Here is a 71,798-nt window from a genome sequence, read left to right on the forward strand (position 1 = left end):
GGATCTCCAATCTCTATTTGTATTAAAATCGGGTAGCTGAACTATCAATGCTACTATCCATCAATATAGATCTAATTTGAAACCATACTAGCCATGGTATTTGACATCCTGTTTGTTGTTCAATCTCAACCTTCTTGAATAACCTCTTATTTCTATGGACGTCTCTTATTCTATAGAAATTCTTTCCCTTCAACATCTTCAAATAAGCCAATCCATATTTATCTTCCCCACTATCCAGATATGTTAATAAAGGTGTTAGTGGAGAAATATCTTTCTTATAGGATTAAATAGATTTCTCCTAGGAATGAATCCAGATTGATCTATATGAACAATTTTATAACTAATTAATTTAAGTCAATTTGCCAATAATTTAGTATATAATTTATAATCAACATTAAGTAGCAAAATTGGTCTATAAGAGCTGACTTCCTGTAAATCTCTACCTATTTGAGGAATTAATGTTATTTTTTGAGTCATACCACGAGGCTGGGAAACATGCTTCCTGACGTAGAGCATTAATTAAAATTACAAACTCTGGTATAATAATTTCTTTAAATTGGCTAAAAAATTCCCCTATCAAACCATCCAGTCCTGGAGATTTGTGATTCTGAATGGTTTTAAAAACCTCAGGCACTTCTGCCTCAGTAAATAGTGCATCCAAAATCTTAATATCCTCTGGAGTTAGTTGTGGGGTAGTAATCTTATCTAAGTAGTTAAGAATTTTCCCTTGTGTTGGGTTATGAGAATTATATAATTGTTCAAAGAATTTAACAAACTGATCACGGATATCTTTAGTGTTAGTGATGGTTCGACCTTTATCATCCTTTATTACTTTTCCTTAACTCCTTAACTTTCTTTAATAACGATCTTGTTAATAACTATCTTGGCTAACGATCTTGTATTTTTATTACCATATTCATAATAACTTTGTTTTATATAAATGGGTTAAGTAGAAATTTTTGTTGTTTCCAAAACCACAAGCTCCTTCCTTTTCTTCCCTATTTGCTGAAAGATATTACCATACCCTGTTCTATGAAATATTGCCAATAAGTGTTTAATCTCCAACTCTAGTTTATCACTCATTTGTGTTGATTCTTTTTTAATCCTGCTCATCTGATTAATTCACTCCCCTCTAATAACAGCTTTCATCACATCCCATTTCATTACTAATGATGTTTGCTCCTTATCATTTTCATTTAAAAAAAAATTCTTAATGTTTGGGCCAATTGTTGCTTTGCCACCCAGTCCACAAGTAATCTAGGTTTAAAACTCCAAACCGGAGAGAATAAAATTTTCTCCTCTTATTAGATACTGCTTTAATTGTGTTTTAATTGTGGTTTAATTATGTTTTAATATTTTTTAAATTTTTAGTTTTAATTTTTGAAATATTTTAATCTTTTATTGGCTGCTTTTATTGTTTGTAAACCGCCCAGAGAACTTGCGTTTTGGAAGGTATAGAAATTTATCAAATAAAAAAATAAATGGAATTTAAAGATCACTGGCACATGATCCGAAACAAGAATGGGTCCAATTTCTCCCTTATGAAATTTTATGAAATGAAATTGAGTTAACGAAGTATTAGATGCCCATATATAACCCAACCTAGAATAAGATTGGTGTATTCCTGGAAAAAAGGTCAAACTTTTGCAGAGGGATTAAGCATTTGCCAAGAATCTATAAGCTCATATTTATGCATCAATCTTTGAAAGTTCAACGATAGTGAGGCTTGTTTCTTATAGTGTAAAGATCTTGATTTATTCTCGTTAGATGACTTAGTGGCATCAATATTAAAGTCCTCCCGGACGCAACACTATATTAGCACCAGCAAACCTTTTCATTTTCCTCATTGTTTTCTGAAGGAAATCAATATGTCTCTGATTTGTAGCATAAATAGAGTAATATCCTTATTGTGCAACTTCTCCTTAATAAAAACAAATCTTCCATCCTTATCTTTCAAAAAAATTTCAATAACAAGATCAATGTCAGCTTTAAATCAAATACCAACCCCTCTTGCTTTGTTTGGCCCTTGAGCAAAAAACTGTTTCCCAAAATATGTATCAGCAATGTCATCTATCTTATAAGTCTCTTGTAAAAAGACCACAACTGGGTTAAAGGATTTAATATGTTTAGATATGCTGGCCCTTTTAATTGCACCCCCCAAACCTCTCACGTTCAAGGAAAAAAATATACAGTAATCACTCATTTTTAATTCTTAGTTCTTGCTGACAAGCTATATAATTATTTCTCTAAGCCCGAATGCATGGGGATGCATAGGGATGCCTGGTGGAACGTTCCAGCCCGAAGAGGAGGGTGGCCGGTGGGGAGGAGGAACACCAGTGGGCAAAGCTCCGCCAGCCTGAAGAGGAGGGTGGCCTGTGGGGAGGAGGACCACCGGTGGGCAAAGCCCCGCCAGCCTGAAGAGGAGGGTGGCTGGTGGCCCAAGGCCGCCAGGAGGAGGAGGCAGCAGCCGAACAGCTAGCCCCGCCTTGCCTGGCCCGGCTGCTGAGGTCAGGAGGAGGTAGCGGCGGGCCCTAGCCTGGCCGCCAGGAGGAGGGGGGAGAAAGTGGAGGGGGACCAGAAGCAGGCAGAGAGGGGAACAGCCAGTCGGCTGGCTGGCCAGCCAGAAAGCTAGCCATGACAGCATCAGGGGCGGGGAGGGCTGGGCCCAACTAGCGCACAGATGCTCTGTGTGGTGTCAGCTAGAAATGATTTAATTTCCAAATTCCAGATAGTTCCAATCCTCTCAAATCACCCATTTCTATCTTAGTATATCCATCTATAGAATGCAACATAATGTATTTAACTGTTCCTTTTTAAAATATGCTTCCCCCTTCCCTGAAAACCCTCCCCTCCAACTGCCTCCTCTCCCTGTCACCCCTTTCCCCCCTCCCTTCCCTCCCTGGTGCACTCAGACCAAAAGCAAACATTGTTGCAGAGAAGTTAAATTCTCTAACTTTTTGTGGGGGGGGGGGAGGAGCATCAGCTCACCCTCTCTCCATTCCAGCCCAATATTCCTTATAACCAAATGATTATTTAAGGAATTACTTATATTCACCCGGCCCAGCTAACCACCTTAGCATTCTCCTCCCTTCTTCCTCATTTCTCTTTTAAAATTCACGTACTATAGTAATTTATCAAATCTTCCAGCTGCTTCTCGTAGGTTCCATATTTCACAGTTCTAAGGTCAAATGGCCTAGTTTCAAAGGAGAGAGTTTTTTTTAAAAAAAATCTTGGCAGAGATGCATATCTTAAACAAATTCTTCTGTTTCCCAGTTAACTCAAGGCTAAGTTGCATAGTTCTCTGTGAGACGTTTTAGCCCAGCTACTTCTTTTTGCATTTCTTCCAGAGACGTAATAACTTGCTTCCCTTCAGGTTTGAAGATAATTATTTTAAAGGGAAACCCCCATTGGTATCAAATCCCTTTTGAAAAGAGAATCTCAGTTAAAGGCTCAAATTCTTCACGCCACTGCAATGTTGCTGTATTAATATCTTGAAAAAATAGTACTTTCTCATTATTCCAGATTACCTCTTTTTGACGCTCTTTATAAAGCACTCTGTCCTTCAAGCCAAAATTAACTAATCTCACCAGGACGTCTCTCGGTTTCTGTGTTGAAATCTTATATAATATCCTATCAACTCGTTCCAGATCTCTTTCTACAGTTTGCAAGTCTGAAGGCAACTCGTTCATTTTAGTGATAACATAAATAAGCTCATTAAATCCACATTTGGCAACATCGCACTAATGCCCCCAATTTTTAAATTATTTCTTCTATCGCGATCTTGGATAGTCGCCATAGTCTCTCTTACTTCCTCCACTTTTTTCTGAGTAGCAGATAATTCTAGGGCATTCTTAATCGCCAGATCAAAGGCATTACTACCTGTTTGTCCAATATCAGAGATTTGCAGTGAAAGGTCCTTACATTGCTTATTAATTTGATCAGTTATACTTGCCAAATCTTGACGGACCGTTGTAAATGAGTTACACCATTCCACTTCTAGTTCTTTATTAAGCTGCATTATCAAATGTTCAATTAATTGTAATTCCAAGGTTCGTCCGGAGGTATCCAAAGGCTTTTCTTATTGTTTTTGTAACTCCAGTTGAGCTTCTTCCTGGATCTCTTCGTCATCCACACATCCATGGGGGGCGGGGGGGAACATACCAGCTGGCTTCAACTCATCCAGGAAGGCTCTAATTCCTTTCCCTTTCCGCTTCAACTCTTTCTTGGACATTTTCCCCCCAATATCACTTCAAATTAACAAATGTAGCTGCCAAACTTTCAAGGCTAGGTCTGAAAGAAGGGCTGAGATGGAGAGAGCGATTGAGCTAACACACCACCTTGTCTGTGGCTTGCTCTGCCCTCCCTCTGACAATTTCATTCATAAGCCAGCCATTTCAGTGAAATACAATGACATTAAACTGAAATATCTCTTGGAAGAATGTTGGATAAGGCATTTCGCATCTATAGAAGCTATTGCCTGAAGTTACAAGGAACTATTTTATTTTATTTATTGTTAAATTTATATACAGCCTTTCATTAAAACAATCCCAAGGCAGTTTACAGCAAAATTTAAAAACAAGATTATAAAAAGGACACCATTAAAATCTTAAGCTAAAAATATGAAATAAATCTGATTAAAAATTTAAAATGAAAGCATGAAAGCAATACAGAGCAAAAGGAGCAGCAGCAGAAACAATCAAATAAAAGCCTGGGTAAAAAGCCACGATTTAACATGCTTTCTAAAAACTGTGATGGAGACCTAGGAGTGAATAGCTACTAGTACAACTTTTCAAATTCATTGATAATGACCCTGAATGTGATGCAACCATCAGCACTGAAGCCAAAGGACTACTTCTAAAAAATTACCCACCCATTTTCTGGTACACTTCTTGACACCCTCCCCCCGCCCGCCCGCCCCACACACAAATGTCAAAATTGATACAACCAGCTAATGCTATTCTGGAGTTGTTTTCAATAGATATTTCTGTTTCCCATGCCCTTGATGTCATCCTGGCAGTTTCACAAGAAATTGCATCACTACAAAATGATGCCACTCAAAAAGATGATTTTCAAAGCAAAGAAGCAGGACTGCACACTATAGAACACCAACCAAATCATTCAAATGAAATAAGACCAATGGCAAAGAGGATATGTAAGTCTGGCTTCCACGTACAAAACATGTATGAAAGCAATGCTGACCGTGCTGTGAATGAGAACTGTCCTACAGATTATCAAACTTTTACGAAAATATATTTCACTGCAGTTGATACAGTGAAACGTGAAAGGGCAGCTCGATCCGGTGAGAAGAATATGGATATTTCAGCTGCCATACTAGCTTAAAGAATACAGACAAAGACGACTTTCTCGACCCAAAGAAGCTTCTACCACTGTGTGAAATTTCCAAATGAACTTCAGAAATTGAGGAACTTCAAACATGCAAAGAGGTCTACGGATGAAGTGCAAGCATATGGCAGAATCTCACCAAACCCCCCCCCCATCATTTCACAAGCTTACCAAACATTGTACCTGTAAAAGGAAGCAGGATAATGCTTTTTGTCCCAGAGGAGGAGCCACAGAAGTCTGAGAGGAAGAGGGGGAAACTGGGGATTGAGACAGAACTATTAAAGGAGCTGAGCAGTCTCCAAATGTGACCTCCATCCCTGTAGCTCGCATCCTGCTTCCTTACCTACATCTAGAAGGATGGTGTGACCGGACAGATGGAAGGCCTGCATCTGCCTCCACCTAAGAACCCATCCTGCTTCAGCTACAGGTAAATTAGTGCCTAATTACCAGCCTATAACAGACTCAGTAATCTGTGATTACAAGTTGGGTTTATGCTGTGTGCACGTGTGTGTTTATATGTTCTTCATTATAACACCCTTTGTTTCATAAAATACATGGTTTTTAATGTAATACATGTGAAAGGGGCTACTAACTGTTCACGTATTATTACTAGCCTACTGCTCCCCCCTTGCCCTGTTAGGAAATATTGTAACTACAGACCTATGTCTTTCATCAATGTTGACATGCAAATCCTGGCTTCCGTTCTGGCCAATAGACTGCAGTCCATTTTATCTTCAATAGTACATCCCAATCAAGTGGATTTCATTCATGGTTAACAAGGCGCAAACAATATCCCAGCCCCCTCATGGCCAACAAGGCGCAGTCAGTTTACTGAATGATCTCACTATCCCAGGACAAATCTATTCCTGCTGCTGTCTCTCTCTTCTTGGCGCTTTCCAGATTACATGCTACAACAGGGGTAAAATGCTTGAGCTTGTCAGGACCGTATTGGAAATGATCCCCAGAATCTCAAACTCCTACAATGGGAAAATGCAGCTCTTTTTCTGCAATGGACTTGCAATGTTGTAGCACTATAACGCAAAGATAAAATCCGAAGGAAGGCATCAGAAATGTGAACGGCACCCTGATGTCAGTGCGGAGACTGTGGTATCACAACATAGGAAGTATGAAAGCACACTTAGCAGATCGGTAGTGACACTGTTGTAGGGTTTAATCTGGAAAGCGCCATTGCAAAGAAAGCCTTTGATAAAGTTTCTTGGTCTTTTTTGAATTATGTTCTATTCAAATTTGGCTTTCCTCCTGAATTCATTCACTGGATAGGCATTTGATACTCTGTGCCTCAGTCTCAAAAGTTTTCCAGCGGAGTTTTGTTATTGCCCTTCAGGCTTTCGTGAGCCACCAGACAAGGTTGCCTTTTATCTCCTTTTTAATTTAGCATTAGGTCTTCTGGCTTGTACAGTCAGACAACATCTCACCATCAAAGGCATAATGATTCATAATAATTAGAGCATAACATAGCCCTCTATGCTGATGATACTCCCTCTTTTAAAGGGTCCTGTTTCTTCTATGCCTGCTTTCCCTCCTAATTCAGAAATGTGGTCAGCTCTCTGGCTACTGCATTAACTGGCCCAAGTCTGAACTGAAGCATCTGAGAACGTGTTCTCCTCTCTCCTTATTTCAAAATTGGAATTTAAAAATTTGCCAAACAGATATTAAATACTTCAGAATTATTGTCACCTGCAATAGTTGCTTGTTAATTAATAGGAATCTTCATCTCATTTTAGGCGTCTTCATCATGAGCCCTATCACCCACTGAAATCATCTGAAGAGGTTCATCTGCGGTTGCCACTAGCACAAGTGGTGGCTACCCAGGGACGGGCCTTCTCTGTGGTTGCCTCGAGACTCTGGAATGTGCTCTCTGCTGAAATAAGAGCCTCCCCATCTCTGACAACGTTAAAGAAACCTTTCAAGAAACATTTTTCACCAAAGCCTTTTAACCTGACTTGTGGTTTTAAATTGTTTTTAAAATGTCTGTTTTATTTTGTTTTATGTTTTTGTAAACAAAATAAAATTTCACTCAAATGAAACTTGATGTGGATACATGGATCTCCTTAGCTAACAGCATTTGGAGTACAATAAACATAATTAAAATGAATCTTCTTCCCCGTTTGATTTATGTATTAAGGGGTCTCCTCTTATTCATTCCCCGAAAACCCTTCAGACACTTTCTCAAGCTTTTCTGCCACTTTATATGGCATAATGATTGTATGGATATTTGAATCTGGTTTTATGTTTTAACAGTTAAATTCTTGGTTTGTTTTATTCTTGGTTTGTTTTATGCAGTAAACCGCCTAGAGACTTTGGTAGTGGGTAGAATACAAATTTACTAAATACATACATACATACGATCTCAGTTTTTCCCTTCATAGCTTACAGTTACCAATGCTAGAAGGGGATCTTAATTTCTCAGCTATTTCACAACATCATAGAACAAATTGGCTTAGTTGGATCTTTAAATTAAAATATGATCTTCCCAACCCTTCAACATGGTCCACTCTTGAGGTTTGTTTGTTTAGCCTTTATCAATCAGACCTGTGTTGGGCTCCAGATTTTAACAGACTGGAGCTACCTGTTCTCCTACCATCAAGACTTTGAGAGAAGCGTGTTTATGCTCTGTGCTGACATAATGACTCTGATCCTTACATGACAAAATGACTCTCTGATATAATCCTGCAGTCAAAATATCTGGTATTATGTTTATGGAGAATAATGGGGTCAGAAATCATCTTCTAACTCCTGACCAGATATTAGACACCAATCAAAATTTCCTGCCTTTTGTGCATACAGGATGATCTGCCCCTGACAGCTCAGTAGCAATACCTGCAGCTGAAACACACTAAAACTTCCAGATTTGAGCACTCTGCTCTAAGTGCTTCTGAGGTACCTAAAGTATTGGAAGATATCATTTGCATTGCTGATCTGCCGAAACCAAACATATCCATATACTGCGGATAAGTCACATGATAAGTCTGACTTATCGCTCCTATGTGCTGAGCAACATGAGTTGGAAACCCAGATCCTTCCAGTTGAATGGACCAATGTCCAGGAAGCAAAAAGTCCTCTACAGGAGCTTAACTACTATTAGGCAAGAGGAGGCGGCTGTCTGGGGGCCTCCACGCCTCGAGGGACCACCAGAGGCAAGTCACATGACTATATATTGTGAAGTGTGTGTATCAGCGAGGGGTCCATTTTACAATTTTGTCTCTGGGCCCACTCCAGCCTTGTTACGCCCCTGTCCTCTACACTAGAAGATCGTTCACACGACCAAGTCAGCTAGTGCTGGGGAGAAGGCAGGAGCCCACCTGGCCTTCCCCACATGAATGGTGGCTCCTCAGGGCTCTGCCACTTGCATGCCCAGATGATGGCAAAGTGGCCAATGATATGGTCATCATGAGCAGGGGGAAGGGAGCTGGACCTCCTAGAGTCCCACAATGCACTGTGTGAGTAGCATGGTGCATTTGGGAAATTCTCACTGTGGGGCCACTCCCCCCCTCCCCCCAGTTCTATGTAAATGGTGGCTGTGGCAGCCAAAGCACCCCACGGCCTGGGCATGAGATAGGAAATGCATATGCCTCCTATGACTTCACTTTTAGCCTGGGAATGAAAGCAGATCTATCTGGGGGGTGGAGTGCTGGGATCAAGTGTGATCCTGGCACTGCGCACAACCCACCCTACCTGGTGTAGCCCTGTCCTGTCCCTGTTGGGCTGGTCGTATGAATGATCACTAATTCTTAAATTGAAGCTCATGCAGCAGATATTCTCCACCTATTGGATACCGTAATATTTATTTCATAAACATATCACTGCTTCTCCCTTATATTGATGCTGTGATGTTGCTAAAGGTTCTCTAATTCATATGATGTGGTGTTGCAATATAAAGCTCCCTTCTGGCAAGAAGTGATTGCTTGCATCAACCTAGTTTTGAATTCTGATTTTAGATTTTGTAACAACCTATTTATTTATTAGTTCTCTGTGTAAACAGCCCTCAGCCATTTCCGGAAGGGTGGTATAGAAATAGAATTCATCATCATCATCATCTATAACTAATCCTTCTTCGTCATCTAATAAGCTTCTCTTATTCATTTCTCTTGTGAAACTTCTCTTGTGGTAGCAGATCATGTCTCTCCTTTTGCAGTATGTCAACCCTTCAGTTTATCAGTAGATGCAGGGGTGGATGAATGGATAGGCAAAGTAGGCACTTGCCAATGGCGGCAAATCAGAGGGGCGGCAAATCAGCCCGACTCTACGACAATAAGGATCTTGTGTTGCCACTGCAAGGCAGGCAGCGTCGAGGTCCGGGGATGGGGTGCAAAAGACAGGAGGTGCGTGGGAGGGAGGGAGGCAAACCCGGAAGCCTGGCAAGGAGGCTCCTCCTCCCGAGTCCCAGTGATATCTCTCGGTTGTGCTAGCATGAGGGGTGGCTGCTGGGGAGGGGCCAAAGGAGACAGGGAAAGAGCTTGAAGTCCTGGATGGGGCCAAGCACAAGCTCCCAGCGCTAGAGCAGGGCGGCAGTGGTGCTGTGCTGCCTGCTGCTACTGCTGCTTCCTGAAGGGACTGTCTGTTTGCCTCATGCTGCCGGAGATCGTAGCTGTTGCTGCTTAATCTGCAGTGCGCTACTCCCTTTGCAAGAAGGAGAAATAGGAGGAGAGAAGACCCCGAGTGGGGAGAAGTAGAAGGCTGAGAGACCGCTCAGCAGCCCGTGCCCCACCACCTCGCAAAGTTTGACTCCAGCTTTCCCTCCCTATTGCTGCTGCTTTGGCAGTCCCAGCCAACAGCCATGCTGGAGGACCAATGCAAAGGAGACTCAGGAGGAGGAGGAGGAGGTTGAGGAAGCGCTGGGCTGGCTCTGCTGAATTTCATTTCTGCATGTGATGCACGGAATACTATATACAAAGTAGTTTTTTCGTGTTGAGAGTCGGACAGAGAGGGGTGGCAAATCCTTGGTTGCCTACGAGTGGCAAAAAGATTAATGCGCACTGAGTGGATGGAAGATCTCTCTGACCTGGCTACATCTGAAGTCACAACTTACTGTTGTATGCTCAAAGGAGACTCTCATACCAAGATCTGGCAGGTGTATTTAGATTTGTGTAATTTCTTCCAGACTGATAATTATCTTTATCCCTTCATCCTCCATTCCCATTTCTTGTTTGTTTTGGTTTTTGTTTCATATCCCCACCTTGTTCTCTCTCTCTCTCTCTCTCTCTCTCTCTCTCACACACACACACACACACACACACACACACACATTTATAAACCGCCCCATCCAGAGGCTCTGGGCGGTGGACAACAACTTTTTAAAAAGACATAAACCCCACAATTCAAACACAATGCTAAAAACGATATTAAAACAACCCAAAAACGATTAAAACCATTTAAAACTAATTAAGATACTTTTAAATATTTTTTTTAACAAGCCTTGGAAGGCCAGGCCAAACAAATAGGATTTTAGGGCTCCTAAAGAAAAGGTTGTGCAGAGCAAGAAGCCTCTTCTCTGCCGCCATTCCCCTGCCTGCATAGGCCAGACACCTATTGGCTGCACTGCAACAATGCCATGTTTACTTTGGGCAAGCCTCCCCTGCACACAGCCATCCCATTGTCTTCAGTCAGCTGAGCAAGAGGTTTCTTGTTTGCTGGCATCACCTTTGAGGCCATAAATCACGGTGATGCCATAACTAGGGGTGTAGCCTCAAGACCCTTGTTTTGAGAGGCCTGGAGGCTTTCCCCAAAGCTAAGGAGGAGAGAGCAGTATTGCAAAAGAGCTTTTCCTGAGTGTGGAAACCTGAAAAGTGCCCACCAAAGTTAGGTGATTAGTCAGCCTGAGGATGAATCCTATCCTAAAGGAGCTCCTAAAGAAGAAGGGTGTGGAGAGCAAGAAGCCTATTCCTCAGACTAGTCAAGGTTGGCCAGAGAGTCGGGAGGCCATCCAAAGCCCAAGCTTTCAAGCATCATCAAGTTCCCAAGATCCACCCGCCCAGAGAACATCCCCGTGCTTGCCGCTCTAGGTCAAACCTCTTGTGCCAGCATCTGCTGAGCTCAGGGAGCAGTCGCAGCCAGTAGCCCTCCCCGAACTGGTGCAGCCTCCACCCTCTGAGTCTGATCTAGGGGCTAATAGGAGAGACAAGAGGGAGCCACGTCGGGTTCTAGGCAAGCCTTCCAAGGAACAGGTCGTTTTGCCCAAGCTGCTGGCCGCTAAGCCAAAGCCGAGCACCAGACCAATACCGAAAAAGAAACTGCCAGAGGGTGGAGCACCTTTATCGTCAGAACTCTCTGATGAGCATTTCTGATATCTGTGGGACAGCAAGAAGCTGCAGAAAGGGAAAACTGTCCGTGAAGCAGTGCAGATGATGGATGAGAGACAAGTCCTAGATACCCTCCTGGCTCACCTCCAGCAGCCTCTCCAGCGGACTCCTGCTACAGACCCCAGGCAAGCTGCAAGAAGACATCTCTGCTGCAAGCCAGAAAACAGCAGGACCACAAAAGGGACTCAAAGCACATAGCCAAGAGAAGTCTTCCAATTATAAGTACTATGGGGTAAAACTGCGAGAATCGAAGCATAAAGAGTTGGTCTCCAAACTCCTGAGTATGCTTCTGCGGTTAACAGGATGAGAAGGGGACGGAGAGGCAATCGTAGAAGCAGTCAACCGGGTGACTTTTTCCAATTTGCCTGAGAACATGGCGACAATTAAGGATTATAGGCACTTGATGCTTACAAGGCACTCTTTGCAGCGAGAGATGTCTGAGTGACAGAAACATGTCCTTGAGAGAAACGTGCGTGCCACTCTCATTTTGTGCTACGATTTCGCAGGAGATGTTGCCGCAAGCAGAAATCCTTATATCAGAGATCCTCTCTCAGTACCACTGTGATGACAAGGATGACACAATAAAGAGAATCTTCCTGAAGTCTGTGGTTATGATAACCAAAGCACTGCAGGACTTCCGGATGGAAGATAGCAGTGTCCCCCATAAAACTGAACTGGTCAGATGTGTTATACAAATCATTGATGAAGAGCCGCTGGGGTCCTGCTTCATTAGAGTTCTGCACCAGGCCATCAGCACCGCCTTGTGTCTGACCTCCTTGAAGCCCCCACTGAGCTCCGAACTCAGATCTGACCTCGTGTACAAAAGTGTCCAGAAGGTCTTCTCTCTGCCCTCCCTGAAGATGACAAAGCTGAAAGCTGGCAGCCCAACGCACCCCATCCAAACACAGGACTTGTATCAACAGACCGCCCATGCCTGCAAGAGCATGCTCAGTGGCTTGCTGTCTGAAAACACCAATATTGGGTCATGACAGGATGTTTTGATTCAAAACATGGGTTGAATCCTCAAAAAAATATGAGCAAGAAAGGGCTGATAGGTGCACCAACTACATACTGAAGTTTGTCTCGGAACACCCGGATTTTGATTTTGGCCAGGAGTTTCCCTTGCTTGGACATCTGGTGGCACTGCTGTCCCTTCGCATAGCTGACAGCGTGAAGGACATTAGCATGCAGGCCGCAGAGGCCCTGTACTATCTCCATTGTATTGTCATGGGCAAGTAGGCTAGGGAGATGGAGAAGAAGCCCAAGAACAAAAAAGGGAACTTTGTGAAATGGTTCCAAGAAGATTTCTTGGTTTCTGGCCCCTCCGTCTTCTTCAACAATATCGCCAAAGTGGCAAAGGCTTTCGGAGAGCACCTGGACCCCAGCCAGATCTCGGAGCTTGTGCTCAAAGCAATAGACCATCTCAAGCATGAAGAGGCGGCCATCTCTCGGGGGGCAGGCGTGCTGCTCAGCTCCTTCTTGGAGGAATGTGGGATGGACATGGAGGACATGCCCATGACAGTCAAGGAAATTTACCAACATCTTCCTCACCTCACCGACCCTGTCACCAAAGAGGAGACTCTGAAAGCTGTGTGTCACTTAGCTTCCAAACGCCTGAACCGAGTTTTAGACATCCTCCTTGAATGCTCGCTGGAATGTCATCACAGCGTAGCAGAGATCTGGAAGGCCCTGGCCTGCGAGCCACATCTGAACAAGAAGCTTATCAGGCCACTGCTCAGGAGGCTGCAGGATGAAGAGCCTCTTTCAGATGTCTATCAGAGGCGCCACAGTGACTCTCTCATGCCTATTGCAACTACAAAGGCTTTGTGTCCGATCCTGTCCGTACCTGAGTGTGCGGATGCAATCCAGGGCACGTTTGCCCACCAGCTCATTGCACTGGTCACTCAAATCTATTTTCTCATTGGGGCAGGAAGGAGAGGGTCCAAGAGGCTAAGTAATGGCGAGCTCCCCGTCACCCCGCTGGGCTCTGCCGTCCAAGCCCTGAAGAACCTGATTGTGTGTGCCGGCTACCTAAAGGAATATAACCTTCTGGACATGCAAGGCTGTTGGGACATGCTGGCCGCCCCAGACAATTTCTTCGAAGGGGTTTTTCGCCTCATGAGGAATTTGTTTGTATCTAACAAGATGCACCTGAAACATACTTTCAAACTAGCCAACGCCTACTCGCGCCGTGCCGACATTAAGGAGAGAACGATTGGGATGGCCTGCTTCGCTGAGCTTCTCTTTCATGCAGAGGTTGGTCTATTTATTTCGAAGCAAGGCATTCTGGATGTCCTCTGAGAATGGATGGGACAGGCCTGCCCGCTCATGCAGATCCTCAATATCGGAGGCCGGGGTACCTTCTGCAGCATTCCTCCAAGCATGAGGCTCTGGAGCCCTTCCTCTCTCCCCTGCTGACCTGTGCTTTAGATTCCGACAGGAACATTGCCAAAGAGTCCATTAAGACCCTCCGGGCTATGTTCCAGCACTTTGCCATGGAGGATTTTGTGCCCATGGTGAAGACCCTCATCTCTCACCTCCTGCAGTACATGGATGATGACGACAATGAATTGCGAGGTGCCTCCATTGGTCTCTTTGGGATGCTGCTGAGGGGGATTAAAGATGGCTCCAAACAGAGCCCGAAGGGAGAAGTTTCCAAAGTGTATGTTCCCCTCTTAATTCAGCTGACAGACCCTTTGACCAGAGAAGTCTCTAAGGGTGTGTTTGCCAACTGTATCAATTATATGAACTGGGTAGATATGCCCAAAGATGTGCTGGAAATGGACCCCAGTGTAAGCCTCTTCTATACATATGGAAACACCAGCAAGTACCTTATGGGGGAAAACCGAGAGAAGTTGCTAGAAATGGCAGCCCAGATGGAGCAATATCTGAAGAGTGGGTTCCCTTCCCACCGACAGGCAGCGGTCATATTGACAGGGTGCAAAGCACAGTACATGAAGCCTGATTTGTCCTCCAAGGAAATTGAAACTATTTATGTGGTTCTGCGGGAGCTCCAGGCAGACCACAAACCCTCTGTGGCCAAGATTGCTGTTGAGGAAATTGAGGAATTCCTGCAACACTGTGGGCATCAAGTCAATCCAGATCTCATCCCTAGCAAATCTGTCCGGAGATGCAGCATGGCGAGTGAGACCAGGAAGTGAAAGGGCCTTGGGGGAGGCAAGAAGAAAGAATGCCCCTTGCTGAGAGCCACGGTGAGAAGCCACGGAGACAGCCACATGGAGGACGCCAGGGTGGCTTTGCTGCCGTGACTATTGCTGGATGGGGATTTGTGCAGTAAGAATGCCTGTCAGAGAAGCATGGGAGATGATGGATGAGAGAGAAAGTCCTAGACCCCACCCTGGCTCACCACCAGCAGTCTCTCCAGTGAACTCCTGCTATACACCCCAGGCAAGCTGCAAGAAGACGGACAGCAGCAGACATCTGTGCTGCAAGCCAGAAAACAGCAAGATAATGGGATATCTGCCTTATTCTTTTCCCCAAAAGGTTTCATTTCTTCCGGCTTTTGGTAGTGTCAACCTCAACACAAGTATCCTCATGAACTGTGTTTTGACTATTTATCTGGCAAATGTGTATATTAGCCTAGCATTGTTATGGGAAAAAGGTTAATCTTATTAAACATTTATGGGAGCTAGAATTCTCATCCCCTCTAATAGTGAGAGCAGGTGGTTGAATGTCTTTCAAAAAAGGACTATACAACAACAACAACATTTATACACCGCTTCTCAACAAATGTTTCCAAAGCGGTTTAAATAGAGAAATAATAAATAAATAAGATGGATCCCTGTCCTGAAAGGGTCCACAATCTACAAAGCTCTCACAATCACAAACCCAAGAATAGGTGGGGAGCTCCCTGGGAACAGATAAGCTTGTAAACGGAAGGGAGAACAAGGGGCGGGGGAGAAATAGCAGGACGGAACCCAAATGGACCTGTGATCTTTCAAGCGCTTGCATTTCCAGGGCTTACAGAATGTTGGGAGTTCTTGAGGGTCCTTTCTCATTTTCCAGAACCATTCCCTGCTACTAGTCAGTCGCAGAATGGATCCTGCAGCTCAGTAGGGGAGGACTACAAGAGGATGGGGGAAAGTGTCCTTTTCTTCTTCCCTGCCCCAGACTCTCCTGCCTATAGCCACTTCCCATGATCCTATACTGAGAGGAAGAGCTTTAAATATATGCTAGATATGTATTGCCTGACTGAGGCTGGGAGAACTATGAGCACATGGAGACATCTGAAGGGAAATACAGTAGAAGGAAATCCTGCTAGGCTGAAAAACTCAGACATCCTGGGGTGGCCCCCCTCTGAAGCAACATCAGGCAACAGCCTCAGGTGGTGCACACGTGGGCCCTGCCCCCCCCATTTCCTGTTGCTCCACCTGACCTTTGCTGCCCTCCCCACGCGTCTTCCCCCTTGACGGCCCTCAGCTCAGTCCCCATCCCCCTCGCCTGACACTGGCCTTCCCCATCTAGGCCAGCCGCACCTTCTGTCCATGTCCACACTGCTGTTTGGGGATTCAGCTGGCAGCTACAGCATCTCAGTGGCTTCTCCTCTTTCCGCTGCTGCTTCACCTCTAGTGGGATAGGAGAAGCTAGTGGGATGCTCAGCTGTCAGCTGTAGACACACTCAGAAGGTGAGGCTGGAGCCAGGGGAAGAGGGGCAATGTCAAGGCTGGCACCGAGGGAAGAAAGGTGGGGTTGGCTCTGCATGGAATGGTGTGTCACAGTGCTACTCGTTCAACAGACAATCGGTGGAGAACCAGAGGGGTGGGGATCCTTTCCGATGCACACCCCATTCTCTGCAAGTACAGTGCTGCCCAAACACTGCAGAGGATCCTCATGCTCTCTGACTGCAGAAACCTTCTGGACTGCCCTCTAGAAACTTTACCAGCACCTTTGCACTGCAGTCGTAATAATGATATTCACCAGCTGCCATCAGCCGTGAGCTGTTCATAGATTTGATCGTCAATACTACTAAAAAAATGGCTGAAGACTGCATTGTCTGGTCGAATCGGTAAGAAAGGATGAAGATTGCTGTGTCTCACCAAACTGTTTCTGTTCTTTCTCCACTGTCGCTTCCATATCCTCCATCCGATAGAGCAGGACGGCTTGGGATTCTTCCAACGTTTCCCGCATGCTACGCTCCTTGGACAGGTGCTCCTTTAGCTGCGAGCAATCAAAAGATCAGGTTGGCAAATGGATGCTTTATCAATTACCCAAAGCAGGACACGCTTCAGGGCCTTACTGAAAAAACTAAGCATGGCTAAATGTTAGAAATGGGGCTCAGTAACACACCCAGGATAAACTGTAGAGACAGAAAAAGGCTAGAATGTCTAACAGCCTGACTTCCCTGGGCAAAGCTGGCTTTTAGGAGGGTACATCTCCTTAGTCTGGCCTCAGTCTTGCTGACTGTTTTTGGGTCGCCATTTCATTTGCATTCTACTGTATTTTAATTTGTCCTGACAGTTATTGTAAGCTGCCTTGCATTGTGAAAAGGCAAGTATACTCAGTCTTCGTCACGATCCATTCACCGGTGCATTCACATATATGGGTAAAGCGCCTGCGCAGTAGCCTCCCAGGTATGGAAATGCATTCCCATTGCATGTATAGACTGTGTTTTTGTGCTGGGACTCTATGGTGGTGAAGTACAAATTAAAAACACACGAATGAAACAACCAGAAGCTTCCATTCAATACACATGCACAGTTAGCATTGTTGTGTGTTTGGAAGTGCAACTTCTTCCTCCCACCTGAAACTGGCCAAGTGTCTTCTGTCCTTACCTTACCTGAACTGACTCTTCTTGACTCCGTTTATCCCAGGTTTGTAAGCCGAGGAGTATATCAAGTCTGTCGATCCTTCAAGTCTTGCCACAGTCCGGCTTCCCCCATTATGTGGGAAACAGTATCTGATTCTCAGGGTTTGCCCAGGGTTGTGAATTATGTGAAAATTGAAATTTAGGCTTTTGTGCAGGAAGAGCTGACTCTTCTGGCACAAGAAAGAGTCCAGTCAGGTGTTTTCAACCCACCACTCTTCGCTTGCTGCCTCAAGACAGATCTCTGGACTCTGCGTATTGGGGTTGTTTTTTTAAATTACACCACAGGAAGCTGTCAAGTGATTGCTGCCAAACCTTTAACTGTATCTGCCATGCAGATCTGTTACAAATGGTATGTGGAAAGCCAGACATCCTTTTACAAACCTTACACCACCACCACTACATAATGGAAGTTTATAACCATTAACTTGAATCAGCTCTTCAGCCTTTCTCACCACGTGTTCAATGGATGACACACCTATAGCCATTTGCATTACAACGGCTTAGATTGGCGCGGTCCGGCAGGGGCAAGGTGGCGGCAGGCTTCTGGGCAGGCCCCCCACATGCAGGTTATCCCCCCCCTTAAAACTTTGCCAGTGGGGGGGGGGGGCTCCAAAGCCCTTCAGGTCTGGGCTCCCAAATCACCCTGGTGTCCACTGGGGACGGGGAGGCTTTGAGGGAGGACCAGGCCTCACACTAGCGCAACTGCTGGGAGGGTGGGCCTTCCCCGATCAGGTGGCGAAACCCTGAGACGTCCCAATCCAAGGGACCAGTCCAGAGGACTGGGCAGGGATACAAGGGGTCAGGGAGCGTATACCTCCCAAAGAATAAGACTATAAACAGATCTTTCCATATTAAAAATTCTCCCTAGGACGACTGATAACTCTGTACCGACAGTGATTTTAAAAATAAACAAAGCATGAAGCTTGAAAGGCAGAGAAATGGCATTGTCACGTGCTGGGTGCCATCAACTGAACTCAGCTCAGCTCAGCCAGCCAGCCACCCGTCGCCCGAGTCACACCACCACCAAAGCTGCAGAGGGGATGGGCAGCTGCAGGGAAAATCTGGGCAAATGAAGAGCTGACCCAGGCGCGGGGCGAGGGGCAGAGCCCAAATCCAGGCAGTGCCCAGGGGAGATGGCAAGCTGACCTACAGCCACCAGATGAGTAACCACTGATAGACATTGTCCAAGCCCCTTTTGAGGCCGTCCAAGCTAGTGGCCATCCACACATCATGTGGCAGAGAATTCCATAAGTTAATTACGTGCTCTTTGAAGAAGTACTTCCTTTTGTCACTCCTAAATTTCCCACCCTTCAGTTTCATGGGCTGACCCCTGGTTCTAGTGTTGTGAGAGAGGGGGAGAACTTTCTCGCTATCAACAAATTGTAGCTGGGGATGATGGGAGTTGTAGTTCAGCAACATCTGCAGTACCACAGGCTGGGAACCCCTGGTTTAAAATAAGAATAGAAAAACCAACTTCCAACTAGCTGAAGGCTTGCTTCAATCGGCGTCTATACCCAGGGAGCGTAGGAAGCTGGCTGGAATTGCACTGAAGAGGGTGGACTAAGAATCTAACATGCTTCAGTCACTTAAACAGATTGAGAAGGATATTAACTTTCCATGGCCTGGCGTCCAAGCCGGGAGAGACAGATTTCCAGCCTTCATGGTTGAGGCGAGAAGTCCAAAATGGCTTGGGCAGTTCTTACTCACACGTATTAAATAGCACCGATGTAGCATAGTGGCCCAGAGGCTGACCGACACATCCGGACCTCCCCAGCCTGAACCTCACCTCTGCCTGCTGGGAAGTCCTCCCTTGGCCTCAAGCCAGCTACTCCCTCTCAGCCTATGATCATTTTGCAGGATTGCTGTAAGGATTACAAGATAACACCCGTGAAGTGCTTTGAATGCTTGGAAGCACTATATAAATCTCAAATACTACAGTAGTAGGTGAGACCTGCTGTTGCCCAGCAAAGTCATGTTGCATAGATTACACTTACAGGAAAGTTCAAGAAATTAAATATATATCTCATAGAATTTTTAATTAAAATGCTTGCAGAAGAGAAGTAAAAGAACAGTTTGAAATGTGTAGGATTTAAACTGCAAACCTTTCTTGGGCGTAGGCCTGCCACCCATTCTTTCTTTCAAAGAACGGTTCTTTATTTAGCATTAGCCTGTACCTGTCCTTTATCCACTTAATAAAGAACACAGTTTGTTCTCTGTTTCCAGCACTCTCAGGTAGGCCAGTCACTGGCTGCAGTGGACACACCATGAAGAGGCTGCCTCTAGGAAGGAGTCTTCTTTAGCCCTGCAGGCTGGAGAGCAGATTGCACTGTGGGACTACAACTCCCACAATGAAGCTTGTTTTGGGAGCCCGAAGTTCACCTTTGCTCCTGCAGGCGATAGGAGAAGGCTGGGCCTTGTGGAGCAGCCAGGCTTGTGAAGGCGAGGCCCATGCTACAAAAGTCTCTCCCTGGAGCTGAGCAGCCTCCTTGTCTGTCGTCTTCTTCCACCCAACCTCCAGCCAAAAAGGCAGGGTGGTGCAAAGACATCGTGACGAATGGGGAAAGGCGTTCTGTTAGGTGTCTAAACTGGACGATACTGCTTTAAAGGCTCGTTGAAATATATGCAACGTAAACTCTTTAGTTCCGCACAGTGGAGTGTGTGAGCTGAAACAACATGCAGCTGGAGAAGGTCACATTTGCAGCATTCCAAGGAGGGGCCAAAATCAAGCCATACCCAAGTTTATGAAAGTTAATCAGAAGCCCATAAGGTATCTCTTTTGGTCTTTTACCAGTTCAATGCAAGTGAAGGCAATTTGAGGCTCTCTCTCTCAAACAGTAAAGCTATGCTTACTTTTTTTGAAAAACGTTAAGAACGTTTGTATTTCTTCTGTGCTGCTAATATGTGAATATCGCTGTCCTTGGATGGTTGGGTCAAGCCCTTTGTTTTATTTATGCATTAAAACTTTTGTGCCCTGCCTTTCTAGCAAGCTAGAACATAGGAAGCTGACTTAAACTGAGTCAGAGCTTTGGTCCATCTAGCTCTGTATTGTCTGTCTACACAGACTGGCAGCAGCATCTCCAAGATTGCAGGCAGGAGTCTCTCTCAGCCTTATCAGGGAGGAAACCTGGGACCTTCTGCATGCTAATACTCTTCCCAGAGCAGCCCCATCCGTAAGGGGAATATCTTATAGTGCTCACATGCAGTCTCCCATTCATATGCAAACCAGGGTGGGCCCTGCTCAGCAAAGTGGACAATGCATGCTTGCTACCACAAGACCAACGCTCCTCCCAAGCTATTCAGGGCAGCCTACAATACCAAAATTCTACAAATATGGAGTAACCAAAAATACTCATGGAAAAGAAGAGATGCACTCTAAGGGCAAAAAGCAACTTTAATTTAACATGCTGTTTTAAATGGATTGAGATTGTACTGTTATCAGCTAAGTTGTTTTCTTATCATGTTGCTTTTCAAAATTGCTATTGCTTATTATGGGGATAGCATTTAGACAAAGTTACTCATGAGAAGCACCACTGGAAGCACAGAGTTATCTTTACTACCATAAGGCCCACAAATTTCAATGGAACTTGGTTATGGCTAACTTAGACTGAATGCTACCCATGAATTCTTAGACATGCAGTACTTAAATATATGAGATAAATTTAATACATGACACTATGAATACATTATTGTTTATGTTCTGATGGACACCCATAATATCATTTTATTAAGATCTTGCAGTGTGGCTATTCTCAAACACTGCCTAAGCCAGGCTAGGAATGCCCAGTCTGTTTACTGGTCAATGACCGAATAAATTTTTTTTAAAAAGCCCAGTCTGGGTTAACTGCGCATGAAAACCACTGCGACTGGGCCCTATCCCAGCAGGGCAACGCCAACTAGCCTGGCTTTTAGGCCCGGCTGTTAGCCCAGGTTAAGGGAGCAAGAGCAAGTGCTCCCTTAACCCCAGCTACCTGCTCGTGTACAAGCACAGTCTTCTTCTAGCCTGGCCGCACACAGAGATGCATACAAAGATAACCAAACAACCCAACGTGACTAGAACAGTAGAAAAAGGAGTACTCAAACCATCAACTTAACTCCCACAATTAATTTATCTGGTAGACATATCGGAGCCAAAGTGGCTTGCACACTAAACATAACAAAGTACATCAAAATGTAACAAGGAGTCTTCCCCCAGATGTATAGTACAGCTTCACATATAGGAATAACCAGTTCTTATCCTGTAGAGCTGTTCGTCCACAGTAGAGAGACAAATCCCGTGGAATCCAGTGGGGAGGATGTTCCTCTTCATAATGTGGTAATACATCTCCTTCTCCATCCATTCCAAGTGGAGACAATATGTGTAATGTAATCATACGCTTTCAGGACCAAGTCCATGTGCAATAGGCCAAATAATATACCATATTACAGACTTTCCGGATATTAATCTGTTTCATAATTGTTTGTTATTTCTTCAGATATGCCTAAACAAGAAAACAACACATCACATCGTATAGACTCTCATATCTGTACAATCCCCTACTGAATGCTGACCTTCCCACATACAAATCCAATTCAAAACACTCACCATTCTAAGTATAAGCAGTGCATGCTTTCATTCTGATACCGGCCTTATCTCACCACGGTATTTAGACTAATAGGCCTGTGGAGACATGCTTACAACCTCTACCTACTCCCTTCCTTTTTAAACTGATCCCCAATTAAGCACGTGGAGCTCTAATGACCCACAACTGCGTTCTTTTACTCAATAAATCAATTAAGTAGCTTCTTCTTTCTCTCCTGATTCTGTAAAAACCATGATTACAGCATCCATTGATATTCAAAAATAAATTATATGCATTTGTCTTATTCCTAATGTTCTCCCAAAAAACATGAAAGATCTTGATTCATGTTGAGGCCACTAATATGTGTCTTAAACAGGTGTATGAAGAACACCTCTTTCCTTAATAATGTTGTATTCATATCTTCATGGCTAAAACTTTGTGGTGTGTATTTAAAAAGGACAAAAAAATTAAATTCTTCACATGTATGACCCTTTTCTAAAAAATGGGCAACTATGGGTCTCACAATGACCTGTCCTCACCCTAGATTTATGCTCCAAGATTCTAGATCTCACTTTATGTATGCTCTTACCTATATATAGTTTAGGGCATGCACATTTAAGCGCATACACCACTCCCTTGGTATCGCATGTGGCAAAAAAGTCCAAGTTTCTTATACTCCCTGTATTGGGATCTATTACACTAGTCGTGCGTTCTGCTTGTGCACAAACTGAACATCTCCAACACAGATAAAAGCCTCGTAATCCTGTGTTTTGATCTCCTTTCTCCAGGGAGTCTGCCCTTGTCAAGAAGCTCCCTAAATTCCTAGTCCTCATATAGGCAAAGAGGGGGGAATTACTACAACCTTCTATCCCCGAAACTAAATGCCAATGTTTTAAGATCACACGTTGAATCTGATAAGAGAGAGGAGTGAACTCTGTGGTCCATATTACTCGGTTTTCTTTTCCCTTATCTTACTCTTCAATTAATCCTGTCTTCTTCTATATTTAGCTCTCTGGCGTGCTCTACATATGACATCCTTAGGGTACCCCCGCTCTTGCAGCTGTCTGGCCAAAATAGCCGCTTCTTTATCATATTATCTTGTTACTGTAGAGTTCCTTCTTAACCTTAGAAACTGACCATATGGTAAATTACGCCCCAAATGGCTTGGATGGAACGGATTAAAGTGTAGCAATGTAATCTTATCACTAGGTTTTTTATATACTTCGAATACTACCTTTCTCTCTCGTGCTATTTTTACTATGGTGTCCAAATAGGGTACCTGTTCCTTACTATGTTGGTACGTATATTGAATTCTGGGATGTATACCATTTAGCCAGTCTACAGACTCCCCCATTTTGTTTTCTGGTTTAAAGAGAATCAGTAAATCATCTATGTACCTTTTATAGTACACAATATTCACAAAAAATGGATTGACAATAGGATTCAAAATAAATCTTGTCTCCAAATCTCCCATAAACAAATTGGCTCCACTAGGGGCAAACACAGAACCCATGGATACACCACATATCTGAAGGAAGAATTGCTCCTTATATCTAAAAAAAATATTCTCCAAGACAATATCCACCAATTCCATAATGAAAAAAGTGTGGGCCCCTACTTTCCCTTTGTTCTAGATGTTGCTCTATAACCTGTCTCAGTTCCTGTAGTGGAATGTTCGTATACAGGGATTTAACATTTAAAGTGGCTATAATGACACCCTCTTCTGCAATCATCCCTTCCACTTGGGCGATAAGATCTTGTGTTTAAGATAAGATCTTCCACGGGATTTGTATATCTACTATGGACTAACAGCTCTACAGGATAAGAACTGGTTATTCCTAGGGATGTGCGAAACGTTTCGGATACAAAACGTTTTGTACCCAAAACAGCGTGTTTTGGGTGTTTTGTAGACAAAATAAAACACCCATTTTCCAGATCCAAAAGTTTTGTATACAAAACAAAACGTCCCAGTTTCGGCTACAAAATGTTTTGTTGTTTCGGACCTCCATTTTGTAGTGATCTCTGAGTCAGTCTCCATTTTGTGTTTGACATCTCTTTGAATTTCCCACCCTTCCAGCCTTCTGATCGGTGACCTAAATCATGGGCTGACCTGCTGACAATTCCCTCCTTGTTCCCCATTGGCTCTTTTGCTTCTTGCCACTCTTTACTGACCCCACACTGGCCAGGGGAAGGGTTGCTAACCCATGGGGTGCTGGGTTCTGTTGTTTCTGTGGTGTTTTGAGTGTAGATTCTTTGGTAGCATATGAGAGTGGATTCTTGTTTTTCACTGAAAATCTCATATGCTACCAGAGAATCTACAATGAAGACCTCAGAAACACAAAACCCAGTACCCAACGGGCTTGTGGGTATGGGGGTGGTTGGCACCCTATGTGCACTACACAACCCCTCGCTCTTGGAAAGCACAGTGCCCCCCAAGTGGAATTATGGGGCTGCTGAAACCTCCATTATTCCCTATGGGAGAAATCTTAAAAGACACATAAACTTCAACAATTCACAAAAGATCAGCCCTTTGCCCAATGGAGAGGAGAACTGGTCTTGTGGCTGAGCATGACTTGTCTCCATAGCTAAGCAGGATCTGCCCTGGTTGCATATGAATGGGAGACTTGATGTGTGAGCACTGCAAGATATTCCCCTCAGGGGATGAAGCCGCTCTTGGAAGAGCAGAAGGTTTCAAGTTCTCTCCCTAGCCTCTCCAAGATAGGGCTGAGAGAGATTCCTGCCTGCAACCTTGGAGAAGCCGCTGCCAGTCTGTGAAGACAATACTGAGCTAGATAGACCAATGCTCTGACTCAGTATATGGCAGATTCCTATGTTCCTAATTCTTTTGAGATAATTCTGGAAGTTTCCTTGCCCCCATTGGGCACTACCACCCACCACACTCCGCTCTGGGTCATTCCTTTCCCCTTAATTTGAAGCGATACATTTGCTGGAATCCCCATTATTCCCTATGGGGAAATTCTTAAAGATGTGTAAACTTAAAACATTCACAAAAAATCAGCCCTTTGCCTAATTCCTTTGAAATTTGGGTGGTAGCTTCCACCCATTGGACACTACTACCACCACCCACTCTTTTTGCCCTGGGACCCTTTTAAAAAACCCAAATCGATTCGGATTTGGAAAATTCGGCCACAAAACAAAACAGGGCTGATTCAGATTCAGAAAATTTGTGTACAAAACAAAATGGGGGTGTTTCGATTCGGATACAAATCGAAACAAGAAAATTCCAAAATGCACACCCCTAGTTATTCCTATATGTGAAGCTGTACTATACATCTGGGGGAAGACTCCTTGTTACATTTTGATGTACTTTGTTATGTTTAGTGTGCAAGCCACTTTGGCTCTGATATGTCTACCAGATAAATTAATTATAGGAGTTAAGTTGATGGTTTGAGTACTCCTTTTTCTACTGTTCTACACATTGGGTTGTTTGGTTATCTTTGTATGTATCTCGTGACTCCTGTTGATTTAGAAACATTTTGTATTCGCACACAGAGATGGACACCTAGAGTGCCCATCTCTCATGGAAATCCCCCAATGCATCACATGTGTTGCATGGTGCATTGTGGGATTCCCAGAGACCGGAACGCGTCATCCCGGCCTCCGGAACTTCAGACTGCACCACACAGCTCTGCTTGTCTGAGAGCGCAGTCTGCACTTCCGGGAACATGAAACCGCTCATCTGGGGGGAAAGTGAGTTTAAGCAGCCTTCCCACCCATTGGCCACCCTGCCTGTTCTTGATTTTGGAGCTCTTTGGGTGGCACGCCTAGCTTTCCGCCACCCCAAAACTTCTTCTCTGTGCCCTCCAAAGAGGCTCCTTTCCCAGGCATTCTCACAAGCAGCTGGGGGGTATGGAACCACTTTCCTTCTCCCGCAAAGCCTTCTCCACCAGCCCTGCCCTGCCCCTCTGGGCTTTGGTGTGTGTGGGGGGGTGAGGTTAACATTAACATCAACTGACACACACACACACACACACACACACACACACACACACACACACTCATACACACTACCCCGCCATCTTGGTCCCTTCTGGATGCTGCAGGGGGCTCAGGACCACCACCCCGCCCTTCCTTTCCCAGCTGATATTTCTTCCCCCCACACCTTCTTTTGCCTATTACTCAGCCATTGGGCTGCAAAGATCACTTCTGACTCAGGGCAGTAAATGCCCCCTCGATTATTTGGCTCTCCTATTGTGGGTGGTTTCTTTTGTGTGCCTCTTTTGGGTTTTCACTCTCTTATTCACATGTTTCCTTCCTTCCTTCCTTTGACTTGCACACCTCTCTCTCTCTCTAACCCTCTCTCTCTCCCTCGTCCCATGAGCCCCAGCATCTCTTTCCTCCAGCTATCCCCAGCTTGGCTTCTTTCTTTTTTCTCTGCAGATCTATTCCTCCTTCTCTCTCTCTCTCTCCATCTTTCCATCTTTATTTCTATCTATCCATCTATCTATCCACCTTTATTTCTATCAGTCGTTTTTTCTTTTCCCCCATTTGGGAGGGTTTCTTTTGGCTCTTTAAAAATGTCTTTTTAAAAGCCCTTCCCATTGCATCTCTCTGTTCTCTGGGGTGAGTAATAAAGGGCAGCTCAGTCTTCCAGTAGAGGTCTCTCCCTCCTGCCCCAACTGGGCAGACAATCCAAGTGCCTGGACTCACTCCTGAGCCAATTTAGTTCAGAGATACTTTATGGGCATGATAAGTTTGCATGCCTAACTAAAAATCTTTGTACGGGGCTTTGTTTGGGAAAGAAAATAATCTGATCCAATTTTTTTTTGCAAGGTACCTTGTTTCCTTCTTCTCTTATTTTCCTATCTTTCCTTCCTCTTTATCTGTCCATTCCCATTTTCCCTTCCCTGTCCATCAGTCCTCCCCCCCCCCCAATTTAGAAATAGTTTGGGAGATGCTCACAAGTTGGGGGTGGTGGGGGAATGCACTGGCTGCAGTTCGAATAGGCACTGAGAATAGACCTTGCGGGGGGGGGGGGGTTGATGCCCTAGCCACCCCTGTGTTGGATTGCACTGCTGTCTGGGTGTCCTTTGAAAAATAAGTTGCTCAGTATGCTGGACACTCCCAAGCATTAGGCAAAAGTTGAACGAAACATTATTCTGAGATTCATTTGTGGTGGTAGTTTAGTAAGCTCTTTATATCAAGTGTGCCACCTGCTTTAATCCAATGTTGCTTTGGCAGTATTGTTGCTACTTGTAGGGTTCCTGTGTCTTTCATAGATAGAAATTGATGAAGCTTTACCTGCTTGCTTGAATCTGTTAGAACTAATTCTGCTTAGTCAAGGATACGGGGCCCATAATTGCTTAGTTTTTATCACAGAGGAAGTGCATCTGTGTTTGTCACAGCTATTTAGAACAACCATGAATACCTGTCTTCTATGCAAATACATGAAAGTCCTATTCCTCCTCTGAGAATTTGCTTGCTACACTTTGTTTATTTTGCAGGTGCTTTCATTATGTCTAAGCACGTTCACACAAGTGGAGCTTCAAAAAAGAAATTGGCCAAATCTCGTAAGAAGGAGGTTCAAAAGCAAAAGAAAGCTCTGGGTCGATGGCTGTCTGCCAGATCTGTAGCAGCTACATCTGCATCAGCAGCTGGGAAGAGCCAGTGAAGGAAAAGAAAGACTGCCCGTTCGAAGCTGCTGCCTCCATACCAGGAGCTGAGACAGGCAGTGAAGCAGCAGGAGAAGACCTGTTCAAAGATACTGCTTATATGCCCAGAGCTGAGACAGCCAGTGAAGTTGAAGACAACGCAGTAGGCCTGCGGATCAAAGATTCAGGGTCTGATTCTCCATATTTTAAATTGACGCATGATCCTGCCAGTTGGCCTACCGAAATCAATGACAGCACTAGGTGTTTTCTGGTGGGAAAAGGTCCTCATCAAGATTTAAAAAGAGATTATTCTTTTTGCAAAGATGACCGTGGTAGAAGATTCAAAGCAAGCTGGTTTTACAAAACCCTTCCGAATGGTGAAAAGATAAACAGAAGCTGGTTGATATTCAGTGAAATAAATAGGGTACTGTTTTGTTTTGCTTGTATCTTATTCCTGGACAAATCCAAAACCCTAACTACTTTCTCATATCTCAGGAAGGGTTTTACCTCAGGGAAGCATTTGAGTGAGGCAATTCCACTTTATGAAAACTCTTCCTTGCACTGCACATGTGTGTGGAAATGGACAGAGATATGCAACAGGCTGGAAAAGGTTGCAATTGATTATCATCTGCAAGCCCTGATGGAAATCAAAAGGAATAAATGACACACAATACTGAAAAGATTGTCTCCTATTATTTTGTACTTATGTGAAAGAATCCTTCCTCTATGTGGAAAAGTGAGCACATGTGATGACCCATGCAATGGTAACTTCTTAGGATTAGTGGAGCTTCTAAGTAAATTTGATCTTGTTCTGCAGCAACATGTTAGTTCTGTAAAGGAGTCCTCTACGGTGTTCCCTCTAACAGGGATTCCCAGATGTTGTTGGCTACAACTCCCATAATCCCCAAGCAAAAGCGAATGCAGCTGGGGATGCTGGGAGTTGTAGTCAACAACATCTGGGAATCCCTGTTAGAGGGAACACTGGTCCTCTACCAGGCTAATCTGGTACTTTTCAAACCACATTCAAAATGGAGTCATAGCCATTTTAGCAAAGGAAGTAAAAAGCTCCATACCGGCAGACATTTAAAAAAGCAAATACTTTTCAGTTATGATTTATTGTGCTCCAGATAGTCCTCACATGGAGCATGCATTCACATACCTAATGATTTTCACATACTGTACCTAAGTCATTGGGTATGTGAAACTCGTAGGTGAAACCAGGACTATTGAGGAGTCATTGTCAGGCTTTTATGAGTGCAAGGACAAAAAGGAGAAAGCATAGCACGGAATGTAGAAGCTGGACTACAACAGGAGGGCCTGATATGGGACGTCTTTCGAGGTCAGTGCTATGACAATGGATCAAACATGGCAGGGGAATTCAAAGGAGTTCAAGCAAGAATTTTGGCCAAGTATAAATCAGCACATTATGTACTTTGCTTTACGCATAGTTTGAACCTGATTGGAGTTCATGCAGCATCACTGATTCCACAGTTCATCACATATTCTGCCATTGTGCAACAACTTTTCTAATTTTGCTCTGGGTCGTTGTTGTTTTTTTGCGTTGGGATATCTTGAAAGAGCATCTCAGCCTTTCAGTGAAGCAAAATAGCTCAACAAGGTGGTCAGCAAAAACTGTAGCTGTCAGAGCTGTTTTCACCCAGTTGCCAGAAATATGCAATACACTGACTGCAATAACTGATGACACTCAAATCAATAGTGAGTGAAAGGCCGAGGCAACATCACTAAGGAAGCAGATGTCAAAATACTCATTCATTGTTCTCTCTCCTCAGATACCAGATTTTTGAAAGTCAAAGAATATAAGAACTGCAGTCCAAAGAAATCAGTTGAACAACTGCATGTGATCTTATTAAAATGTTGATTGACACTCTGCAAGCAATGAGGTGCAATGAGGTGCAAGCAAACAAAATATGCAGAATTACTGACAGGCACAGAAGAAAAAGCCAGAAGAGTTGACAGTGCAACTGAAAGCTTTGAAGAAAAAAGGACCTCCCCACCAAAAGGGAAAAGGCTTTTTGGTGAAGGACAGAGTTTATCTGGATAGGTTGTTCCGTGTTGACATCTTCTACAGAGTGTTGGATAATATTGCCAGTGAACTAGAGCATCGTTTCAGTGCTGTGCAGAACATTGAGAAGAAATCTTCTGTGCCAACAATGGCAACTTTAGAGAAAATGAGTGAGGTAGAGCTTCTGCCAAACTGCAAAGTGCTTTCTCAAATGTTTCTAAAGGACCTCTCTGCAGACATTCTTTCTGATGAGCTTCTCAATTCGCAACAGACCGAGTGAGTCTCCTGAACATCATTACATATAACATAATTTGAAAGATACGTACTGTTTCTTAATATTGACATTGCTTTTCAATTCTCTACCTGTATTAGTGTCTTCCTGTGAGCGAGGTTTTAGTAAACTGAATCTAATAAAGAATTGTCTGAGATCAGCCACGACAGAAGAGAGATTAAGCAGTCTGACCTTCCTGTCAATCTGTCTGACCTTCCTGCTATTTTGTTATTAAGCAGTTATTTTTTGTTGTTGTTGTTGTTGTTAAGGATTCTGACCTTCCTGTTGTTATATTATTTATATTATTAAACTAGTATTTTTAAGCCCGTTAAAATAACGGGTGCTAGTTGGGTTGTGTAGATAAGTTTGTTAGATCCTACTAAGAGTACTGCCCCACTCTTCCCCCTCCCCCCACCCCACACTCTTGTCTCTTCCCCTCCCCCCACCCTACTCTCTTGCCCTTCCCCCTCCCCTTGACCCACTCCCTCTCGCCTTTCCCCCTCCGCCTGCCCCACTCCTTCTTGCCCTTCCCCTCCCCCACTCCCTCTTTTCTTTCCCCCTCCCCCTGACCCACTCCCTCTTGCCCTTCCTCCTTCCGCTCCCCCACTCCTTCTTGCCCCTCCCTCTCCCCCTTGCCCCTCCCCCACTCCCTCCTGCCCTCCCCCCTGCCCCACTCCCTCTTGCCCTTTCCCCTGCCCTGTTCCCTCTTGCCCTTTGCCCTTCTCCCTGCCCATTGCCCCGCTCCCTCTTGCCCTCCCCCCTCTCTCACTCCTGCCCTGCCCCTCCCGTACTTCCTCCTGCCCTCCCCACTCCCCCCTGCCCCACTCCCTCTTGCCCTTCCCCCTGTCCCTGGGCCCACTTGGCCCTCTTCCGCCTTGCGGACTGGCTCTCTGCCTGCTCTGGCTGAGGCGGCGGCTCTGCAACCTCGGCTGGCTTCCCTCGCCGCCTCCTTCCAGGTCATTTGGCTGCTGTGGCCGAGGCTTCTCCTCCTTTTGCACTGAGAGCCAACATGGCCGCCTGGTCCCTGCGGCCGTATATTCCTCGGACGTTCTGGGCATGCGCTCCCATGTGTGTGGGCATGTGTGTGTGTGTGCCATTAGGTGATGATGCTTCACTTGTGGGGGTGGGGTGGGTTCCTGTTGGGAAGGGGGCCTCCAGAGGTTTTTAGGTCCAGGCTTCAAAATCACCTAGGTGCACCCATGCCCCCTGCATACTTAGGCCAGACACCTATTGGCTGCACTGCAACAATGCCATGTTTACTTTGGGCAAGCCTCCTCTGCACACACCCATCCCATTGTCTTCAGTCAGCTGAGCAAGAAGTTTCTTGTTTGCTGACCTCACCTCACTCCAGGTGATGCCATAAATAAGAGTGTAACCTCAAGACCCTTGTTTTGAGAGGCCTGCAGGCTTTTTACAAAGCTAAAGAGGAGAAAGCACTGTTGCAAAAGAGCTTTTCCCAAATGCGGAAATCTAAAAAGCATCAAAGGTTATGTCTGTCTGAGGATGAATCTCTTCTTAAAGGAGCTCCTTAAAAAACAGTGTGTGGAAAGCAATGAATCTGTTCCTCAAACTAGCTGTGTTCTGCCAGAGAGTCGGGTGGTTTTCCGAACCACAGGCTTTCAAGCATCATCATGTTTCCAAGATCCACCCACCCAGAGAACATCCCCATGCTTGCCGCTCTTGGTCAAACCTTTTGTGCCAGCATCTGCTGAGCCCAAGGAGAGGTCCCAGCCAATAGCCCTCCCCAAACTGGTGCAGCCTCCACCCTCCAAGTCTGATTTGGGGCTAATATGAGGGTCCTAGGCAAGCCTTCCAAGGAACAGGTTGTTTTGCCCAAGCTGCCTGCCACTAAGCCAAAGACAAGCTCCAGGCCAATACTGAAAAAGAAACTGCCAGAGGATGGAGCATCTTTATTGCCAGAACTCTCTGATGAGCATTTCCGATATCTGTGGGACAGCAAGAAGCTGCAGAAAGGCAAAACTGTCCGTGAAGCAGTGCAGATGATGGATGAGAGCCAAGTCCTAGATACCATCCTGGTTCACCTCCAGCAGCCTCTCCAGCGGACTCCTGCTACAGACCCCAGGCAAGCTAGATATGATGTCTGAGCGACCAAAACACATACTTGAGAAACAGATCCGTGTTAATCCTGACGTGCTATGGTTAAGCAACATTTGGGGCAACGCCAGGGAGATGTTTGCACAAGTATTACTCTATGTATCAGAGATCCTGTTTCAGTTCCATGGCATCGATAAGGATGAGGCAATGAAGAGATGCTTCTTGAAGTCTGTGATTATGATAACCAAAGCACTTCAGGAAGGAAGATAGCTGTGTCCCCCATAAAACTGAACTGGTCACATGCATTATACAAATCATTGATGTAGAGCCTCTGGGGTCATGCTTCATTAAAGTTCTGCACCAGGCCATCATCACCGCCTCGTGTCTGACCTCCTTGAAGCCCCCATTGAACTCAGAACTCAGATTTGACCTAGTGTACAAAAAGGTCGAGAAGGTCTTCTCTCTGCCCTCATTGAAGATGACAAAGCTGAAAGTTGGCAGCCCAGTGCACCCAAACACAGGATGTGTATCAACAGACCATCAATACCTACAACAACATGCTCATTGGCTTGCTGTCTGAGAAACCCAATGTTGAATCATTACAGGATATATTGATTCACACAAGTGACAGGATTGAATCCCCCCCAAAATACGAGTGGGAAACTGCTGTTAGGAGCACCAAATACATACTGATGTTTGTCTCAGAACACCCGGATTTTGATTTCACCCAGGAGTTTTCCTTGCTTTGACATCTGTTGGCATTGCTGTCCTTTCACATAGCTGACAGCAGGAAGGACATTGGCATGCAGGCCGCAGAGGCCCTCCACTATTTCCACTGTATCATAATGGGCAAGCACTATGGAGATGAAGTAGGAACCCAAGAACCAGGGAACATTGTTAATTGGTTCTTAGAAGGGTTTTTTTGTTTCTGGCCCCAATTGCAAAAGTTGCAAAGGCTTTTCTAGAGCACCTGGACCCCAGCCAGATCTCAGAGCTTGCGCTCAAAGCAATAGACCATCTCAAGCATGAAGAGACGGCCATCTCTCAGGGGGCAGGTGTGCTGCTGAGATCCTTCTTGGAAGAACGTTGGATGGACATGGAGGACCTACCCATGACTATCAAAGAAATTTACCAATATCTTCCTGACATCACTGAGCCTATCACTAAAGAGGAGACCCTGAAAGCTCTGTGCAACTTAGCTTCAAAACACCTGAATGGAGTATTAGACATCCTTCTTGAATGCTCGCTGGAATGTAATAACAGTGTAGCAGAGATGTGGAAGGCCCTGGCCTGCAAGCCACATTTGAACAAGAGGTCTATAAGACCACTGCTCAAAAGGGTGCAGGATGAAGAGCCTCTTTCAGACGTCTACCAGAGGTGTCACAACGGGTCTCTCGTGTCTATTGCTGCTACAAACGCTATGTGTCTGATCCTGTCCTTACCGGAGTCTGTGGATGTAATCCAGGGCAAATACGCTAAATAATTAGCCTGAGTGATGCTGAGTTACCTGTCACCCCACTAGGCTCTTCCATCCAGGCCCTGAAGAACCTGGTTGCATGTGCCGGCTACATAAAGGAGAGCAACATTCTGGGGATGCAAGGCTGTTAGGCCATCCTGGTGTTTTTCGCCTCATGAGGACTTTGTATCTAACAAAAAGCACCTGAAACATACTTTCAAACTAGCCAATACATACTTGCGCCATGCCGATGTTAAGGAGAAAAAGGTTGGGATGGCTTTCTTCATCAAGCTTCTCTTTCACGCAGAGATAGGCCTGTTGTTTTCAAAGCAAGGTATTCTGGATGTCCTCCAAGAATGGATGGGGCAGGCCTGTCCGCTCACGCAGAGCCTCAGTATCCAAGGGCTGGGGTTCTTTCTGCAACATTTCTTCAAGCATGAGGCTCTGGAGCCCTTTCTCTCTCCCCTGCTGACCTGCACCTTAGATTCCGACAGGAACATGGCCAAAGAGTCCATTTAGACCCTCCAGAGTATGTCCCAGCACTTGGACACAGAGGATTTTGCGTCCATGGTGAAGACCCTCATCCCTCACCTCCTACGGTACTTGAATGGTGATGACAATGAATTTGGTCTCTTTGGGATGCTGTTGAAGCGGATTAAAGATGACACCAAACAAAACCCAAAGGAAAAGGTTCCCAAAGTGTGTTCCCCACTTTTAATTCAGCTGATGGACCTTGCACCAGAGAAGTCGCTAAGGCTGCATTTGCCAACTGCATCAATTATATGAACTGGAGAGATGTGCCCAAAGGTGTTGTAGAGATCAGTCTGAGATTTTCCTAAATGTCACTAAGTTCTGTCTGTCTGATTGCTAGTAACTTTAGACAACAGATACTAGTTTCCTCACAGTTGGTACACATTTTCCTTAGAGGGCTCAAACTCACTCTGTATAGTATGGGTAGATACTGTTTGGTATAGTTTTTAGGCCAATTGTGTTTATTGTATTTAGGCCAATTGTGTTTATTGTATTATGTTCACACACATGGTTGGTGGTTGTTTTTTGTTTTGTTCAACCTGAATTGGGGTTGTTTGTGACTGTATCAATAAAGATTGATTGATTGAACTTGGGAATACAGAAATGGATTGATTGCTGTCATGCCTGATTTGATCCTTAGTGGCACCTTTTTACATCAAAGTACCTCACCAAGTTACTATCTGAACCCAAAAATTGAAATGTAAAGACATGCATTGGAATTGTAAGAGTTAGACATGGCTAGGAGCTCACACCTGCCCTTTAGGAGTTGTGACCTTTTAAAAAACAGATTATCATGCCACATCACTAGTATTTTATGAAACTTTCCTCAGTAGCATGAGGGGGTTACTTTTTGAGAACACGCCCAATTCTTGGGTGTGTGGAACTAGTCACATGGTTCTTTGGAACCTGGCCATTATTCCTCCCTCAAAAATAGAACAGCTGTGTTGTGGTGTTCAGGGGGCAGTCTCATGTAGCTCACGAATTCAGAATTACTGTACTATGCTCTCAGTCATCTGAAGGTCTGTTATCATGTCACATAAAATGGCTAAATGCTAAACAGATAATATTGGGGGCTGCAAATATAGAATTCTGTAAGATTACAAAAACAACATATGTACCCATGGTCCTGGCTGTCTGAGTTGCTTAAACCATTTATAATTCCCTAAAGTATATTATACGTATTTATTGTTATGTATTATATAGCTATAGGCGAAGAATAGTATGAGGGGCTAAAAGGCTGTAATTAATGTCGTGGGTACGTGTAGTCTCAACCTAAACACAAGAATCTTCATGAACTGAGCTTTAACTATCTTGCAAATTTGTACGTTAGTCTAGCATTGTTATGGAGAAAAAGTTTAGAATATTAAACATTTCTGGGAGATAGAATTTTCATTCCATCGAATAGTGAATGCAGGTGGTTAAACATAAGAACAGCCCTGCTGGATCAGGCCCAAGGCCCATCTAGTCCAGCATCCTGTTTCACACGGTGGCCCACCATATGCCGCTGGAAGCCACAGGCAGGAGTTGAGGGCATGCCCTCTCTCCTGCTGTTACTCCCCTGCAACTGGTACAGGAGGCATCCTGCCTTTGAGGCTGGAGGTGGCCTATAGCCCTTTGACTAGTAGCCATTGATAGACCTCTCCTCCATGAAGTTATCCAAACCCCTCTTAAAGCCATCCAGGCTGTTGGCTGTCACCACATCTTATGCATTATTTTATGAGTTGTGTGAAAAAGTACCTCCATTTGCTGGTCCTAAATTTCCAGGCAATCAATTTCATGGGATGACCCTTGGTTCTCGTGTTATGTGAGAGGGAGAAGAATTTCTCTCTATCTACTTTCTCCACACCATGCATGATTTTATAGACCTCTGTCATGTCTCCCCACAGTTGTCTTTTTTCTAAACTAAATAGCCCCAGGTGTTGTAGCCTTGCCTCATAAGAAAGGTGCTCTAGGCTCCTGATCATCTTGGTTGCCCTCTTCTGCACCTTTTCCAGTTCCCCAATGTCCTTTTTTAAGATGTGGTGACCAGAATTGTACACAGTACTCCAGGTGTGGCTGCACCATAGTTTTGTATAATATTACATTATAATATTACAGGTTGAGTATCCCTTATCTGGACATCCGAAATCCGGACTGCTCCAACTTCTGGACACCATGCTGTAACAAAAACAAAACACCTCAGCTCACTCACTCGCAGATTCCCAATTTTGCTGCTTTCAAACCTGCAGTCAAAACTTACTTATTTCAGAAGCCTGCACACATCTCCTCCCCACTCTTTGCCCACCCGGAACGTTTCTCCCCTGGTTCCGTTGTCCCAAGCCTACTCCCTGCTTTCCTCCTGCATCGCCTCCCCTCGCGGCTCTGGGGTGCCCACAAACCCAACCTACATTGGCAACAGCCAGGTTATCTTCTTCAAGGGGGGTGGCTGCAGATCTGGCAGACAGGAAAAGACACAACGGCTCCTTTCTTGAGGGAGGGGCAGGATGGGAAGGTGCCCGTGCCAAATGTTTCTTCCCAGTCGCCCCTTTAGGAACCTGGACTCCCTCAGGTTAACCCTTAAACTGGCCTTACCCTGGCAGGAGGCAGCAAAGGGGGCTCCTCCATCCCTGCCTTGCAAGAGAGAGCAAAGAGTGCTCCAAAATCCAGAAAGGTCCAAAATCCACAAACGTCCAAAATCTGTCCCAAGCAGTCCAGATAAGGGATACTCAACCTGTAGCAATTTTATTTTCAACCCCCTTCCTAATGATCCCTAGCATGGAATTGGCCTTTTTCACAGCTGCGCACATTGAGTTGACATTTTCAATGGGCTGTCCACCACAACCCCAAGATCCCTCTCCTGGTCAGTCACTGACAGCTCAGATCCCATCAACGTATACTTGAAGTTGGGGTTTTTCGTCCTAATGTGCATTACTTTACAATTGCCAACACTGAACTGCATTTGCCATTTTGTTGCCCACTTCCTCAGTTTGGAGAGATCCTTCTGGAGCTCCTCACAATCTGTTTTGGATTTCACTACCCGAAAGAGTTTGGTATCATCTGCAAATCTAGCCACCTCGCTGCTTGCCCCTACTTCTAGATTATTTATGAATAAATTTAAAAGCACCGGCCCCAGTACAGATCCCTGGGGGACCCTACTTCTTTCTTCCCTCCATTGTGAATACTCCATTTATCCCTACCCTCTGTTTCCTTTCCTTCAACCAGTTAGCAATTTGCACATGTACCTGTCCTCTTATCCCCTGACTGCTAAGTGTCCTCAGGAGTCTTTGATAAGGAACTTTGTTGAAAGTTTTTTGGAAGTCCAGGTATACTATGTCAACTGGATCATCTTTATCCACACACTTATTGACGCTCTCAAAGAACTCCAAAAGGTTTGTGAGGCAAGATTTACCTCAAAATAGTGGTTGGATGTTCACTTTCGGTTCCGATGCTGACCGAGCAAGACTCTTCTCTTTGAGTCTCCAAGTCTCCGAGAGAAGACCTGCAGAAAGTAACTGGGGGGGGGGGGTAGGGACACACACACTCTATAACTACCCCTCACCCCACTGGATTAAAGTGGGAGGTGTAAAAGACTCACCAGCCCGGAGAAGTCAGCTCCTGTTGCGAAGGGGCGCGGGGAAGCTTCAGTCTCTTCGCACCAGTCGAACAACAGGGCTAGAGTCAAGGAGAGTTCTGCAGTGTGGAGTTCAGGCTGCCTGAAAACCAAGCTCGGAAGCGTTGCAATTTCTACTAAATGCCAATGAGGTAACAAAGGAATTTATTAAGAATCTCATCCAAAAGAACAAGGAAAATAACAACTTGCGAGAGAGCCCTATCCAACAATGTTTCCTGGCTGCTTCCGGATGCCAAGGTGTGGTCGAGATATTATAACTCTATATAGAGAGTGACTAAAACTTTATAAGTATATCTACAGAGAAAAAGAGCTATACCTCTGCAGTATCTTTGGAAAAGAGGGGTGTTTAATGCCTACCCTAACCTTTATGCTTTCAAACGGTTACCAATTCTGTTGAAGTAATTTAAAGTGAACTAATTTAGCCAAAGCTAGTCAAAGTACCCTAAGACATTAAACTGTCAGTCTACAATTTCATTCTAAGTGTAAAGATTCGACGCTGGACAACACGGAGGTGATTACAGTGAACCTCTGGGCATCTTGTGATGTTTTGAAGAGCCTGAAGTATAACTTCTACCTTCTTTTTGGTACAGCTGATTTTTAGTGTGAGCCTACAAATACGAACTTGATGAAACCTGTGACTATATAACAGAGTGAACAAACAGATACACTTTGACTAAAGAAGAACTTTAAAAAGTTAAAGGGTGAATTGGATTCAAAGTGGAAACTATTCCTCCCCCTTTGAAGTTACAGGAGGGGTATATTGGCGAAAGAGTTAACCTTGTTGTAAACATCCAATTTGTTACTGTAGTCTTGTATATTAGAATGTCTAAGAACAAGGATACTCCAACTGGAACCCAAACCCATATGCCTAGAAAACTATCAGTGGGAACGATTCCCCAAGTGGAAAGGTCCACTGGTGAAATTTGGGAGTTGCTTCTAGGGATGTGCGGTTCGGTTTGGATCTGAACCGGTTCGTTCCGAACCGGTTCAGATTCGGCGGCTCGATCCCGAACCAAATCCGGGCCGGTTCGGATGTCCCATTGCCTTCTATTGAGTGTCTAGAGTCTTTATTTTCAAGTTAGAAGTGTGTCCTCCATTTTGTGGCTCCTTCCTGAAACTTTTGCTCCTGGCATCCATTTTGTGAGGCTATTTTCAGGCATTGCATTGGCTGCACTATTGATCCTTTGATTGGCCAGAATGAGTCCTTTGCTCTCGTAGGCTGCTTGGCTGTTGTACTGTTGAGAGCTGGCACCCTGTTGGCCGTGGGGGGAGTGCAAAGGTGGGGGCTCCAAAAGGAGGGAATTTCAAAACCTATATAAACCCAAGCCTCTTGTCTGGAAACTTCTCTTGGCTGCAGTTGTGGGATCATCTCTGAGACCTGCTTGCCCTTTGCTGGCTGCTGGTGTCTCTGTGAGTCCTGTCCCAGTCCTGACTGTGTCCTGTGTCTCTCTGTGTGCTCTAATCCTTTGTCCACCTGCCCCTTGTGACTCTCTGTGTGTCTCTTGTCTGTACTGTTACTTTACTTTACTTTCTTCTTAATTTTCCCCAAATTTCCCTGTTTCTTTGTCTGTCTGCTTTTCTCCCCCCATCGCCCCTTTCCCTTCTCATCCCTTGGGCCTACCCTCCCCCACTCCCACCCACTGCATTCTCATTGCTTTAAAAGTTCTTCTATTTATTATTGCTCTTTGTGTCCTGCCTTGTTTTTGTTCAACTTTTTGATTTTCACATTGCATTCCATTGGTTTTTCATTTATATATTGCTTGCTGGTTTTGCTTAAATTGTAGTAGCATTTTGTTTGTTTCTGCTGCTGCCCTGCGAGTTGGTTCCCTCCCCCCACCCCCCGAGGATTCTGTTGTTGTTTTTTGTTGTCCCATATAATCAATTTTGGTTCTCTTGTTGGTTGTGTGCTCCTCCATTGCCTTGATATTTGATAATATTGGTTCTGTGTGTTCAGCTTTTTAAGTTGCTCCTTGTTCTGTGTGGTGGCCCCCCTGCTCCTAACTTGCCCCTCCAAGTCTGAACCAAACACACCCCACCCAATCCAGCCTTCTCCCAATCGCTCCTGCCCAACAGAGTCCAGTTTTTTTTACTTGCAGTCCCACTTATTTATTTGCTATTATTTGCAGCAATTGTGGTTTCATTGTCTCTGTTTACTTAGTGGCCCCCCTCAGAGTCAGTGTTTGGTTCCCCCTCCCCACACCCCCACCCACGAGTTTCTTTCTGCTGGTGGTTTTGGTTTAGAAAAAGAGTCGTTTTCTTCTCATTGTGTTTTTTTAAACTTCTGGCTTGTGTTCTTGATATATTGCTTTATATATTTAGCTCCCCTCCTTCTCCCCCACCCACCTGCCCCCCTCCCTCCTCCCAGACCCTAGCCCAGCTCCTCCCCCCACCCCATCAATCCAGCCTTCTACCAATTGCTGCTGCCCAACAGAGTCCAGTATTTTTTGCTTGCAGTCCCACTTATTTATTTGCTATTATTTGCAGCAATTGAGGTTTCATTGTCTCTGTTTACTTAGTGCCCCCCCCGAGTCAGTGTTTGGTTCCCCCTCCCCACACCCCCACCCACGAGTTTCTTTCTGCTGGTGGTTTTGGTTTAGAAAAAGAGTCTTTTTCTTCTCATTGTGTTTTTTTAAACTTCTGGCTTGTGTTCTTGATATATTGCTTTATATATTTTGCTCCCCTCCTCCTCCTCCCCCCCGCCTGCCCCCCCACCCTCCCTCCTCCAAGTCCCTAGCCCAGCTCCTCCCCCCACCCCATCCAGCCTAATCGCTGCTGCTACCCGCCCGAGTTGTTCTAGTTTCTCCTTTGCTGTTTGTTGCCCCCTCCCCTTCCCCCCAACACCCCCCTGCCACACACTAGCCCCCCAAACCACACACCCTCTTCTCCCCCCTCTATTTCTTCTTGCCCCTGACTCTCTCTACTTACCCCAGGCCCCCTGCCACACACTAGCCCCCCAACCCACACACTCTCTGCTCCCCCCACCTCTTGGGACCGCTGCTACTGCTGTCCTCCCCCACACCTGAATCCCCCCTCCCTGCTGCGCTGCGCTCCTCCTCTCTCCTCTCTCTCTCTCTCTCTCCTCTCTCTTTCTCTTTGTCCCTGCCCCCCCTCTCTTTTCTCTCTCTCTTTGACTTTTCTCTCTCTGCTCCCCTTCACTTTCCACCTCCTCCCACAGCTGCAGCCGCGCACAGTAGCCTACCCACCTGGCGGCTGCCATCGTTTTGCTTTTTCTTTTGAAAGTTTTTGGTTGATCTGTCTCTGCTTGGGGGTGAGTTGAGCGACACAAATAGTGTTATCTCCTCACTTCTGCCCCCCTCCATCGTTGACCTACCCCGGTTGCCTGTGCCTCATGCGGCCGCCCTGCCTGTGTCCCAGCCCAGGGTGGCGGGCTGGCGGTGGCGCATCCGTGACCAGCAGTGAGCGGCAGGAGAAGGACCGGAAGAAGAGGGGTTAGTGCGTGTGCAATTGTGCACCTTTTGTTGCCCCCTTTCCCTCCCTAGTTGGCGGTTTTAAATAGGGACACCCCTATTTTGAAATGCATTTGGGTGTGGGGAGGAGGGAGGGACCCTTGGAGAGGAGATGTACTGTTGTAACTTGTGTCTTCTTGCTCAATGAAGAAATTGCTACTGTGTGCTGCGTTGCATTGCATGCGTCTTGCAGGTGGTTTTTGAACAGGTGCCTTCCAGAGTGTTTCCTGGCCTCTGGGTGGGGCAGGGTGGGGTCATGGCTTCTGATCTGATGCTGCTACTACATGCTGTGCCAATGCCATGCCAGAGAGTTTCCTGGCCTCTGGGTGAGGCAGAGTGGGGTCATGGCTTCTGATCTGATGCTGCTACTACATGCTGTGCCAATGCCATGCCAGAGAGTTTCCTGGCCTCTGGGTGAGGCAGAGTGGGGTCATGGCTTCTGATCTGATGCTGCTACTACATGCTGTGCCAATGCCATGCCAGAGAGTTTCCTGGCCTCTGGGTGAGGCAGAGTGGGGTCATGGCTTCTGATCTGATGCTGCTACTACATGCTGTGCCAATACACATATATGATGATGATGTTCCATCCATGCTGCCATCAAGTGTTTGCTGCTGCTTGCTTGCCATGGCGGGCAGAGTCACAGTGTGGGTGGGTTCAACTTCTGTGCAGGTGCGACTGGGTTCTGGTTTTGCTTGTGTGCAATTTAAAGTCACTAAATAGGCTGCATTGAGGTTGATGCTCCCCCCACAGGAGCATTACTTGAAAACCACCCCCCAGTACCATACCACACTGTGTGTTTCAGTTCACTAAATAAGGGTTTCCTCCTTTGATCTGCAGGTGCCCAAGCTTTGACTGCGTCCCTCCCCCCCCCCGCCGGTAGGTGCTGTGCCCTCCCCCCATCCACTCTCCCCAAAAATTAAAAAAAACTTGCCACCCACACCACAACTACTCCACCCAACTGCCTGTGCCACCCACACCAGGGGTCCACCCTTTAATCCCCAATTTTTTAAAAAACTTACCAGACCCATCTCCCCAATTGGCTTGACTCCCAAATTTTAAAAGGTCACCCTCTCCCCCTCAATTCAATTGGCTCCCCCCCATCAAAAAGTCTTTCATCCTTTCCCCCCCAATTGGCTTACTTTTTCAAAACAGCCCCCCCCCGCCAGCTCGAATTCAATTGTGGTTTTTTTGCCCCTTTCAGCCCCCTCCAAATTATTTTTTTGCCCCTTCCTGGCGTTACTCTTAAAGTCTCCCTCCCTCCTCCTAGATAAGAATGTCTGAGTGCCATGTGGCGGGCAGGGCTCGCTGTAGGTTGCCAGGCAGAGGACTTGGGAGAGGCCTGGAGCAGGGTGCGCCTGCGGAAACTCAGAGACGGAGAGGACGCGGGGAGCCTGAGGACACCCCGGTCCTCCCCATTGGAGAATTCTTTGCCACGGCTCCGAGTTTCAGTAGGCCAAACTGCGGAGCTCACCCAATCCCTGCATGGCCACACTCTGTGTCCACTTCTAAAAGGAATCCAGAAAACAACACAGACTCAACTCTGAAATCTCATCTACATCCCAGGATACTGCTCTGATGGTCCCTAGGGCTGGGCGAAGATTGAGGTGTACCTCAGCCTGAACAGGCTTCCACGGAGGGGGGATATTTGGACCACCTGATGCTAGACGGACACTGCCAGATGCCGTAGTGACTCTCTCTGTAGCATCTTTCTGTGCTCTGAAACAGTCGTAATGCCCAGTAGTGGGAGGAGGAGGAGGAGGAGAGGGCGGAGGAGTGGAGATCTCTTCCCAGGAACTGTCCTTTCCCTGACTCAGAGCTGGGAAGTCCCCGCAGCTCAGACTGCCCCACTTCACTGGAAAGCCCTAGCACAAGTGGAATGGGGGACAGATCTAGCACTCCCTCCATGGCCCAAGGATGCAGCACAGCCCTAGGGCTCCTACCTCCATTCCTCTTCCATAGGGAACATAAGACTTGCATCAAACATATGTGGACAGATTCTGGCGTGGGATGTGCTGGTTCTTTCAGCCATTGCTGATATTCCCAGCGAAATGCAACTAGACCTTGGGTAGGCCGAGGCTCTTGAACCTGCAACAGAAAAGTTCAGGTCAGGTTTGGTACCCAGAGGGCTGAAAATGCATTTCCTCAGGGGGTAGCTGACATCCAGAGCAGCAGCAGAACGCTGTTGGAAGGATGCTGCACAAGTGCATAACTGATGCACTAGCCAGCCACCCTAACTGGTCAGCAAATTATCCAAGTCTGCAGTGGGCTTATCAGCATTGCTGAAGCAACGTCTACCTTGCTCCAGTGTCTCCCTCCGGTTCAATTGTCCCTGCCTGGGGCTATCCAAGGTCCTGACCATCCTGCCAGAATCTTGCTCACCCTCCAAGCTGCCTGAGGAATGTCCCCTCAGCTTAGACCCAAATAGCTCCACTTGACTGAAAGCCCGGCACAAGTGGAATGGGTGGCAGATCTCGCACTCCCTCCTTAGCCCGAGGATGCAGGCCCTCCCTGGGGTTCCGACCCCCCAATTCCTTTTACGTAGGGAACGTACGGGAATGACTTGCATCATACATACAGGTTTTGGTCTCAGCCTGTGATGGGGAGGTTTTCGAATAAAACTACCCATTCCTGGAGCAAGCCGAGGCTCTGGGACTTGCGACAGAAAGGTTCAGTAAAGGCTCAGTACCCGGAGGTCCCAAAATGCCCATCCCCACAGTATAGTGCTGCCATCTGTGCAGGCCCGAAGGTGGAGGCTGCTTTAAGGGGAACGGATCCCGAATCCTGAAGTCTTTTTCCTCATACTTGTATAATATGCTGGGTGGGAGGACACAGTCTGAGTTGGCACCCGCCTCCCATAGGTTCCTCTCCCTCTTCTTTGTTCTAGTTCTTGATTTCTTCATGACTGGGGCTTGGGAGGGCGCACAGCTCCAGAGACTGGCTGGGAGCTTGTCCTACCCAGTCGATGGCCATGAGAACAGCTCTTTAGTGCGCTGTCTGGTGAAGCTCTGCTGGTCCTCCCTATCTTCTGTTCATAATTACTAGCATTTTCCAGACATTACCTGCATGGCTTCTGTCACCTTCACGGTTTCCATAATGCTGTGATGGAAGTTGCCTGACCCATAGAATCCGTCCATGGATTTTCTTGCAAAGAATTCCTGTGGCAAGAAGGTTAACAATGTGCCAATTAGTGGCCAACACAAACCTGCATTCCCTAACTTTATGTCCACTTCTAAAAGCAAGCAAGAAATCAACACAGACCCACTCCTGACATCTCAGCTACGGCACGGGAATAGTCAATGTCCTCTCAGGGCTCCTGTTTTCACAGTTGAGAACACACACCCCCCCCAAGACTGGCAGCGCATCTGCATATAGTCATTGGAAAGTGCATGAGCTTTCATGGTGCTCCCCAAAGACTCCTGGGATTTGCTGTTCAGTGAAGATGTGGCATAGTCTTCTTCCAATATCCTGCATCACTCTCACAGCACCACACTCTCCAGGATCCCGCCGTAAAAGTGAAGCAGGATTCAACAAACTGAAGTCTGAAGTCCCCTTGCACAAGTGGAATGGGGGAAAGATCTGGCCCTCCATGGACCGAGGATGCAGCCCCCCCCCACCTCGGGTTCCAACCACCAATCCTCTTCCTTTGGGAATATAAGAGTTGCACCAAAACGTACATGGACAGGTCTCGCCATGCGACTGACTGGTTGCTCAGGGCGATGCTCACATTCACGGTGAGAGGCACCCAGTCCTGGGGTGAGGTGAGTGTCTTGGACCCTGACAAACTGTTGATTGGGCCTGTGTGCAGCTTCACCCCAAACCTAGAACTCTATACAGTCCTCCTGTCCTCATGCGGGCGTGACCATTTCCACAATGCAGTGCTGCTCTCTGTGCAGCCCCGGGGGTGTCCGGTTGCCCCCTTAAGGGAAAGGGAAGCCCCTTGAGCCTCTGCAAAGAGTGTGCTGAGAAGAGCAACCCCTCGCAGAGAGGGCTCCATCTCTCTGAAAGGGCCCTCCCCCTCTGAGAAAAGTGCAGGATGGTGCAGAGGTCAGCACAGAGGGAAATGGCTCTCACGCTGAAGGGTCTCTGCCCAAATGCCCCCACTTGGAAAAGAGTCAAGATGACTGCTCTGAGGTCTGGACTGCTCCTGGGACTCTGAAGGTATTTTCTTCTACTTTGGTTATTTGCTGGGTAGACCACATGCTGGGTAGGAAGTCACAGTCTGTCAGAATCTGCACCCGCCTCCCACAGATTCCTTTCCCTCTTTATTGATGAAGTTTTTGATTCAACATTACCTGTGTGGCTTCCAGCGCTTGCAGGATCCTACAGGCCGAACTGCGGAGCTCCCTTAAACCCTCCGTGGCCACAAACTGTCTCCACTTCTAAAAGGAATCCAGAAAACAACACAGACCCAACTCTGAAATCTCAGCTACATCCCAGGAATACTGCCCTGATGGTCCCTAGGGCTGGGAGAAGAGTGAGGAGTACCTCAGCCTGAACAGACTTCCGTGGAGGGGGAATGTTTGGACCACCTGAAGCTAGACGGACACTGCCAGATGCAGCAGTGACTCTCTCTGCCGCATCCTTCTGCTGCTCTTCTTTCCGTGCCCTGGAAGAGTCAAGATGCCCAGCAGTGGGAGGAGGAAGAGGGAGAGGGGGAGCAAAGCTCTCTTCCCAGGAACTGTCTTTTCCCTGACTCAGAGCTAGGAAGTCCCCTCAGCTCAGATGGCCCCACTGCACCAGATCCCCTTGCACAAGTGCATCCAGCACTCCCTCCATGGCCCAAGCATTCAGCACACCCCTTGGGCTCCTACGCCCCAGTAAGGCTTGCATCAAAGGTACATGGACAGATTCTGGCGTGGGATGTGCTGGTTCTTTCAGCCAGTGCTGATATTCACAGCGAAATCCAACTAGTCATTGGGCACGCCGAGGCTCTGGAAGCTGTAGCAGAAAGGTTCAGGTCAGCTTTGGTACCCAGAAGGCTGAAAATGCATTTCTTCAGATGCTGGCTGACATCCAGAGTGGCAGGAGAGCACTGCTGGGAGGAGGCTGCCCAAGTGCAAAACCGTTGCACTAGCCAGCCACCCTAACTGGCCAGCCAAAGATCGAATCCTTCAGCAGGCTTGTCAACATTGCGTGCCCCTCTACCCTGTCCCTCTCCAGTTCAACTGTCCCTGCCCGCAGATATCCAAGTTCCTGGTCTTCTTGACCGAATCTTTCTCCCGTCAGAGCCGATCCTCAGCGGCAGGCTCCTTGAACTCTTGGTGCCTGTCTAGCCCTAAGTCTGACCAATTGTTGATTGGGCTTGTGTGCAGATTCAGCGAAAGCTGAAAACCCTGGAACGACCATCCCCGCAGGATAGTGCTGCCATCTGTGCAGGCCCAGAGGTGGAGGCTCCCTTAAGGAGAACAGATTCCTCTTGAGCCCCTGCACTGTCTGGGAAGGCCTGCAGAGAGGGCTGGGAAGGGCAGCCCTTCCCGGAGAGCTCTTCAGAGAGGGCTTCCTCTCTCTGCAACGGCCCTCCCCGGACTGAGACAAGCACAGGACTGTGCAGGGAAATGGCTGTGCAGGGAAATGGCTCTCACGGAGAAAGTCTCTGGCCAAATCGACCCTACTTGGAAAAGTGTCAAGATCACTGCTCTGAGTTCTGGATTGCTCCTGAGACTTGAAAGTTATTTCCTCCCCCTTGGGTAATATGCTGGGTAGGATGAGACTGTCAGAGTCTGTGTCCACCTCCCACCTCCCACGGCTTCATTTCACTCTTCTCTGATCTAGTTTTTGATTCATACATGACTCAGTCTTGGGAAGGTGCACAGCTCCTGAGACAGGCTTGGGAGCTTGTCCAATCAAGCGAATGGCCATGAGAAGAGCTCTGTAGTGTGTTGTCTATTGAATCTTCATAAGGGACACAACAAAAGTGTTGCTTTTTGAATAGGGGTCTTAACACAGGCCTGCAGCAGGATTTCTCCTGCTCCCCGAGGAAAGAGAGGGGAGGAAAAATCTGGATGCTGTGCAATACTTCAGGCTTCATGATTAACTCACTGTGCCTGCATACTCCAGCACATTAGCCTATCCATTTTCTCTTGAAGAGAGAGTTTGAAAGTATGCCCTGCAAGTGTAACAGCCCCCAACTTGGAAAAGAATATTCATCAATGCATTGATTAGAAATGAAGAGAATATTTCGGAGACTAATAATAATAATAATAATTATTATTATTATTATTACTACTACTACTACTACTACTACTACATTTATATCCCGCTCTTCCTCCATGGAGCCTTGAGTGGTGTACTACATACTTGAGTTTCTACTCACAACAACCCTGTGAAGTAGGTTAGGCTGAGAGAGAAGTGACTGGCCCAGAGTCACCCAGCTAGTTTCATGGCTGAATGGGGATTTGAACTTGGGTCTCCCCGGTCCTAGTCCAGCACTCTAACCACTACACCACACTGGCTCTCTATTCTCTCAAGAGAATTCTTTTTTCTATTCTATCCAATGCATTGGCGAATATTCTTTCCAGACCTGTAAATAATGTTCTTTTCCAAGCTATTTCTGTAATGTTGTGAAAGGAGAGATCTGTCTTCTTTACATTGTATGAATTGCTCCTTGACCTGCAGTGGCAATGCAAAGAAAACACAATCCAAGTTTGCTCCGGGGGATGGCGGGAGATTCAACCCATTGAAGTCTGTGGGGTAGACAAGCTCCAATAGCAAGCCTTATGCAGGCATATGCAAGTGGGCATGGGATGAGCCAAAGAAAGAGAGTCATGCTCGGCACTGACGGTTCTCCTAGCTGGCCTAAGGCTGAGGCATCCCTCAGCCTGAAAAGGCTTCTACGGAGGGGGGATATTTGGACCAAGTCATGCTAGATGGAGAGTACCAGATGCGGCAGTGATTCACCTTGAAGCATCCCTCTTTTGCTTTTCTTTCTGCTCCCTGGAACGGTCGTGATACCAAGCAGTGGGGGGAGGAGGAAGAGAAGGAAAGATCTCTTCCAAGTCACTGTCCTATCCCTGACTTATGAAGTCCCCATGCTCAGACGGAGACGGCTCCACTTCACTGGAACCCTTTACACAAGTGGGATGGGAGAAAAATCTAGTGCTCCCTCCATGGCCCAAGGATGGAGCCCCCACCTCGGGTTCCAGCCCCCATTCTTAGTCCATAGGGAACATAAGGCTTGCATTAAACTTACGTGGACAGGTCCTGGCTGCTCGGTCTGCATCTCACATTCAATGTGAAACGTCACAGGTGCTCGTATGAAGCAAGGTTTTCTGAACTGCAACAAAAAGGATCAGCACAGGCTCAGTACCAGGAGGGCCAGAAACACATTTGCTCAGAGGGTGGTGGCTTCCTTCCAGAGCAGCAGCAGAGCACTGGTGGAAGGAGGTTGCAGAAGTCCAAAACGGAGGCACTAGCCAGCCACCCTAACTAGTCTGCCAAAGATCCAATCCTGCACTGGACTTGTCAACATTGCTGAAGCAATGTCTACCCTGCTCTAATCTCCCCCACCGGCTCAAGGTTCCCTGTCTGGAGCTATCCAAGGTCCTGAACCTCCTGCCAAAATCTTGCTCCCCCTCAGAGTAGTGTTCTTTGGCGGCAGGCCCATTTAGCCTAAGTGGCTGTCCAATCCTGACTGTGACAGAGTTTTCTTTGGGCCTGTGTGCAGCTTCGGACAAAGCGGAATACTCTACTCAGTCCCCCAGGCACCATGTGGTCATGGCATTCTACTTACAGAGGCCGGCTGCTGCTTCCTGGAGTTTCAGGAAGGAGGAAGAGGAATTCTTCCTGTGCGGAAGGGCCACATGGTTTCCGTTGTCTTGTCTGCCCCACTCTGATGCTGTGTGTCAGTGTGAGTGTTTGTGGAACGGAGCAGGTTTCTCTTCTTTCTCTTCTCATATTTGATGCCATCATTTTCTTTCCCCCTTTGTGACTTGACCTGCTTCACCAGCTTGTCATCAGGAGCAGGTATACCCACCCAAACCCTGTTGCGGTATCACACTTACTTACAACCTAAGGGGAAGGGGAAGATCACAATAAGATGACAGACCAATATGCTACGTACATTCTCAGTCAAAAAGTGAGTTTGTTTTGCTCTCGTTGATGCTCACTGATGTGTAGGACAAAGATTTCTAAATAGCTCTCTCTCTCTCTGTGTTTCATTAACAGTTGAAAACCCAGGTTCTTAAAGAGGAATTAATCCTTTGCCCCTGCTAACTGGGCAAAGAGGTACCTTCTTAACATGGTGATTCTGCTTTATTGAGCAGTAACTGGCCCTCTCCACCCCCAGCACAGTACTTCCAGTGACTGTTGCTGGTGTCTGTCTTATGTTTCTTTTTAGATTGTGAGCCCTTTGGAGACAGAAATCCATCTTTTTTATTTATTATTTCTGCATGTAAACCTCTTTGGAAACATTGGTTGAAAAGCAGTATATAAATATTTTGTTGTTGTTGTTGTATTGAAAGGAGAGATCTTCCGCATGCATGATTTGGTCAGGTCTGTGATCTATATGGCTTAATTTTCAAATCACATAAACTACATGTTGCATAGAATTCAGGCTGCATCCAGAGTTGATAGAAACCCATGTTTGTTTGTTTGTTTTTTAATTTAAAAAAATCTGATTTTTTCCATTTAAACTGGCTTGTGTTTTATTTTTCTTTAACCAGTTTATTTTCCAAAAGAACACAGGTCAAAGATATCATCATCACCATGAATGTTAATCATAACTCCTAATGATATTCTGTGAATTTTTTGTATCAGCAGTATATGGGGATGAGAGAGAACAGGCCTGATCCTATTCTGCAGGTGGTGAATATACAGCACTCACATACACAGTCAAGCCCTTGTGGGTGTCTGGGTGTTTCTCTCCAGGTGCAAAGACATTAGGCCCATTCACACATGATGTTCAACACACATACAATGAGTATACACACAGGTACAATTCTGTGCACAGCTACAGTCATTCCCATGTTATGTTGAACACAGGTACAGTGTAATTCCGATCTGTACAATGCATTTGAAGGTCCCGTAACGAGGTTCAATTTTGTAATGAACCCCGGTACAGTAATTCACACCAACATGTGTTCAAGTTGTACAGCATAATGTCTGAATCGGCCTAAAGAAGGACAAGGAATGACTAGAGGATTGAGGGGCATGGGATAGGTCTGAACAAGGAGCAGGAAGATGGAGGATACCTTTCCAAAGTCGTAAGAGGGATGTCTCTCACCGGAAACTGAGGACAGGTGTAGCCTCAGAGGAAATGTCCGTCAGCTGCTCCTCTGGAGCTCCATACAGGAAGCTCCCCACTCTGGGAAAAAGAAACAGAAAAGCAGAGCATCAGTCCCGATACGCTGGGCTGAAATAAGCCGCCCATCTTTTGGGGAACCGGTTCAGATGGGGGTCCCCAGCCAGTGCTCAACCAGATGTTGTTGAACTACGATTCCCATCACCCCCATGCTACAATTCATGGTTGTGGAGGATGGGATTTGTCGTTCAGCAACACCTGGAGTAACATGGCTGGGAACCTCTGCACTATTAAGAAGAGACTTCCTTTCGCCCACTAGGAGCACTGAGGCCTGGCAGTGCTGAGGTCAAAGGAAGGGAGAGGCCACTGCCCGCTGGGAGGGACGAGGGAGGAGGCCATGGAGCCCAGGCCTCTGTCAGCGAGCCAGTCTCCCTCGTCACCTCAGAGACGTGAGGGACATCATCACTCCAGCGCCAGAATGGCCGCCCTTCTCTGGCCAAGAGCTTTCTCCATCCCTGGGGGGCGGGTGGGGCAGATCTCACCAGCCCCGTCAGAAATTCTTCCCAGCGGTTTCTGAGGAAAAAGTCTTTAAAGAAGCAAGAAACAGCTCCCCGCTCCCTCCCTTTCTTCGAACAGCCACACTACCATTTCTGCAAGGGGGAGAAAAATGGAAAATAACCCCCCTGCCCCCCATACCGGCACACCATGCAGGAGGGCAATATTTTGGGGCTGGGAGAGTTTATTTTGCGTCCTAGAACCAGCTCCAGCTACATGGACCTCGTGGTCTTCTTCTCTCCCCTGCAGCGTGACCTTCTGGGCCAGCATAGAAACTTGGGATCCGTCCTGCAGGGAGGTCCAGAGGGCAGGTTTCCTGCATGTCCTTTTCCAAACCACTTCCCAGCCTTCATGGCAAAGCAAGTCCACACCACTCAGCCAGGCCTCTCCCGTCATGGAAATCCCCTCAGCCCATGGGTGAGCGTTTGGACTCTGCCGGGGAAAAGTATATCATCTTTTTAAAACAAGTTCTTAAAACAGGAGGCTTGGTGGGGGAAGCACAACCCTGCCTAACGGGGAGCTGCTGAATGGATTGGAAGAGCCAGGGTGCAGCCATTTTGGCCCTCCCCTGGATGTAAGGCCACTAAGTCAGCTGAGGGCTTTAACTGCCAGCTTAGCTTAGCCTTCTGCTTGCAACAAATTCACCATGACTCCCTGTATGAATCACCTCTCTTTCCCCTGCGAAAGAAGGAAGAAAATGGTTCTTTCTTCCTGGTTCTTGGTTCTGTAAGTGCCAGAGATCAATGCAAAGCAGGTTAGGCTAAGAGGGCAGAGGGATCCTGGATGTTCAAGCATGTTTGCCTGACTAGCAGAAAGGGAGGAGGACTAGCGGAGTGCGATGTGTGTGGCTTTTCCTATATAACACTGAGGCTGAATGTGCTGGGTGTGCTTTTTGCTTTGGAAATGATTCCCTTGAGAACCATTTATTCTGCAGAATAAAAGCTGATTTCGAGATCTCCACCCTGGCTGTGTTTTATTGGCTCAACACACGCCAGGCAAGGACCCAGTTCTGGGACAACCGATTCACCCCACTAAAAATGCTCTATGACATCCAGGAGAAGCCTTTGAGCTGGAAATTGGCACAAGCTCCGACATTTGGGGGTAGGATGTGAAATGCAGAGGGAGTCCGTTGTGTGCACGGACCCAGAATCACGTAGCCTCCCCGAATCCCCTTCCCTCAAAAGCAGCCCAAGCCCAACCGCCCATCCAAGAATGGCACCATGAGCTACGCCGCTTGGGGCTGAACTGTGGAGCTGCCGCTGGGTCGGAAGAGCTGGACTGGAGAGAGCTCGGCCACGGAGGCCTGGTTTTGTGAGGGACGGGAGGAGAGCTTCAGAGCGCCACTGTGGGGAGAGATGGGCGAGTGGGAAGCATGCGGCCATGTCCAGGTGCTGGGTGCACATCTCCTGCCTTCGGCATGCCTGGGCTCGCTCTCGGGGCCAAGCTCTGGGAGCTGCTTGCGGGTGCTCTGGCAACTGCAGTGAAGTGGATATTGACCTCCCCTTAAGGAGTCATTTAGAACTAGGTTTTGCCTGCTTAGGAACACATGGAGCTGCCATATCCTGAGTCAGACCTTTGCTTTATCTAGCTCAGTATTGTCTTCACAGACTGGCAGGGACTACTCCAAGGTTGCAGGCAGGAATCTCTCTCAGCCCAATCTTGGAGATGCTGCCAGGGAGGGAACCTGGCCCGTTCTGTAGAGAAGGCACACCGTCCGCGATCAAGCTGTGGGCTTTCCTGGTCCCGGTGGGAGATGGGGATGGCCACCTAGCCGTAGAGGGTAGGGCACCAATGTCCGCCTGCCCATCCCCAATTCCAACAGCACCCAGGCCAAGACCCCCTGGGCATGCATGAGATAGCCCACAGGCTTCAGCAAAGGGGATGAGCGCCGTGGTAAGGCAGAAATGAACACAGCCAGAAGATGCCCTGCTCACCAACTCCACCTTGCAGCTTCTTCCCATGTGCAGAGGCAGATTCTTGCAGCTCTTGCATGTGCTCTGATGGCCAGAGAATACAGGACCCGGGGAATGAGCCAACTTCTCTTTTCCGACTGGCAAAGCCCTGTGTGGGAGGGGCTTGCCACATCCGGCCTTAGCCTTATAGACAGATTTTCAAACCTCATTTTCCTACAGTATCTCTCTCCTTTGAGGTGTGATACTACTGTACATCACTAGGGCCATACAAAACATTCTCCTGATGGACCTACAAGATGTCGCCCATCAAGTTTGGGGCTGGGGTGAGCTTTCGTCCACGCTGAAGTGATCCACACCTGGTGGCTGTTGAATCATGGCCTCCAAATCCAAGTGCCCAATCGTTGGCAGAGTAATGCTCAGATGCATTATCTTCAGAAAGGTTCCCAATGGTGACATTGAGAAGCCCAGAAAAGCAGTGCAGAGCTTGCAGCAGGGCCGTCCCTGGGGGGATGTGGGGCTGTGCACCAATTGGAACATGTGGGACCTCCTTCTCTAACATTTGTTCGGCCCCAAGCAAGACCAGTTTCCAGGAACTCCTAAGATGAAACAAGTTTCAACTGCTTAAAAGTTTATGCCAGCCAATCTTAACAACATGTAGCCAACACACTACCCTGTTTCCCTGCTAAAATGAGGGAATTCCATCTCCTTGTTTTCCTGCAGCCAATTCCCCGCACAACTGAGAGTCGGGGGGGGGGGGTAGTTAGAGGGCTGGATGAGACCTGGGTGCAAATCTTTCTCTATGCAGCCCTAACGCTCACTGGGTGACCTTCGGCCACTACACTCTCTCTCTCTCATCCTCATCCTCACCCTCCTTACAAGACTGTTGTCAGAATAAATGTGGGGAGGCAGAACTGTGTACACCATCCTGAAGGAAGGGCAGGATATCAGGGGCCTAAGCAAATACACATCTGTACACATGCCATCTACTTATTTATGTTGAGTATTAGCCAATGGAAGCATTACATGTGCTGTGCATGCCAAAACAGAAGGAAAAGTCACCTATTTGCATTCAGGACAAAGATATCTATTTCCCCCAATTGGGATTTCAAACTAGACAGCAGATTGGCAGACACGCCAACATTCCGTCTCACCCAGCACCGCCCAGCTCTGGCTGGCAGCAGTTTCCCTTTCCTCAAGCAATGACTCTTGGATCTTTCCCCGAGTTCCCTTTTCTTGATCTAAAATTGCCCCTCAAGCTTCGATGAGCCCTGTGGGGCACAGAAATAGAGTTTCAGGAACAGCATCTCAGATCTATTTCTCAAAGAGATGGAATCTCTTATGGAGGCAGAACCGGAACACCTGTGGGCAAGGTGGACTCAGAATTACCAGTAGATAAATTGGTTTCACAAACCTGTGAAGGAAAAGAATCCAAAGGGGGCAATTCACCCCAAACTGCCCAATGGAACTCCATGGAGCGGAATGTTCATGGACTCCAAGAGCAGTTTACAGGCAACCAGCTGGGCAGAGCTAATGGGACTCAGTATTCTGAGTAAACTTTCTTTCCCAGTTTATTAAGTCCCTTGAGAAAGAGAGAGGTGGGGATCCTTCATCCTGCAATGAAGCTCGAAGGCTGACCCACCAAATGCCTAGTGCAGAGGTTCCCAACCTGTAAAACTCCAGATGTTGCTGGACTACAACTCCCATCATCCCCAGCTTCAATTGATGGTGGCTGGGGATGATGGGAGTTGCAGTCTGGAGTCCCACAGGTTGGGAACCCCTCGCCTCGTGGATTCTTGCCTGGATGCAGCCACATGGACACCATGGGGCATCATGGCTGGGGCCAGCATCTCCATCTTCCTCATCTTCACCTGGGCCTCCAAGACCAAGGAGGAGTGTGGGTGCACAGACGGCAAGTTGCAGGGCAGCACAATTGCTGACGTTGCACAACATCACAACTGATCAGGTGGTGGCGGCAGTTCTGTCAAAGCGTCAGCCTCCGGTTCCCATTTCCCGCCTTTGTAGAGCTTGAGCCCAAACGAGATGGCCTGAACTCTGCTCGGAAACTGGCCGGTTTCTTGTCTGCCCTCGAGAGTGTGCTGCTTGTACACTTCATGTCTGGGGCCAGGAGTTCCGCGCAAGGGGTCGCGCAGATGCTTATGCCAAGTGGTGTCTACGGCTATTCGTTCAGGGCCAAAGAGAAACTTCCCCCGTGCTTGCCGGGCATGGGGGAAGGGGGCAAAAGGGCAGTGCTTGGTTCTGCCAAGTGGCCTCAGGAGAGCTGGCTGTGGTGAGGTGGAAATGAACACAGCCCGAAGGTGCCCTGCTCACCAATGCCACCTTGCAGCTTCTTCCCAGGTGCAGAGGCAGATTCTTGCCGGTCTGACTTGCATGTGCTCTGATGGCCAGAGAATGCAGGACCAAGGGAATGAGCCAGCTTCTCTTTTCAGAAAAACAGGCCAAGGAGAGGAATGGAATCAGAGCGAAGCAATGTGTGGCTTCTGCATAGAGGAAGCAGTTGCTCAGTGTGCGGATCTCTCTTCTTATCAGAGAGGGTCAGTTTTCTTTGTCCAGCTCCTCATTAAGTTGCACCAACTGGGGCGTTTTGTGTGGTCATCATTAGCTCTCAACACTTTTTAGCAGACACCTCTTTGATGGCGGCCTGTCTCCTAACCTGGGAAAGCCTCACCATCCTGAATTTCTGGTGCGTCCGTTGGGGCTGCTCTTAAAGACACAGGAGTGTGGCTCAGAAAAGCAGTTGGCCACCCTGAATGGCAGTGGCGTGCCCAGAGGGCAGCTGGTAGGCCTGTGGGTCCTCTGGGTTTCTACAAGGTTGCAGAAAAGTGAAACAGGATGGGGCCTAACCCTCGGGCTCCACAACTGTATCAAATGCAAACCCCTCCCCCCATGAGAGATGTTGGAGTGGTCACTCTTTCTTTCCCATGATGCCTCTTCTTAGGAGACACCAAGGCTCCAAGAGTAGCTTTCCTACCCCACTTCCAGCACCCCAGTCCCCAGCCTCTGCTGCCAGCAGTCAGCATCTCTCCCCTCCCAGCTGTCTCTGCCTGGCCGGCTCCCATCCCCCCCTAGAACTGAGCTGAGAGTTCCGGCATCCATGGAGATGGAGAAACGCAAAAGATGCTCCAGAAGACAGTTGGCCAACTGCCTGCTTGCTGACCTGAAGCGAGATGGCCTTCTTCCTCTGGGTTTTGGCTTTGGCCATTACAAGCCTCATTGTCTTGGTCTATATCTACCGGAAAAAGGGCCGTTCAAGGCGGAGGAGACAGGTAAGAAGGGTCGCGTTTTGCCAAGTGAACCCTGGGTGGTGGGTCCAAAGAGGTTTCTCTTAATTGTTTGTTCACTTGTTCTTTTCCTAAAATCATTTCGTGCTGGACATCAGCCAATGGCAAATCAAAGAATTTGTATCCATTTTGGCAGGGGTTTCGGACTTTTTGTGTTGCTGCATTCTAATTCATGTCCCCTGCCTCCTGGAGGGTTTCCATCACTAGAAAGAAGCGCGCACCCCTTTTTTGTGGTACCATTTGTGCTTCTGAAGCTTTACTCTAGAACATTTTTCCGGTGTCCTCTCTTTTTTGATACACTCTCTCTAAACTATCATCTGACATATGCATAACAAAGGTTTTCTCAACCAATTTCCTCAGAAGTCTTTAAGTAGTGAAACTAGTGTCAGAATATATTGCTTGCCTCTGTCTTTGTAAATAACATTTCTATTTTTAAAAAAGAGAGACAATGAACTGTTCTTGAGGCTTCTTGGTTTACTTTTTGTTTTAGCTTTTGCTTTGGATCCCCCTCTTTCTGTTCTAAAAACCAAAGTGCCCAGCCATTCCTTCTGTTCTCTTTGGGACTGCTTTGTTTGACAAGCCTGCATTTAGCCCTAGCTGCAGATTGTAGTCCCATGCCATTCTGCCTGCAATTGGATCGTTTTAGCCAAGCATTTGGACACGTCTATCCCACTCCTCCTCTGCGGGGTCTGGTGTGGTCTACATGCTTATGGTTATCCTCACAACCACCCTGTGAGGTAGGGTGGGCTGAGAGCCAAGGTAGTGGCCCCGAAGCACCCAGTAAGTTTCATGGCTGAATGGGGATTGGAACTGGGGACTCCCCAATCCGCGGTCAAGACGGACACCTTACTAAGGGCTGCATGGATGTCTTTGTCACAATGTCCCTTTGAAAGGAAAGCCTTGGTTCTTGTACTTGTCTCTCCTGTTCACCTGCTACACAACGTTACATGTGTCCTGCAAGTTCTGATGTGGCAAAGACAGGGAGAGGAAGGTGGGGTTGCCTTTCTCTTCTTTCCCCAGCCCACTCCACCCTCCTGCAGTCTCTCTAGAAGGGCTCGAAGAGGAGGACGGGCTCCCTGGTTCTCACCTGACTCGTGTCGCAGGGGCATCCCCTCTTGGCGGTGGGGGCCTTTCTGTCTCTGCCTTCTGATACAGTAGAGGGGAGGGCATGGCATCCAGTGAGGACCTGAAGAACACGGCCTCAGGCAGGTCAGGACCTTGGAGATCTCCAGGCAGGGACAGTTGAACAGGAGGGGACACCAGAGCTGGAGTGGTGTTGCTCCAGCCATGTTGACAAGCCCACTGCAGGGTTTGATCTCTTGCCAGCTAGTTTGGGTTGTTGTGCAGCATCCTTCCAGGAAGGCTTTGCTGCTGCTCTGCATGGCAGCCACCATCTGAGGAAATGCATGTTGCGTCCTCTGTGTTCTGAGCCTGTTCTGAACCTTTCTGTCTCAGGTACGAAAGAAGCGGTGTGTCCGGGTGGACCATCGGCGTTTACCTAAGCGGCCCTCTAAAAAAACTGAACATCATGTGCCAGGACCTGTTTACGTAAGTTTTATGCAGGCGTCACATTCCCTCCAGCAGAAGAATGGGTGTCAGAACCCATGGGGGGTGGGCCGCATCCTTGGGCCATGGAGGGATGGAAGATCTTTCTCCCATTCTGCTTGTGCAAGGGGTCCCACTGAAGTGGGGCTGTCAGTTACTGAGGTTTGGGGACTTCCTAACACTGAGTCAGGGATAGGAGGACGAAGCTATGCCTCCTCCCCGCACTTCTGGGCATCACAGTAGGAAAAGCAAAAGAAGGATGCTGTGTAGAGAGCCATTGATACATCTGGCACTGTCCATATTGCATCAGTTGGTCCGAAGAGACCCCCTCAGTGGAAGACTTTCCAGGATGAAGTACTCCTCAGTCTTAGGCCAGCGATGGAGTCCATCCGTGCAGAGCATGTCTCTGCTCCTTGGGCTCATCTCAGGCCTACTTGAAGACTCTGGTGTAAGGCTTGTGATAAGAGCTTGTTTACCCCACAGACTTCGGTTGGATCAATCTTCATGGCCCTCCTACCCAGCCCACACTCCCGAGCAAAATTTTTGTTTGTTTGTATAAGCATTGCCTCTGCAGGTCATGGAGCAATTCATACACTCTGAGTAAGACAGGTCTCTCTTTTCAAGACATTACAGAAATAGCTTGGGAAAGAACATGACGGATAGGGTGATCGAATATTCACCCATGCATTTAATAGATGGGATAAGAAAATTCTCCAGAATGTTCTCTTCAGCTCTAATCAATGCATTGGTCAGTATTCTTTTCTAAGTCGGAACTTGTGATCCTTTCAGGGCAGCCTTTCAAAATCGTGATCAAATGGGTCGGCTGGTGGGGTAGTGTATGCAGACACTGTGAATTAAGGGTGCACCTTGAAGTATAGCTCAGCCCCCAGATGCTGCTGCAGGCCTGTGTTAAGGGCCCTATTCAAGAAGCCAACACTTGTGTGCGCCTTGTGAAGTTTCAATGGATAACACACCACAGAGCTGTCCTCATGGCTATTAGTTGGCGGGACAAGCTCCCAGCCTCTTTCAGGAGCTCTGCACCCTCCCAAGCACCAATCACATACCAGTCAAAAACCTCATCAGAGAAGAGGGAAAGGAATGCATGGGAGGCGTGTGCAGACTCTGACAGTGTCATCCTACTCAGTACTTTCCCGGAGCATAGGAGCAAAGTTGGAGGAAATGCCTTCAGAGTATCAGGAGGAATCCAGACCTCAGAGCAGTGACCTTGACTCTGTTCCAAGCAGGGGCCATTGGGGCAGAAACCCTTCAGCCTGAGAGCCATTCCCCACTGTGCTGAACTTGGCATGGCCCTGCTCTTTTCTCAGTGCTGGGAGGGCCCTTTCAGAGAGAAGGAGCCCTCTCGGAAGAGCTCTCTGGGAAGGCTGAAGTTCCAGCATGCCTGCCAACATAGAACAGGGGCTCAAGGGGGTTCCTTTTTCCTTGGGGGAGCACACACACACACACACACATAAACTCTCTGGCCTGTGCAGATGGCAGCACTGCACAGTGGGTATGGTCATCCACACATATGGGTCCAGGGCCCTTGTGCCACGTCGTTCCACCAGTGCTGTCATGCTGCTCTGAATGTCAGCCACCATCTGAGGAAATGCAGTTCCAGCCCTTCGGGTACCGAGCCTGTGCCCAACCTTTCTCTTGCAGGTGGAACAGCCTTGGCTTACGGAGTGTCTGTCACAGGGTGACTGCTACTTTAAATGTGGAAAATGGCGAAAAGAAAAACCTGCCCACCACAGGAGGAGACCTCTCAGCGTACGTTCTATGAAATCTTACCTTCCTTACAGAAGAGGGATGGTGGCCAGAACCCGAGGGAGGGGGGCTGCATCTGGCACCGTCCATCTAGCATCAGTTGGTTCGCATGTCCTCCCACCCTGGAAGCCTTGTCAGGCTGAGGTGATCTTCTGCCTTAGGCCAGATCTAGGGATGGTCAGTGCAGTAGTCCCATGATCATTCCTGTGACTTAGCTGAGATTTCAGAAGTGGGTCCGTGTCCTTTTCTTGATTTCTTTTAGAAGTTGAGACAAAGTCAAGATGGCACAGGGGCTCAAGGGGATTCCTTCTCCCTTAAGAGAGCACACACACACACCCTGGTGGGTCAGGGCTAGACAAGCACCTGGGGGTCAATGGGGCCGTACACAAAAGATGCTTCCTGACTGCCTCAGGAATCTCTGAGGGGGGGGGGGCAAATTATGGCAGGAAGATCAGGACCTTGGGTTGCTCCAGGCAGGGACCATTGAACCAGACGGAGAGACCAGAGCAGGGTAGAGGTTGCCTCAGCAATGTGGACAAGCCCACAGCAGGCTTCGATGACTTGCTGGCTAGTTAGGGTGGCTGTCTATCACAACAGTTTTGCGTTTGTGCAGCATCTTTCCAGCAGCGCTCTGCTGCCGCTCCGGAGAGCAGCCACAGTCTGAGATCATGCATCTTCATCCCTGCGGGTACAGAGCCTGTGCTGAACCTTTCTGTTGCAGGTCCAAGATCTTTGGCTCACTATAGGACTGGGTGGATTTCTCCCGGAGCATGAGCGCTGGCTGCAAGAATTTCTCTGTGGCACGATGAGACCTATGCTGGTACGTATTATGCATTCCCTACGGAAGAGGAATGGGGGTAACAACCCAAGGGATGGCCCGCATCCTCAGGATAGGGTGGGAGTGCTAAATCTGCCACCCATTCCACTGGTGCCAGGGGGACCGGTAAAGTGGGGCTATCGGGGTCTAAATATGGGTACTTTTTATGGGACAGGGCAGTTAATCAGAAAAGAATCCCACCTCTCCTTTTCACCCTGGGGGGCTTCACACTGCTGTGCATCACAGCCAAAGCTGCACACAGGCCCAAGAAACAATTTGCTAGGGTTGGAGCTAGACTGACACATTGGGGTGATGGGGAGTGCCACTGAAGAAAAGGCAGCTGAGCAAGATTCTAGCAGGCAGATCAGGACCTTGGATAGCTCTGGGCAGGGACAGTTGCACTGGAGGGAAAAACGGGATCAGGGTAGACCTTGCTTCAGCAGTCTTGACAAGTCCACTGCAGGCTTCGATCTCTGGCTGGCTAGCACAACAGTTTTGCCATATACTGAGTGGCAGTATACCGTTGGTCCATCTAGCTCAGTATTGTCTACACAGAGTGGCAGCGGCTTCTCCAAAGTTGATTTTTCAGCATCATTCTAGTAGCACTCTGCGGTTCTGGATGCCAGCCACCATCTGCGGAAATGTATTTTTGGTCCTCGGGGTACTGAGCCTGTGCTGAACCTTTCTGCCTCAGATCCAAGAGCCTCAGCTTGCCCCAAGACTGGGTAGATCTTGCCATGGGACTGAGCATCACCTAAGGAATCTGAACATCTCATGCCAAAACCTCCAGTGGGTATTGGAAAGAATCACCCCCTTTGATAGACCTTCAATTCTGGTTCCCTTACATCCTGAAATGAAAACACAAAGAAAATTCCCTTCAACAGCTGTACTTATCCAATGCAACCTATAACATCCAACTGAGAAACATCACAATTACAGTCCAGAAGAAGTGTCAGAAATAAAAAACAAGAATTACTGAGATTGAAAAAGGATCAACCCCTCCCCATGTCAATATTTTGTTGAACCACCTTTTGCTTTAATAACAGCCTTGAGTCTGTTGGGATACTTCTCTATCAACCTTACACATCTAGACGGAGCAATATTTGCCCACTCCTCCATACAGAACTGTTCAAGTTCAAAAGGTGATCCTTTTTCGATCTCAATCATTCTTGTTTTTTATTTGTGACACTTTTTCTGGACTGTAATTGTGATGTTTTTCAGTTGGATGTTATAGGTTGCATTGGATAAGTACAGCTGGTGAAGGGAATTTTCTTTGTGTTTTCATTTCAGGATTTAAGGGAACCAGAATTTAGAGAATTTAGAGAACCAGAACCAGAATTTAAGGTCTATCAAAGGGGGTGATTCTTTCCAATACCCACTGTAAGACCCAAGAAGTGCTCGGCATTTGAGTTCTAAATCTCTCAAATTCTGCCACATCTCTGACAATACCACCTTGCTTTTGTATTTCCTTCTGTGCTATGCTCTTGATTGGTGAATCTTGAAACCAGCCTCCACTGCAAACTCCAGCCCTGTCCACCACCAAGGCCGAACGGACCCGACCCTACTTTGTGGTAAGCACCCTCCCTTTCCAGGGAATCCTGGGCTCTCTACTCCTGTGGGATGGAGTTTGGCATTTCTCTCTCTCTCTCTCTCTCTCTCTCTCTCTCTCTCTCTCTCTCTCTCTCTCTCTCATATCCCCCTATTTCTCCAGCAGTATTGGGGACACTTATCTATCACTCTCACGTTTCCAATGCTTCTTTATCTTCTCATTCTGTACTGCAAGATCATCTTCATCTTGCCATCCTCTTCACTTTCCATACATGTAGAGATCTCTAGTTGCTTCAGTTTCCGGGTTTCAAGGGTTGTTGCAGTGGTGGTGGTGGAGATGATGATGATGAGAACAACAACGAAGAATTACATGTGTCAACCTGACTCTGACTTGGCTGGCAAATGGCTCTTTTGTTCCCCCAGGAGACAGACCCTAACCACCCCAATCTGTCCTGTGGCCTTAACCGGAGAGCAGTGCACTTACAGCAAGTGGGCCGAGCAAAAGTCCTGAGGCGCTTCCGCAAGCTGGCTGAGGTGAGGAAATCAGAAATACACAGACCCCCACTGAGAACCAAGAGCAATGGGGCAAGTTTTTCCCTGCGCTCAGCCCCTTTGCTGAATTGTATGGCTTGGCTAAAGCAGAATTCAGGGGGTCTTGGCCTGGGTGCCGTTGGAACTGGGTGTGGGCAGGAGGAGATTGGGGGCCCCCTCCATACTCTCCCAGTCCCAGCACAAAAGCACCACCTCCACCCTGTGGGAAGCATTGCCCCTCCAGCACGGGTGTGCCTAGACTGGGTAGAGTACTAGCAGCTTCTCCTTTTCCAAGCCAACATGGCCATCCTCATGTTCCACCATGGCCTGGGAAGCTCACGGCTGCCTGGTAGATCCCAGTAGACCCTCTTCACACCTTTCTTCCTGCCCTTGAATCCATCCAGGAGAACGTATCTCCAGTTTGTATATGAGACCCAAGAAGTGCTCGGCCTTTGAGTGATTAATCTTTCAAATTCTGCCAAATCTCTGAGAATATCACCTTGTTTTTGTATTTCCTTCTGTACTGTGCTCTTGATTGGTGAATCTTGAAACCAGCCTCCACTGGAAACTCCAGCTCTGTCCACCAGCAGGACCGACCCAACCCGACCCTACTTTGTGGTGAGCAACCTCCCTTTCCAGGGAATCCTGGGCACTCTAGTTCTTTGGGGCAGAATTTGGCATCTCTCCCTCCCTCCCTCTCTCTTTCTCAAAAGAAATGCCACAGACCTCATCTGCCCACATGTTTGAAGTATAGCCCCCTATTTCTCAACCAGTATTGGAGACACTTATTTATCTCTCAAACGTTTTCAATGCCTCTCTATCTTCCCATTCTCTACTGCAAGATCTGGCTTAGCTTCAAACTTCATCTTCCTTCCTCTTCAGTTTCCATACATGCAGGGGATCTCTGGTTGCTTCTGTTTCTGGGTTTCAAGTGCTCCTGCAGTTATGATGATGATTGATTTCATGTATATAACAGACTAGGAACATAGGAAGCTGCCATATACGGAGTCAGGCCATTGGTCCATCTTGCTCAGAATTATCTACACAGACTTTCAGCAACTACTCCAAGGTTGCAGGCAGGAATCTTTCTCAGCCCTACCTTGGAGATGCCAGGGAAGGAACTTGGAACCTAGATGCTCTTCCCAGAGCAGCATTCTCTTCCCCGGAGGGGAATATCTTACAGTGCCCAAACTTCTAGTCTCCGTCTTGGTTGACGAATGGCTCTTTTATTCCACCAGGCTCCCCAAAACCAACAGGTCTGCCTTACCTGTGGCCTCGACCCCACAACAACATTTTTTAAAAAGAAAGGGAGGTTCGAGACATTGAAACGCTTCCGTAAGATGAATGAGGTGAGGAAATCAGAAGTAAACAGAGTACCAAGTTCTCTGGGACAAGCTTTTCCCTGCGCTCTGCCTCTTTGTGGAAGCATGTGGGTTGTCTAAGGCAGGCCCCAGTAGGGCCTTGGCAGTCTGGAAAGTGGGGAGGAGGTGAGAGCTGGTCTGGTGGGCGCCTCGGGGACACCTTGCCCCCTTGGAAGAGGACAGCAGCTCCTTCCAAGCACAAGTGCAGATTACTCCATTTTCAAAGTCTGCATGCCTTGGTGAAGACCAGGGAGTCAGTGTGGAGGAAGCGCCTCTTGGGAAGTGTCGCCTCGGTGTGCAGCAGCTGTGAAAAGGACAATTTCCATGCAAAGGTTCACCAGGAAGGGGACTGAGAACAGAGCTGCTAATATCATCACCCCTTGAGACATCCACATTTGGAGTCATACTCTGTACAGTTCTGGTCACCATATCTCTCAGAGGACATTCTGGAGGTATGAAAGGTACAGAGGAGGAAACCGAGAGGATCAGGGGGCTGGAGCACCTCCCTTATGAGGCTCAGTTTCCACATCTGGGGCTTTTTAGTTGAGGGGAGAAGGCAACGAAGGGGAGCCATGATCGAGGTTTATCAAATGATGGTGTCTAGAATGTGGAGAGTGAGAAGAATTTCTTCCCCTCCCATAAGACTGGAACCAGTGGCCATCTCATGAAAATGATTGCCAAGTCATTCAGGACCAGCAGAAGGGAGTCCTTTTGGACACAGTGTATCATGAATCTAGGGAATTCTCTGCCACGGGATGCGGTGCTGGCCACCAGCTTGGAGGGCTTTAAAGGGGACTCTGGCCATTTCACAGAGGACAGGCCTATCCATGGCCACTAGTCTGGATGGCTGTAGGTCACCTCCAGGCTCAGAGGCAGGATGCCCCGGAGTAGCAGTTGCAGGGAGCCGCGGCAGGGGAAGGGGCAGGCCTTCACCTCTGGCCTGGGGGCTTCCCAGAGGCAGCAGATGTCCAGGGTGGGAAACAAGAGGCAAGACAGGATAGCATTTCTTTCCTGAAGGATCTCCTCTGAAAAAGGGCAGGGTCAGGGAAGACCCCCTCCTTGTGCAGCCATTAAAACTCATCTTCACTCATGAATCCTTTGTCTGGGATGACATCCTCATGTCTCTCTCTTTTCTTCCTTTAGAAGAAGAGCAGGAAGAGGAAAAGGCCATATGATCCAGGAGAAGGCCCAAGGTAACTTTGTTTGAAGCTTTCCTGATGTGTTAATCTCCACCTCGAAAGGAAGGCCGGGGTGGTGTGGGGGATTTGAAGCACAGCCAGAGCTTTGGTCCTCCCAGACCAGGACTGGCATCAACGACTAGTAGCAGCTCTTCAGGGTCACAGGCAGAAAAAATAACTTGGCCCGGGGCAGAAATCTCTTGTGGGGTCTTCCGCGATGCATCAAGGTGGTTCATGCCCTGCGGCATCCGGACGAGTCTCCCTTTCTGGCCTGGGGTTCTGGTGTGGCCTCTCCCTGATCCACCTTTTGTCCACAAGGGGGAAACGTTCTTGGATGGGGGAGCATTTGTTCACCTGAGTAGTGGCCACCCTGCGCCATGGGAAGGGGTACAGGTTGGTCAGCTCCACGGAGATGTTGGAACTAGGTCTGAGGCTGGGCCTGAAAGCCATGGGGCTGGGATGGGTGCTTTCCTGGATCTGAACGGGCGGAAGCCTGCAGAGCAAACCCGGGCCAGCCGCAGGGACTGATTCCTTTCCTCCTCTCTCTTTTGCAGGATCAAACGGAGGAGAATCTGGCCCTAGTGACGTTTGTATTTCATGTTATTACATATACTTCTTGTTATTATAGATCCAAGTCAACTTGTACAAAATCCCCCTCCCCTTGGCCTCGTGCGGAGGGGAGGGAGTTTGTCCCAGCCCTGCCCCGCACGAGGCCCAAGAAGCGGGCCGATTGGCTCCCTTGAAATTGGAGGCGTGGTCTGGGCCGTAATCGGCCGATCCACGCCCCAAGCTCTTCAGTTTTGCCTTGGCAATCCCCTCCCTCCCTTCCTTCCCTGATGCAGAGCGGGTCTAGCGGCTGGTCGCCTGCGGGGGCCGAGTAGGAATTTTTTGCTCTCAACGCATTGGCCACCGTTGGGGTTTTTTTCGCCTACTCCGTTCTGTACTCAGGTGTTTAGTTAGAGTTAGAGTTGGCAGTAACAGTGCGGGCTGAGGGGTAAGTTGAGGGTTAGAATATCGGTGAGCACCCTTGGATCTTTAAAGGTTGATTGGTCAATTGCTCCTTTGTGGCCTGTGCGGCACGGGGAGAATAGATTGCCATGAAACCTGCTTCAGGACTTCACCAACCTTTGGGCTGTGCAGTCCAGGGTGGGTGAAGACCTTGAAGTATCCAGATCCCCTCTTCTAAAGGGGGCGGTTGGCTCTGAAGGAATTAGGCGGGGCGTACCTGCCTGTTTCCTGAGCCAGGGTGTGTCGCCCAGTGAGGCGATGGGTAGGACCTTAGAGTCCTAGCCCGAGCCTAAGGGCCCGCACTGTTCTCTAAGGGTGATTAATCACCTGGCGTTCTAGTCTGCCAGGTCTGTTGTTTCTTTAATAAAATTGTGGTCCTTTCACCCATCAAAAGTCTACGTGTCTTCTTGGGCTGGGGTCTGGGGACAACCTACTATTTGTTTCTTTATTTACGTCTACTCCTACTTGGATTGATATGCTGTTGCTATACTGGAACTGCATTTGACCTGACCACTGTGAAATTGCCTTCCGCTGCCATTGGTTCACCATATTTAAAGCAGCAAGTAGTTCCAAAGGACTTGCTTCTATGTCTTCATCCTTGTTGACCATCCACACTTTTTATAGTACCTGTATAAGTCTTTTCAAAAAGAAAGCTGGTTTATTAGCACAGAAAGGATCAGTTTGAGCAGGTTCATCAATGTCCTTGAAGGTGGTCTTTGTGGGCATGAAGCCAAATGTGAAGAAACTGAATTGGTTCCTATGCTAATATCGAGGTGAAGCCTGCTTAATTTCTAAGGACATCTTTGTGCCCTGGTTTGATAGACTTGTTTCTCTCAATATATTTCATTATTGATTTATTATTACTATTAGTATTAATAAGGTATTGTTGTTCTTGAATAAAATCCGTTACTAAAAACATTTTCCTCCAGTATGTGTCTCTTTTGAGGCTTCATAGTATGGTATGTCACTCAAGGTAAAGCACAGGGCCATAAAAAACATTCTCTGGAAGGACTGACACGATGAAGCCCATCTGGGTTAGAATGGGGGGAGCTTTCTTCCACACTGGCTGCCGTTGGGAAATGCCGAACAGGTTTTTAGCACTTTGCCCCTTGTTTACCCACACCGGAGCACTCTGGCATCAGATGCTTTTCTTCCTCTCTTCTCTTTGGACCGGCAAAACAAAGACCCGAAATTCAAGCACCCAATCTTGGGCAGAGAGTCAGGCTCAGGGAATCTGGCAGGTTGTTTTGTCCAGATTCAGCCGGAGAAACCTCCCTGAGATCTCTGCGCAGGAGAAGCGTCTGTGGTTTGGGTCTAGGTTAAACACTGGCCTGCATTCATTGCGCACATGCAAGTTCCGGGTAACTGCAGTGTGGTTATTTCTATTAGAAATGGATGGTGTAAAAAACAAACAAACCCCAAAGCAGAATAAAGCACCAGGGTTGCCCTAATCATGTGGATAATGGGGAGAAAGGTATGTGGTGTGGGGGTGAGGGACGGCAATGCACCCTACAAGAAACGAAAAAACGAGTCTCTTCAAAATAGCTGTAGAAATTAGAATGAATTGCAAAACCACATCATATGCCGGAATGCACCACATATCTGGGGGAGGAAGAGGCTGCCACAGGGTCTCCCCAGTCCCTAACGAGGCCATCCAAGGCTGCAGCCCGCGTGGGGCAGGACCCTTGTTTGGAGTGACAAGGACACTTCCAGAGGTCTGGTGGGCAAAGGATGTGTTTTCCCCTCCCCACCCTCCCCAGACCTTCCCCAAAACCAGCACAGAGAAGGCCCCGTCCTGCGTGTACGACAATTGAACTTCAGCAGGGCTTGGCACATAGAGCAGGGTATTCCCAACTGATCTTGCGTGCTGGGAAGCTTCACTTGGCAGAAGGCCGTGCTTCAAGGAGCCGGGGCCCAGACATGGCTGCTGTGTGAGATGGGTATGCGAAAAGATTGCTCCGGGAGCTGGAAGGGATGAGGTCGTAGCTCAGTGGTCGAGCGGATGGAGTCCTAGCTCAGTGGTGGCTCTGGGCATGCAGAAGGTCCCAGATCCCATCCCTGCTGTATTCTCCAGGTAGGCTGGGGAAGAGTTCCTGCCGGAAACCTTGGGAAAGCCGCTGCCTGTCAGTGTAGCCCATCCCAAGCTAGATGGACCAAGCATTGGGGGATCATAGGGCTGTAGCTGAGTGGGAGTGCATCTGCCTTGCAGGCAGAAGGTCCCAGGTTCCATCCCCGGCAGCATCCCCAGGAAGGCTGGGAAAGCGTCTTCCTGAAAAGCTGGATGGACCAGTGGTCTGATAGGGCAGCTTGGTAGGAGTGAGAGGACAGACAGGAGAAACCTTGGATGCCGAGAAGGGAGAAGGAGTGAAATCAAGGATGGGTTCCCTGGTACAGCCGTGGAGCTGTTGTTGGTGCTGACCCAGAGAAACAGGCTTTCTCATCTGCCCTCCTCATCTGGCCAATGGCATCACCTCTACCAGATCTGCATTATTCTCCTCCAAGAGTTGTATTAACTCTTCAGTCCAGCACCCCCTGCTGGCTGATGCTGGAATATCCAGCCAAATGTGGCCTAGATCCAATGGGGTCTGTGCTTATGCTCTTTCCCCACAAAGCAGGGTTCTCCCACTTGGGTCCCCAGACACTGTTGGACCATCACTCCCATAATCCCCAGCCACAATGGCCACAGGAGATCTGGGGTTCTCGCATTCCCAGATGGCCAACACGGAGAATCCCAGCCATAAGAGCTCTGCAAAGACCTTCTGGTGGAAGAGGCCATGGCAGGACCAGAAATCTCCTTGCTTTCCTCTCTGAAAAATGCATTCACAAAAGGCAAGAGAGAAAGAATTCTGGCTCTGCATACTGAAAAATAGCAGTGTTTCTTTTCAAACTGGCGAGCCCTCCCTTTGGAATCATGAGAAGAATCAATTGCACGATGCCGATTCAGGGAGATTAAGCATCCCAGCCTTGTTCAGGAGCTGTGCGTGCTCCAGTTCCGTGAGCCTGTGCGAGGGGACAAGCCAGGATGGTTTGGGAGAGAGGCGCTGGCATGGATGGTGCTGTCCCAACCTGCTCTGGTGTCCAGCACTTTACCCAGGTGGGCGGAAATGCCGCCAGAGGCAGCTCCTCCCCCTCCGACCTTGCTGGTCATCAAGAGGACCGGATCACCAAATGGGAGCACCCACCACAGCTCCCAACTAGGGTGGGCTGCTTGGCCTGCCCCGATCATGTGGATCTTGGAGATTCCCAGATGGAGACGGAGAGCTGGTGATTCCAGACGGAGTATTTGGTGAACCTGTTCCACTTGCACAGATGAAAGATGCTCCCTGAGAACTTGAGCCCTCCACTCGCCCATCTGCTTGCAAAACCCAAAAGGACCTTCCCATCCATTCCCTGCTCTGGGTGCTGCTGGAGGGGAGGAGATGTGGAGGGGAGGGCCTGACTGAGATCATGCAGTGGCTCTACTCAGCAACAGCAGAAGGTCTGGGGAGGAGACCCACCCGAAAGGGCACCCCCTTTTCCGCCATGAGGAAAAAAGCCTCTTCCAAAGTCTAAATTCATCGAAGGCTAAGCAGATGCTTGCACTTCCCACAAAGCTCTCCGTTTGCTTTTGGACAGCCAGCTTTGGGGATATTTGAATACAAGTCAGTCTGGCTTTTGGTTTAGGGCCACCGCAGGAAGTCTCCACTTGCATGAAGTATCAGCATCCAGAGCAGGGAAAGCTGAAGGCGGAAAATGGAAGCAGCAGGACATGCATTTCAGTTCTCCAGGGGAGAGCTCCAGTTCTCAGCGGGTCTCCATCCTCCCTCCCTGGAAGTGGAACTTCTCTTCCAGGTCTCACCCCATACACAACGGCCGGGGTTCCCTGAATTGGGTCCCCTGATGTGGCTGGACTACAACTCTCATTATCTTCTGCTGCCGCAATGTCCTTTGTGGCAGTGGATGATTGGGGGAGTTGTAGCCAGGGGTGAGACATCACAATTTGGGGGGGTGGCGGATGCACTGCATGGCATATGGGAGGCCTTGGGGTAGTAAGCATGACTGGTCCCCTTTGCTAAGCAAGGTGCACCCTGGTTTGCATTTGCATGGGAGATTCCAGGTGAGCAGGGCAAGACTTTCCCCTTAGGGGATGGGATGCCACCTGCATGCAGAATAAGCACCACCACTTGGGGAGCGGTTCTGCTCTCCCACAGCGGCAGCGGCAGCAAGCCCCGCCCCCGAGGAGGAGGAGAATGAGGAGGGGAGGGGCTGCTGCAGCCGAGGCCAAGCTGGGGTGGGCGGGGCAATGGGAGGAGCCAGCGGGGCGGGAACTCGGCCCCTGGAGGAGGAGTTAGAGCGTCTCCCCTCTTCACAGCCAGTTGCCCAGCCTGGGTGGGGGTGGGAGGGGGCGGGGCTTCAGGGGGCGGGGCACATCCCCGCACGAGGAGGAAGGAAGCCACGCCCCCTTCTCAGTCCGGTCAGGCGGCCCCTCACGGGAGTGGGAGACAAGACCCCCGAGAAAGAGGAGGGGAAGGAGGGGGAGCCACGCCCCCCACAGAGCACACACGCAGGCTGCTTTTCTCCCGGGCGCCTCTCAGCTGATGGGCGGGTGGGGGGGCTTGCAGGGAGGCCTCCGTGTAGGCCTCCGTGAAGCCTGGATTCGAGTAGGCTGGCCAGCCCCAGGAAGAAGGCTGGCAGTCCGAGTGGCCGCCACAGCTCTCTGCAGCAGACCCTCTTCCCAGGCCAGACAGCTCAGCCTTGGCCAGGGAGAAGAGGAATCCCTTGAGGTGGTTCCCCCCACCCCCCCCACCCCCTACAGGTAGGGATCTGCTTGCCATAGGGCTTGGATGGGGGGTGGGGAGACGGAGAAGTCTCTGAATATTTCATTTAAAAGTGATTGGGAAATGTGCTGGCTTCAAAAAACCCTCTAAAAAGCCCGATAAGTGGCTTGTTTCATGGCAGGAAGTTACAAAAACTTCTGGAACAAATTTATTTATGTATTCAGTCATTCATTCATAAATACACTTATGTTCAAGTTGTTTGGCACCCCAGGTCTGAGTGAGAACTGAGACATGAGTGAGAACTGTGACGCATGTGTTGTGCTTTTATGTTTTTTCCCCTTAGGGTCAATCTGGCCACCATGGGAATGCAGCACCTCCATTCCAGAGGAGATGTGTGTTAAAGGGCTTTCAAAGCCTCTTGTGAAAAACCTCCTGGAATCAAACTTGACTGAATTGGTTCAGAATTCTGAGAAAACAGACATAGGCTCACCCTGCATGGTTGAAAGTCTCCTTTGCTAATCTGCAGCAAGGGGCCCATTTTAATCATTCGTGTTTCTAGTGTGTTCTAGGCATGAAAAGTAGCACAAATATATAGTATTCAATGTATATCACTATCTATTGTGAAGTGTGTGTGTGTGTGTGTATTCAGTGAAATGTATTTCTTGGCAGCATACTTATTTTGAAATATCAGACTTAAATCCTTGGAAGCCTGGGGTGTGTGGAGGCCCTGGACTTGGGGGGGGGGGCATTTTAAAATCTCTTCTCAGGGCCCACTCCAACCTTGCTACGCCCCTGAGCACATTCGGCTCCGCTCTTCGAGCTCTACTTCGAAAACGGAGCACAATGCAGAGAGCTTCACGATTGAAAAGGGAGCTGCATCTGCTGTCCACAGAGCCACCACCGGCTATTACTTGCTGGCAGACTGGAAGTCGCTTAGATGAACTTCAAGCTCAAATCCTTGGTTTTGCAAATACACCATATGAAAAAGGAATTTTTGACTTGGAAATACTTGTGCCTGTAAGGTATCCATTTGAGCCTCCAAAGATGCGCTTCCTGACTCCTTTTAAAAAAGGTTTTACTCCCATATAATTCTTCTCTTCTCATTTGCTCAATTTTGTACATCTGTTTTTTGTATGTTTTGAATGAGGACAGAAATGTGAGAATAAAAGCCCCCTGCTTACTGGGCAAAGAGGCACCTTTTTCTCTTTG

At 47.7% G+C, this 71,798-nt stretch overlaps 2 long non-coding RNA genes across 2 annotated transcripts; one reads left to right on the plus strand and one right to left on the minus strand.

The window, feature by feature from the left end:
- The first annotated feature begins 19,448 nt into the window (after window positions 1-19,448).
- On the plus strand, window positions 19,449-60,193 carry LOC128339310 (uncharacterized). Its single transcript, XR_008312973.1, has 4 exons — window positions 19,449-20,257; window positions 27,515-29,960; window positions 59,285-59,392; window positions 60,111-60,193. It is a non-coding gene; the product is annotated as an uncharacterized LOC128339310 (long non-coding RNA).
- On the minus strand, window positions 20,864-22,216 carry LOC128339309 (uncharacterized). The gene is made up of 2 exons (XR_008312972.1): window positions 22,073-22,216; window positions 20,864-21,968 (listed from the first exon to the last, which is right to left on the minus strand). It is a non-coding gene; the product is annotated as an uncharacterized LOC128339309 (long non-coding RNA).
- Window positions 60,194-71,798: the final 11,605 nt, after the last annotated feature.

The sequence above is a fragment of the Hemicordylus capensis genome, chromosome 1, assembly GCF_027244095.1.
Source record: "Hemicordylus capensis ecotype Gifberg chromosome 1, rHemCap1.1.pri, whole genome shotgun sequence".
NCBI lineage: Eukaryota > Metazoa > Chordata > Lepidosauria > Squamata > Cordylidae > Hemicordylus > Hemicordylus capensis.